The sequence below is a fragment of the Lathyrus oleraceus genome, chromosome 1 (genome assembly GCF_024323335.1).
Source record: "Lathyrus oleraceus cultivar Zhongwan6 chromosome 1, CAAS_Psat_ZW6_1.0, whole genome shotgun sequence".
Taxonomy (NCBI): Eukaryota; Viridiplantae; Streptophyta; class Magnoliopsida; order Fabales; family Fabaceae; genus Lathyrus; species Lathyrus oleraceus.
This window is the reverse complement of record NC_066579.1, coordinates 239,241,469-239,313,557: the sequence shown is the minus strand read 5'-3', so window position 1 is coordinate 239,313,557 and position 72,089 is coordinate 239,241,469. Positions and strand designations below refer to the sequence as shown.

The 72,089-nt window shown below is 37.4% G+C and overlaps 2 protein-coding genes and 1 pseudogene across 6 annotated transcripts; 2 read left to right on the top strand and 1 right to left on the bottom strand.

The window, feature by feature from the left end:
* The first annotated feature begins 22,126 nt into the window (after positions 1-22,126).
* On the top strand, positions 22,127-38,634 carry LOC127129360 (uncharacterized). Of its 5 annotated transcripts, XR_007806323.1 has the most exons (15): positions 22,127-22,408; positions 22,495-22,643; positions 23,850-24,019; positions 24,121-24,267; positions 24,377-24,428; positions 24,565-24,739; positions 25,438-25,520; positions 26,214-26,420; positions 26,911-27,027; positions 27,317-27,473; positions 27,830-27,937; positions 28,204-28,269; positions 28,360-28,619; positions 35,221-35,311; positions 35,397-37,877. XR_007806323.1 is itself a non-coding variant. In XM_051058580.1 (14 exons), exons 1-14 carry the CDS (start codon positions 22,327-22,329, stop codon positions 37,985-37,987), a joined length of 1,809 nt encoding a protein of 602 aa, XP_050914537.1. In that variant the 5' UTR covers positions 22,127-22,326; the 3' UTR covers positions 37,988-38,634. The 5 variants fall into 5 exon arrangements, 4 of the variants coding, with proteins under 4 accessions (XP_050914537.1, XP_050914527.1, XP_050914542.1 ...); XM_051058580.1 differs by lacking the exons at positions 35,221-35,311; positions 35,397-37,877 and adding an exon at positions 37,886-38,634 and having other exon boundaries at positions 25,504-25,520; XM_051058570.1 differs by lacking the exons at positions 35,221-35,311; positions 35,397-37,877 and adding an exon at positions 37,886-38,634.
* LOC127129392 (probable pyruvate kinase, cytosolic isozyme) lies at positions 28,635-35,214 on the top strand (annotated as a pseudogene).
* A 1,674-nt stretch (positions 38,635-40,308) lies between the features above and the next one.
* On the bottom strand, positions 40,309-41,465 carry LOC127101500 (uncharacterized). Its single transcript, XM_051038934.1, has 3 exons — positions 41,174-41,465; positions 40,659-41,072; positions 40,309-40,538 (listed from the first exon to the last, which is right to left on the bottom strand). Exons 1-3 carry the CDS (start codon positions 41,463-41,465, stop codon positions 40,309-40,311), a joined length of 936 nt encoding a protein of 311 aa, XP_050894891.1.
* Positions 41,466-72,089: the final 30,624 nt, after the last annotated feature.

Genomic DNA, 72,089 nt, shown 5'->3' with positions numbered 1-72,089 from the left:
AGTTGTGAGAATCAAGGTGCCTCCGGAGAAGGCTTTCTTCACAACATATGGGCCTTCATAATTGGGAGTCCACTTCCCACGTGAGTCCTTGTGTATTGGTAAGATCTTCTTAAGCACGAGGTCTCCTTCTCTGAATTCCCGAACACGTACTTTCTTGTCAAAAGCCCTTTTAAGCCGTTTCTGGTATAACTGTCCATGGCACAAAGAAGTCATTCGCTTCTCATCTATGAGGTTCAACTGATCAAATCTATTTTGAATCCACTCAGCCTCTTCTAGCTTGGTCTCCATCAAGATTCTCATTGAAGGTATCTCTACTTCAATTGGGAGAACTGCTTCCATCCCATATACCAGAGAAAACGGGGTTGCCCCTGTTGAAATGCGGACGGAAGTCCGGTATCCATGCAGTGCGAAGGGTAGCATTTCATGCCAATCCTTATAGGTTTTCACCATTTTTTGCAGGATTTTCTTGATGTTTTTATTAGCGGCTTCAACAGCGCCATTCATCTTTGGACGATAGGGTGAAGAATTATGGTGCTCAATCTTGAAGCTCTCGCATAATTCTTTCATGGTCTTATTGTTCAGATTCGTCCCATTATCTGTGATGATCCGGTTTGGAATCCCATAACGGCAAATGATCTCTTTCTTGAGGAACCGTGCAACCACTTGTTTTGTCACATTAACATAAGAGGCGGCTTCTACCCATTTGGTAAAGTAATCAATGGCAACCAGGATGAAGCGGTGACCATTGGAAGCTTTAGGCTCGATGGCGCCAATCATGTCGATGCCCCACATTTAGAAAGGCCAAGGTGACGTCAAAACATTTAGCAGGGTCGGAGGCACGTGCACCTTGTCAGCATAGATTTGGCATTTATGACATTTTCTAGCATAATTGAAGCTGTCGGATTCCATGGTCAACCAGTAATAACCAGCTCTCAAAATCTTCTTGGCCATGGCATGCCCATTGGCATGAGTTCCAAAGGATCCTTCATGAATCTCCTTGATCAACAGGTCGGCTTCACGTCCATCCACGCATCTGAGCAGAATCATGTCGTGATTTCTCTTGTACAACACACCATTGCTTAAGAAGAATTTGGATGCTAACTTCCTCAATGTTTTCTTGTCAAGGGTTGTTGCATCTGTTGGATATTCTTGATTTTGCAAAAAGCACTTGATGTCGTGAAACCAGGGTTTACCATCGGCTTCCTCTTCAACTGATTGACAGTAGGCAGGCTCAACTTTCCGCTCGATCTGAATGAGAGGTGCTTCATTATGGAATCTAACTTGATACATTGAAGCCAACATAGCTAAAGCATCAGCAATTTGATTCTCAGTTCTCGGGATATGACGGAAGGTGATTTCGTCAAAGTATTTTATTAATTCTATGACATAGGCACGATATGGGATCAACTTGGTATCACGAGTTTCCCATTCGCCCTTGACTTGGTATATCACCAAGGCTGAGTCTCCACATACTTCGAGGGTTTTGATTCGGAGATCAATTGCTGCTTCAATGCCTAGGATGCACGCCTCGTATTCTGCTATATTATTTGTGCAATCAAAACACAACCTTGCTGTGAAAGGAGTGTATCCACCATTTGGATTCAACAGGACAGCTCCTATGCCATGCCCCATGTAATTGGAGGAACCATCAAACATGAGCTTCCACCGAGATCCGGGTTCAGGTCCTTCATCAGGTCCTGGGATTTCACAATCCTTTACTACCATAATGTCTTCATCAGAGAAGTCAAACTTCAATGGTTGATAGTCTTCAACAGGCTGGTTTGCCAGGTACTCGGACAACACACTTCCTTTAATGGATTTCTGAGATACATATTGGATGTCATACTCGGATAGTAACATCTGCCAACGAGCGAGTCTTCCAGTCAAAGCAGGCTTTTCAAAGATGTACTTTATTGGATCCATTTTTGAGATCAACAAAGTAGTGTGGCAAATCATGTATTGTCTTAGACGACGAGCGGCCCATGCTAAAGCACAACAAGTTTTCTCCAAGAGTGAGTATCGGGATTCACAATCGGTAAATCTCTTACTCAGATAATAGATGGCATGTTCCTTTCGACCGGTTTCGTCATGTTGTCCCAGCACACATCCCATTGACTTTTCAAGCACCGTTAAGTACATAAAGAGTGGTTTCCCCTGAACAGTTGGAATTAGAATAGGGGGCTCTTTTAGGTATTGTCTGATCTTCTCAAAAGCCATTTGGCAGTCAGAATTCCATTCAACTGCTTGGTCTTTTCTGAGCAACTTGAATATAGGTTCACACGTAGCAGTCATATGAGATATAAACCTAGAGATGTAGTTCAAACGTCCCAGGAAGCCTCTAACCTCTCGCTCGGTGCGTGGAGCAGGCATCTCTTGTATAGCTCGGACCTTGTCGGGGTCCACCTCAATTCCTCGTTGACTAACAATGAAACCAAGCAACTTCCCTGAACAAACACCGAACGTGCATTTTGCAGGGTTTAATCGTAATCTAAATTTTCTGAGGCGTTCAAATAGCTTCTTCAGATGGCTCATATGATCCTCTTCATTCTGAGATTTAGCGATCATGTCGTCAACATAAACCTCTATCTCCTTGTGCATCATATCATGGAAAAGAGTGACCATAGCTCTTTGGTAAGTTGCCCCGACATTTTTGAGACCGAATGGCATCACCTTGTAGCAAAATGTGCCCCAAGGGGTAATAAAAGTGGTCTTCTCCATGTCATCTGGAGCCATCTTGATTTGATTATAACCTGAGAATCCGTCCATAAAGGAGAAGACTGCGAACTTAGCAGTGTTGTCTACCAGAGTGTCAATATGTGGCAGGGGGAAATCATCCTTCGGACTTGCTTTGTTTAAATCCCTATAATCAACACACATCCTGACCTTGCCATCCTTTTTGGGTACATGTACTATGTTAGCTACCCATTGAGGGTACTTTGCAACTTCTAGAAAACCGGCATCAAATTGACGTTTCACCTCGTCACAAATCTTTAGAGCCATGTCGGGTCTCGCTCTTCGGAGCTTCTGCTTCACTGGTGGACAATCTGGCTGTAACGGTAGCTTATGGACCACAATATCAGTATCTAAACCTGGCATATCCTGATACGACCAAGCAAATACATCTACATATTCATGTATCAACTTGATCAATCTTTCTTTGATGCTTGCCTCAAGTGTAGTCCCAACTTTGACCTCTTTCTTGTCTTCCTCGGTGCCAAGGTTGATTGTTTCCACTGGTTCTTGATGCGGCTGAAGGGCCTTTGACTCGTGCTCTAGCATCCTTTCTAATTCTTCAGGGAAATCACAATCTTCCTCACTATCCTCTTCCGCTTGGTAGATGGGGAGTTCAAAATTATAGGAAGTAGTGGGGTCATCAAATTCAACTGGTTTATTGATTATTCTGCATGTTTTTTAATGATGGTTTTTTTTAGTAAAATGGAAGTAAAAAGCAAAAGAAATGATAAAAAAAACATTTTTTGTAGTTTTTGAAAGGATTGCCATTTTAAAGAAAGAAAACAAAGATAATGAACAACAAGAATTTGAACAAAATGCTCTTTATTTGTCATAATGATTTTTTGAAATTCAAAAGGGGCCCTACAAATGATCCATTAGCCTTGGGCAGAGCTAGAGATTTTCAAAAACACAAAGGAAAACAACAATTACTTTGACACAGGAAAGACTTCTGGAATCTCAACTGCTTCCCAATTTGTCAGGGCTGCTTCACACCGGTATATCAGATTTGGTGTTTCTCCATCTTCAGTGTCATCTTCCACTGCACCAACTTGATCTCCATGGATAAATCCTTTGCTCAGGAAAACCTCTTGTATGCTCCGCACACGGTCCTTTGTAGGGACCAGGGCTCCTCCATTAGCAGAAGACTTGTACCCCAAACCAAAACGGTCATTTTTCTCATTGACGTTGATGACTTGCCCCCAACCTGCAGGGCTCCACTTTCAATTGCTGATTTTGCGCTCTTCAAAGAGGCGAATGACAAACTAGTTTTCTCAACAGGATCCTTAACCTCTTCAAGTGTGGCATTGGATATTTCAAGTGCTTGAAAAGAAGTTTCTAAGGCATCCTCATCGGCCTCAATGTAACGGAAAGAGGAGAGTTGACTGATGATAAAATCTTCTTCACCCGAGACAATGACGAGCTTGTTATCGACAACGAACTTCATCTTTTGATGCAGAGTAGAAGTCACTGCCCCAGCAGCATGTATCCATGGGCGTCCCAAAAGGCAGCTATAAGTTGGATTTATGTCCATGACTTGGAAATTGATGGGGAATACATGCGGTCCGATCTATATTGGTAGCTCTACCTCCCCAACCACTGTCCTTCGAGAGCCATCAAATGCTTTTACCACAAGCGCACTAGGTTTCAACTCTGAACCTTGATAAGACAATTTAGCAAGTGCCCTCTTTGGTAGAACATTGAGGGATGATCCAGTGTCGACTAAAACTCTGGCCAGAGCATCTTCTTGGCACTTTATGGATACATGCAGAGCGCGGTTGTGATTCTTCCCCTCTTTGGACAGCTCTTCATTACTGAAGCTTAGAGTGTTGCAGGCTGTGATATTGGCGACCACTCCATCGAATTGGCCGACCGTTATATCTTGGGTAACATGAGCCTGAGCAAGCACTTTCAGCAGAGCCTCCCTATGAGCTTCGAAATTCAGAAGCAAAGACAAGATAGATATTTTTGACGGTGTTTGATGTAACTGATCAACTATCTTGTAGTTAGATTTCTTTATTATCCTTAGGAACTCACTTGCTTCATCTGTTTGCACAGCCGGCTGTGCCCCTCTCTGTTCTGGGGTAGGATTTACATTTGCAGCTCCCCTTGTTGGCTCTTGAGGGTTCACATTAAAATTGGGAGTATAAATCCGACCACTGCGGGTCATCCTGCTTGTCCCAGCGATATTGGTGATGTCGGTGTCAACATTCTCCAAAACTTCCTTACTTTCAGCAATTTTGGGCTTTCCATCCACCACTGTTATGTCGTACTTCCAGGGTACCGCCTTGGTGCTCTCAAAAGGAAATGGGGTAGGCATGCAAACTACCACGGGTGACGGATGAACAACGTCTCTTCTGTGATAAGTTACCTCAAACGGTTCTGGTATGTTAAAAACAGGTTCAATGACTGAAACTTCCTCATTTATTGTTGGACCACAAATTTGTAAAACACCTTGATTCATCAAATTCTGAATGTCATTTTGTACCACTTTACATCCTTTTGGATGAATGGCACATTCCTCACAGTTATCGTGACATGTGTCAATCAATCTAGCCCCCACCAATCCTGCATGAAGCGCTAGCAGCGGAGTTTTAACATCTTCCACGTTTTTGATTATACACACATTAGAAGCATCCTCGACGGCATTAACATCACCATGTGTTGGCAAAGGGTTGCTCTTGACATTGGGTCTGACGTCTCGAAATGAAAGAATCTTCTTCTCAACCAGGTCTCGCACAATATGCTTTAAAGCATAACATCCTTCTAAATCATGTCCAGGGGCACCCCCATGGAAAGGACAATGGGCGTCTGGATTGTACCATGGAGGTAAAGGATTTGGTGGAGGACCCAAAGATCTGGGAGTCACCAACCCTTTCTGTAGTAATGATGGGTATAATTCAGTGTATGTCATAGGGATTGAAGCAAACGGAAGTCTACCTCTCTGTACCCTATTTTGATTTTGAGGATTTTGTGGACGAGGAGCCTGTGCCCTCGACTGTTGATAAGCAGGTGGCGCTGGCGCTTGCTGGTATATCGGCGCTTGCTGAGCGGGTTGATAAACATGAGCTTGTGATTGGTTAAAATTTGGTGTGACTGCTGCCACATATGGTTGTTGAACATATTGTACTGGATAAATCGGTTGTTGTTGAGCAAATTGGTGTTGTTTCTTCCATGAATGACTCCTCCTTTGACTAGTTGACACTGCATTTGTATCACCCTCCTTCTTTCTTTGAAACCCTCCAGGAAACTTTTTGGCATTACTACCAGATGTTTCAGAGGTAGTCACCATCTTTCCATTCTTCAATCCCAACTCGACCTTTATGCCCACGGCGACCAGATCAGAGAAGCTCGCAGATACACTACTCACCATTCTTTCATAGAACACAGGTTTGACCGTATCCATGAACCAATCTGCTAACTCCTTCTCAGCCAGAGGTGGTTCGACTTGCGAGGCCACTTCCCTCCATCGTTGCGTGTATTCCTTAAAAGACTCCTTGTCTTTCTGGGACATGCTGAGCAGTTGCCTCCTATCTGGGGCCATATCCATGTTATACTTGTAATGTTGGATGAAGGCATCAGATAAGTCCTGGAAGCAACGAATCCTGCTTTGATCAAGGCTTAAGTACCACTTGGAGGGAGCACCCCTCAAGCTGTCCTGGAAGCAATGTATCATAAGCTTGTCATCCTCTACATGCGCAGCCATTTTTCGATAGTACATAATAAGGTGACTCTTAGGACACGAGTGGCCCTCATACTTATCGAAATCTGGGGTCTTGAACTTCGCAGGAATCACAAGACCCGACACCAAGCACATCTCCTTAGTAGTAGCACCAAAAACTTGGTCCCCTTCCATAGCCCTCAATCTCTTCTCAAGCATCTGGTAATTCTCCTTCATCCCTCTTATGTCTTCCTGTCTTTCCTCATCTTCGTCTGAAAAGTTCGGAGCATGTTGTTGATCCTCAAAGTAGGGTTGCACATGTGCACGAACGAGAGGAGGTGCGAACGTGTGAACCACTGGATGATTTTCATTGATGGTCGGTAGAGGAGCAGTCTGCTGAGCGGATGGTGCAAAACCAGGGGCGCCTTCCACCGTAGGCGTGAAATCGGGAGGTAAACCATAGGTTGGCCATGTTATTGGTATCGTCCTTGCAGGTTGGGGTTCAATCGATGGGCCGACGATTTCTGAAACAACCGTCGTTTGGGTGTCTAACTTTGCCCTGATGACCTGTAATATCTCCATGACCTGACCCATGTTTCCACGTAGGTCTTCGAGCTCTGAGCTCACTCGCTCCAATTCATGCTCTTGATCTGCCATTCTTTGACGAGCTCTGGCACGAGTATTATACTGGTGTTGAAAATTCAGCGTGAAACTGGAGGAAGAAAGGACAGAATGAGACTCTGTTTTTTGAAAATGTATGAATGCATGTATGGATGCATCTTGTTTGCAAAACTCTTAGTTATCTTTATTATTTATTCCAGCAATGTTAGAATATAAGAACAACATGTAATAATTGAGACCCAAAATGACAACTTCCATTAATCAAAATCAAATTCGAATACAAAAGGATTTAACTTCAAGTACACATGATTCGAATACAAAAGATTTAAACACCAACAATTCAAATTCAAGTACAAGTAAACTTAAGTTATGTCTCAGCTCTTATGATCGTAGCCAGATCTGTGGTGAGCTCATTCATCATTTTCTTGATAAACTTGACGAAATTGAAAACTTGAGGAGGTGTGTTTTCTGGACACATACACCAGTCCGCTTCCTGGAGTTTTTCTGGGAGTTCCAACATATTTAGGTTAACAAACCTAGCTAAGTTGCGGAACTTGCCATTTCATTCAACATAGAGCTCTTGGAGTTTCTGGATGACCTTTTGATCTTCATCTAAGGTTGCTCTAGCCTCTCTATACAACCTTTTCCAGTATACACAATCATTCTTTAGGAGTAAGTAGACTGCATCACCTTCTTGGCTCTCCAAAACTGCAAACCTCCTAGTAGCTTCTTCCAACTGGTACCTGAGATGGTGACAGTTTCTTTCAGCTTCTTCCTTTTGGAGTATCTCGCGAGACAATTTTTCCTCGCATTTCTTCAGAGCGTCCCTCAAGTCACGGATTTGTGCCTCGAAGTCGAGCTTAATTTCTTTTGTATCCATAAGAGATTTATCCAACAGTCTCCCTAACTCACATATCCTATACTCAGCTTTCTTGAGCTCTTCCTTCCTGGTTCGGATCACTGATGTGGAACCTAATAGGATATGATCAAGATCATCTTTTTGGTCTTCCAATAGCCGGGCTCTCTTGTTGCTATCCTCAAGTTCTTGGGCTTTTCCCTTACGTTCCTCTTTTAAATTCTGATTTTCCAAGATAACTCGGTTCATCTGAATTCGTAATTCAGCATTCTCCACTTCGAGCTCCTTAACCTTAGTAGCAAGTTTCTCCATGTCCTCGGGGAGTATGGGCTCGGGCTCAGGAGTTTTAGGAAAAGCTAGAGCCTTTAGGATAAATGGCAACTGGATTTTCTCAACTCTTTCTTTCACCCATTGCGTGTAAGGTTCTTTGGCAAGAACGTTTCTTTTTCCAAACTCTTTACCTTTTCTTACAACCTTTAACCAAGCCTTTCGTACTGCTCTTACATCAGGATTGTTGGCTTGGATGTCAGAGAGCACAAATGGCTGTAAGTCCTTTGCGTCAGGAGGACCATCCATGGAGTAACCGTGTTGTAATCGAGATAACATAGGGTTATAGTTGATGCAACCCTTGGTACCCAACAACGGTACATTAGGAAATTCCCCACAGCTGACTATAATGTCTGGGGTTTCCCACTCTCGGATATACCATCTGATGGAACTTGTGGTGAGAGAAGCTAATTTCTGGGGAGACTTAAGTTCTTTTGCCACAAAAGGACCTTCTTCGGGCATGTGTTGCATGAACCAAGTGTAAAGCAACTGAGCACAACACAACAACATTCCACCCCTCTTTTCATGTCGAGCGTGAAGGGCATAGTAAACGTCAGCTAGGAGAAATGGTACTGGATTTCCAGAGAGAAAGACTTCTATGGCCACTTGATCCACAAATTTTTCAACATTTGGGAAGAGCACAATCCCATGGATCAATAAAGCCAACACAACATAGAATGCATTCCAATTTCCACTTTTCTTGAACTTCAGGGCTAAATCTTCTAAAAACATTGCGGCAAAACCTTTGCAACCCCCTTTTTCAACCCAATTGTCTCGAACAGTCGGGACATTGATGCTTAGGGCTGAAGCTATCTTCTTTGGGCCCATATCTTCTTCGAGCTTTGGAAACGGATTAAAATCTTTCAACTTGAGACCCACGATCCTCTCAACTTCTTCCAAAGTAGGAGCTAGCTGGAAATCAGCGAATGTGAAACAGCGTAGAGGTGGATCATAATATTGTGCCAGAGAGCCGATAATTCCATAGTCAACTTTCTTATTTAGAAGGCTCAAAATTTTCCCATAGATTTTTCCAAACTCATCACGTCTGCTGAGAGACAAATCAGAGATCAAATCCTTCAGACTGTCCAACTTAGGTTCCTTGTACTTAAGTGTGAAAGTGTGTCTCATTGAAGTTGTCATTTTCAAGTTCTCAATTCCTGAAACAAATAAGAGACAACTAAGAGCTTGCTTTTTTATGATGTTGATACAATGTATGAATGTAATGCATTTTTTTTGTATAGGTTCAATAGGCTTAAGGCATGGATAAGTCTGATTGCTTTGTATGGAACATGGTTCTCACCAGGTATGGTCTAAGGTTTTTTTTTGAAAAAGTTCCTAGAGTCATGGATCCATTAGACTGTTTGCTACCTGCGGCAACTTACTTGCCGGGCATCAACTCCATCTAAAGAATCTACTCTAAGTGAGGTTCTCGCATCGATCCAACGAGAAATACATCTCGCAGACCCACACTATGCAAACATCTTTCCTAGTTGGGCAAAGAACTAAGGTTCTACAAATGGTTCTCAGAGTCATGGATCCTAAAGAAAATATCGAAGCTTACGGCAACTTACTTGCTGAGCGACAACATCCTCTCAAGAATCTACTCTAAGTAAGGTTCTCGTACCGACCCAACGAGAAATACATCTCGCGGACCCGTACTACTCAACCTCGTCCTATCTTATGTTTTTACTCGAGACTCGGGTAAAAAGTCTTTCCCACAAGGTTTGCAATCAGAGTATCCAAGTACCGCACCATAATCGAACCAATACAACAGATTCATATCAATATGACAATAGAGATAGTAAAAACAATAGAGAAAAGCCACATAGGTAAACAAACAAAGGCACATAAACGACCTAACTAGGCTTGACTCACTTAGGGATGTTCCCGTTCCCCAGCAGAGTCGCCATCTGTCGCACCTCGAAAAAATGGGGATACGACTTCAAAGCGAAGCGCGATCGTACGCTCGCAATGACGGACTGAACAGAGTCACCACCGAACTTTATTTATTCCTAAAAAGGAAAGGGGAAATATCGATAAAACCCAAGACACAAGAATGGATAAGATATGGTCATCACAACCAATATCCGGGTTCGGGAGTCGATTACGCAAGGGGAAGGTATTAGCACCCCTCACGTCCGTTGTACTCAACGGGAACCATTAGGTCAGTTGTGTGCGTTAGTGTTAGTTTGAAATGTTAGGCTTTTCGAATTATTAGGTGGGAAAGAAAGAAAAGATGAGAAGAAAAGTTTTTGGATTTTTAACTAAGGACTAAACCTAAGTTTTTTATTAGTGGGCCTGACAAGATTTAAAAATCCTGCTCCTACGTATCTCAAAAGAGAAATCAAGGCTTACGTAGTTCTGGGTAGAAAATGTTTGTTTGATGGTCGATTTTAGCGAAAGCTATAATGTATTAATCGGCGAAAACATTGTTTTACCCAAAACAGATGAGGAGTGGACGCATACCACACATCGAACGGATTTATAAATCTACATTCGGAAAAGCGTCATTTATCTCTACTCAACAATCATGGCCGAAACATTGTTTTGTATCACTTAAGACAATATATCTTTCATTTATGAAAAAGGTTCTTTGATTAGTCGCACGACGGCGAAAAAGAGTTTGATTGGTTGGATGTATTTTGAGTGATGGCGAGAACTTGGATGATCGAGATATACATCTCGAATCCTAGCCTCAGGAGTGCACGGTATACACCATGTTCCATTTCCATCTTTATTGAAAAAGTATTAAGGTAGGAATTAGGTATTTTGAAGTTTGAAAGACGAGTACTTGTGACTTACAAGCTCTTACAGCTTGGGTCTAATACTCGGGACTACGTCTGGACATTCCACCCAGGCAGTCTGTTTCTTTCCAATATTGCTAAGAAAATGATTCGGATATTTATGAATGTTTTGGAGGGAAGACGAATATTTATGGCTTGCAAGCTCTTACAGCTTGAGCCTAATATTCGGGATTACGACTGGACATTCCATCCAGGTAATCTTTTTCTTCCAACTTTATTAAGAAAATGGTTTAGATATTTATAACTATTTTGGAGAGAAGACGAATATTTATGGCTTGCAAGCTCTTACAGCTTGAGCCTAATATTCGGGATTACGACTGGACATTCCATCCAGGTAATCTTTTTCTTCCAACTTTATTAAGAAAATGATTTTGAACATTGGAGTGTTAAAGAGAAGACGAATATTTATGGCTTGCAAGCTCTTACAGCTTGAGCCTAATATTCGGGATTACGACTGGACATTCCATCCAGGTAATCTTTTTCTTCCAACTTTATTAATAAAATGATTTTGAATATTGGAGTGTTAAAGAGAAGAGGAATATTTATGGCTTGCAAGCTCTTACAGCTTGAGCCTAATATTCGGGATTACGACTGGACATTCCATCCAGGTAACCTTTTTCTTCATGTTTTATTTAGAAAATGATTTGAATATTAAATTAAAACAATTAAAGTACCGAGGTTTGAAATTATTGAAAGTTAAGTTGATGTTGCTTAAAAGCTCATTGTAAGAAGGCCCAAGAGTAAGCCATGTGAGGTTGATGGCGATGCTTAAAAGCAATCGGCTTACAAGGGTATGAAAATGGGCTCGACATTGAATCGAGAAAAATGATTTTTTATAGTTTAAAGCGGATTTGAATGGATGATGAAATTAAAAGAAAACAAATTTGTGTTACTAAACAACAATGAAACTATAAGCATAAGAGAAATTATAATAAAACATAAACATAAAAAAAATGCCAAAAGAAATAGAATGCTATACATGAGTATTGAACCCACTCCACTAAAGACCATAGAAACCACCCCCCTCTCCACTAGATCATTTATCATTAGTTGTCATTTAAATAACAGCTTAAACATATAAACCAGACTAGATTGGAATAAAAATAAAAAGGAACTAAAATAACAATAATGAAGGTTTGTTGGTTTACCAACAAAAAACCCAGCCGCCTGGCTGTTGGGTTTCTCAATGGCATATGAATTGAAAATGAGAAAATATTTATTAAACTTAGGAAGTTAAAAATGAAAACTTAGGAAGTTTAAAAACATAAAATTTTTTATGGTTTCAATGCTTATCTTTGTTTAAAAATAAATTAAAAAAAAAGAAAAAAGAAATGGGAACAAAGAACAGACCATCGTCTTCGTTCTCTCCCCAAACGCGTACTCGCTCTCAATCTCTCTTCTCTCAATCTCTCGACGCTCTCACGATATCTCCAAACTTCACTGCTCTCAAAATCGCTCATCAACGCTCACCCAATCGCTCTCAACCTCACGTTCCTCTCAAAATCGCGTCACTCTCACCATCTCACCAAAAGCCAAACTACAACAGAGATTAAAATGAAAATCCCAAACGAAAGCTCACCTTCGGTGGTTTGGCAGCTCAGGTAATGATCGAATCTCCTTCCTTCGCTTCTTTCAATCGATTCCTTTTCTGATTTGGGGATTAGGGTTCTTTTGTGGTGTTTTTTGTTCTGCCTCTCAATTGTTTCGCCCCCTCTCACTGATTTCTTTCTCTCTATTTATCCTCTGTAAATTAGGGTTTCAATTTGGCCTTTGGTGATCCAAGAAGTAACTCTGCGAAGTCCCTTCAGTGCTCAGAAATTGGATTGGCCTCTTTGATGTTTGGATTTGGAACAGGTAATCTGAGCTCAAACTTTCTTCTTCATTTTTGTCTCTATTCCAATTTGGGAATTTTCGGGATTATAACACTTGCCAATTGCTTTGTGTTACTGCAGTAAAAATATTGAAGATTCCAAAAGCAGTTTCGGTTTTGATCACAGCTCTGGTTTTATACTCGGTTTTGGATTTTCACAAGAAAACAGGACCAGGAGTGCAATTGTTGCAAGTATTAGTGGTCACAACCGCTTCTGATATTGATCCAGGGAGCCAGACAACATTTCTACACTGAGGATAACCCCATCATCCAATCATAAATTTGCTATCTCGATTTTTCTTTAGCACCATATCTGATTCTTGGCAAAGTCCATACCGCCGAACAACTTCCTCGGTTGTATTTTGATGCTCACTGCCAACTCTATTTGATCTTTCGAAAGATATTGCCATGGCTTCTAAAAGTTTCACTTTATTTAATCTTGCATCTAAGAAACAAGCTTTCATCTGCTGCAAGCTTGTATCCAGGACTTCACCTTTGCTTTTATTCCCTTCACCGACCAATTTCATGTCCCGTTCCATAACTGCTTTCCGATATGGTTTTCAGGCTCCTTATGTTGACCCACTGTATTTTCAGTACATGAGGGCACTTGATTGAATGAAAACTGAATGATTTTGATTATGCCGCAAGTTGTAACCAGAAGGTTCTAAATTGACTGTTATGGTTTGGTGTGTTTCTTGCAGGTTATGGTTGGGTAATTTGGTGAGGAGATGTGCTATAGTGATAGAGATGAATGGCAATGGCGGCAGTGAAACAAATGTGAGATTGTAGTTTGGTTGCTGCGACAACAAAACAGTTTGAGCATGAGGACCAAACTGATGCCATTTGGTGTGCGACACAGCAACTTCCGAGGTTTATGATTATTCTAGTAGTAAACATAAATAAATGGGACTCTGTCTCCAAGGATCACATTTTTGCCTCAAAATTGTTCTCTCTGGAAATATTGAAATTGCTTTCTTCCACTGAGGTGTCCTTAATTTTGTAACAATTTGATATTGTTTGTTGTTGTTTTGGCAGGATATTGCTCTCACCCGGTTTCTTCTCTTTGCCGCTGTTGTAGTTTTAAGCTCTTTTTCGACCGAGTTGCTCTCACCACTTCGCAGGACAGTTGCCACACCAACTTGATAAGCACATAGTTCCTCAAGAGTTCTTTCGGCATTTGTTTTTGTGATCACTCCCGTTTCACTTCAGCAGCAGCATCTAAACATTCTTGTCTTGCATCATTTGAATCATGGAGCAGAAGGGCGGACAATGAGAGGCTCAGTCTGTAGAGTTGCCTTGGCCTCAACCAGTTTTGCTTGTGCTCTTTCATATAGTCCTGGAGATCCATCAAATAAATGGAAACGAGCAGATGGGTCTTCACAACGGATTTCAGGTGCCGTAACCATTGGATTCTTGAAACATTCTGGATTTTGGGCTTTATCAACATATATCTTTGCTCCAAAGGTTTGGGATACTTGAACAATGATGTCTTCCTGACCCAGGACATCACAGGTAAGATACACTTTCGATGCATCAGAATGCTTCCATATACAATTAACAACCTGTTGAATGGAGGATTGTTTGGTAGGCATGGAACGAGAGAAAGTGGCAAAAGTACAGTCTAAGAAAACACAATCAAGAGGAGATGTAACCTTTTTTTCCTTTCCGTCCTACATACTTATCAGGTGAATTGAGAAGACATTCAAGGTTGAGTCTGCAATCTCCCGTGTGTAAAATATTCCCAAATTGGCCTTCAACTCTTTTGTTTTAATCTGTTATGGTGTTGATTGTTTTAGGTATTTTTGCAGGTCACACACACATGGACAGAATTAGCATGAAGGCCCCCCCCTTTGCAACTGCTAAATTGTCTTGGAATGAATGAAGAGAAAGACTAAGATCCTGTGTCGAGCTGTTTGTTCTTGGTGATTATGCAAGAAGAGTAGCTTTGAAAATTCATCGAATTGCCAACAGAACTCGTCGGAAAAACGCGACAGCATCATTATCAATACTTGATTGATGAAACCTGAATGATTATGGTTCTACTGCAAAATCGTAACCAGAAGTCTGAATTTCCCGCCCGTATGACCATTTTAATTGTTTTGTAAACTATTATTGTTATCCTCTTTGAACTTGAATTATTTCTCCACCAGTACTTTTCATTAATTTCTCTAGTTTGGAAATTTCAAAACAGTGCTTATATTGTGCTTATGATGTTCTTTTTTTTAAACTTCAACTATCATATTAATAATCATTGATGAATTTGGTTCAAAATCAGACTGGAGTATATGATATAGCAGCCTTGCCATCTACTGTCTCAATAAATTATCTTTACAATAAATGAGACTGTACAATTGCGTTGAATGGCATAGGTGATGAGTCTTTCCTCCCAAAAAATTCAGCGCCAGGATTGAGCCCCTTTCCTAAACATCAATTTCTTGTTGTTGACTTACAGAGGACACTGAATTATGGAGACGTCAAGCAACTATCAAAAGGCTTCAACCTTTGTTAAAAGAAAATGTGAGGTTTCACACATTGTTAAAACAAAGATGTGAGTGGTTTTAAACGTCACCATGAAAACTGGCTTCTGTTGCACGTGGACAAATAGCTACTTCCATTATTACCAAATGCACACTCCAAGTATGTTGTGATCTTGCAAAATGTACCCTTCAAAGAGTAAGATTCTCTAAAGCTAATCCATTCTCCAGAACATACTTGACCGTTTAAAGGAAATAAATAATGCCGGCCATTGATTTATTCAATACGCTTTAATCCATAATACAATAGAGTGATCAAAACATCAACAAGGGTTATCTATTTATTAGCGGGATTATTTGTCTTTCATCCTTAACAAATATTCATGATGGCTCAAATTCCAGGCGTTCAACCCAAAACCAACTTTCCTCCGATCCAACACTACATTGAAATCAACTTTCCCCTGATTCAAAACTGCATTATGGTACCTGATATACCAACTCATCCACAGGACAAAACAAAACTTAAATCCAATCAAACCTTGGGCCATCATCTGAGCATGAAACAAAATTTTATGACCATACGGGTGATTGACTGGAAAAAAGTTTTCAGGGCCAAAATCGGGGTATGACAGTATCCATACCTCTGCATGCCATAGCTAGATAAGTAGACTCAGAACAGTCTCTGGGAATAAATGTATGTTGTTGAACTTTCGCATGACCGCTCAGGCAAATGAGGATATGTCAGACGTGAACCACAAGCCAACCATCTTGAGTAAAAGATTATGTCATTAGAGGGATACGTCTCACAGTGAGTGACACAAGTACGAAAGTGTATATCCCTTACCAGTAAGCGGTCAAGATACACTTTGTATGACTCCTTCGTCTAATTCCTTCTAAGCGGGACGAAAGCAGAAGTAAGTGGCATATCCTTAATGTAGGTCGAAACATATGACTAGTCTGATATGTGTGGTAATTATTAGAGGATCCAAGCCAGAAAATGGTACATATGAATCATTAGTAATGACGTAGCAAAAGTGTTATGAAAGTGATACACAAACCCTAAAAGATGTAGAAATACTACCGTCAATAATGTGATTTTGCCTGTCATCTGTTTGGTCTTCCACATACAACATTAGACTAATTTGAAGTATAGGTAGACCAAACAAGAGGCCCCTCAATTGTACTCATGGATCTGCTCAAAGTCATCAAAGTATCACATGTATACCACATCCACATAAATGGCACCCTTGTCCATAAAAATGGACGTGCCAACCAAATACACCATGTATGCTCGTAGAGCATATGCTCTATGTGTTGGTGTAAGCCCTAGAGGCCAATACTTTTGGTACTTGTATCGAATTATTTATTAATAATAAAAGGCATTTTCTTTATTATGGTTGATTAATAAAGTCCCTAGAATAGATAGTCCGTTTAGTGTATTAAGTGTGACTTAATCATGAGAGCACATTAAACATAAGGACACTGTTCTTAAAGTATCCGTAGTCAAGCTTTAGTGTGAAGTGGGATAACATTAAAGCATTAAGACTATTATGTTTGTAGACTGATGATCACATCTCATGGATCATGGATAAAGAGTTATCAAGTCTTAAACATAGGTATGAATATTAGGAGTAATATTTATACCAGATTGACCCGCTATGAGAATACTATATAGAAAGTTATGCAAAGTGTCATAAGTTATTCTCATGGTGATAATAGTGTATACCACTCTTCGACCTGAAACCACTATGGATCCTAGATGTAGAGTAGAGTGCTTTATTGCTGATCCAATATTGTCCGTAACTGGATAACCATAAAGACAATTGATGGGTACTCCATGAAGCATGCTGAGGGACATGAGTGTCCTAGATGGAATTTGCCCATCCTGCGTAACAGGATAAATGTCAATGGGCTCAATATTGAACTGGACAAGGATGACACGGTCTATACCTTGTGTTCAATATAGACATAAGGGCAAAAGGGTATTTATACATATAATTATTATCACAGGAGGTTTTGTCAGATCACATGACATTTTCGTGTCTTGGGTAGCAGTGATGTGTTGCTAGATACCGTTCACTGTTTATTATGTTAAATGCATGATTTAATATAATTGCCAACGTCGCGAAAACCTACAGGGTCACACACAAAGGACGGATTGATGAGAGATAGAGTAACTAAGGAACATCGTAAGGTACGATGTACTTAAGTAGAATACGAAGTATGGTAAGGTACCAAATACTTAAGTGATTTTGGCATATTATGAGATATGGGCCAAAATACACTTAAGTGGGCTTTTTAGCTTGAAGCCCACACAAGTGGTTCTATAAATAGAACTCTTGTGCAGAAGCATTGTATGGGAATACAACACAACTGAAGAGTTGGAATTTCGTATCTCTCTTTCTCTCACTCAAAGCCTTCATTCATAACAGCTAGCATTGCGATTGAAGGAATCCGTTCGTGTGGACTGAGTAGAGACGTTGTCATCGTTCAACGTTCGTGATCGCCCCGTGGATTTGTATCCAAGGTTTTGATCGTTCCAAGAGATCTGCACCAAAGGTTTGAATCGCCACAAGAGGTAACGATTCTATCACTGATCATGCCCATTCGTAAGGATCACTAAATGGAGAAATTTTTAAATTCCGATGCGCCTTGGATGGCAATTCTCCTTCACTATGTTACTCAAACTAATCGTAGTCACTAACAACCTGCTCTTCATCATGCACGTGTTGTGTATACAACCTGTCTAGGAATCGAAACCTAACACGAGCCCCTCAGGTGGCTTCTAACTCCTTCATGGAATCCCCCTGGGTCAGCTCCCAAATGATCTACCATTATCTCTAGTACGTCATCTCTATTAATCATATTATGGTATGATAGTTTCCCCTTGATCGAAAGATATAGCAGGCACGAGACATCGTCCAGTATGATAGACATCTCACCATGTGAAAGATGAAATAATGACGTCTCTAAGTGCTATATCTCTACAAACATTGACAACATAACATGGTTAACCGTAACATAATCGATCCTCGACAAGTCTCTCAACCCATATATATGCATCACATCCTGAAACCATTGCTCATTAGGCTGCACCAAAGTCGTAATCTTTCGGTCATGATTGATGCATTTTAAAGCATCATGGTCCTGCAGAAAAATAAATCATTGTCAGAACTTCAAATATTGTAACAAATATGATATTTCAAAGAATGAATACAAATGAATTTTACCTCAATGTCCTAGACATGTTTGGTAGCATGGCCCGAGTATATAAACATTAGTGATAAGTCTAACGGGCCTCCTTTAAACCCCTCAGGTGCCTCGGGTGCCTAAGTAGACGACACTTGTCTTCTATGAGAAGATGAAGACAAAGATGTATGAGCCCCAAAAGTTGGCAACTTCACATCAAGCGGGCTAGAAACGACAAGTGCTTGCGATGATCAAGCTTTTTTTCTCTGAACCGATGCATGATGCACAACTTTGTCGTGCATCAATCTATCTTGGTTATCATCCATAATGCTTGTAAGTAAACCACATATGCTTTATACATATGAAACACAATGAGGTAAAGCCAAAAAATGCAGACTGGTAATTTCCGGAGATTCATCTCCGGATTTTGGAAATCAAAATGTTGGAAAACTCCATAGATGCGTCTCTGTAAGGTTATTCAACTTAATAGAATGTTAATAACGAAAATGCACTTTATACCAACATCCAAAACAATGCGTTGATCATTTAAACTACCTATCAAACACATTGCTCATTTAAATAACATATCTAAACTACCTATTACATAACCTCCATTAACGAACCCACTTTTAAGAGTTATTGTTGTTGTATTCTTAACAAATTCAAGTTTGTTGAGGAAGTTATAACCATCCTGATCAATATAGATACTATCTAAATTGCCTTTCTAAGTTAAGCGATCAAGCACTCGAGAATTCAAACAAATGGGAAACACTTTTAGACAGTCACAAACAACTAGAGAATATATATATATATATATATATATATATATATATATATATATATATATATATATATATATATATATATATATATATATATAATATATATATATATATATATATATATATATATATATATATATATATATATATATATAATGAGTTGAAGTTTTAATTCTCATCCAAGTAAACATCATTCACTCGTATTTCTAGATCATAGATGTCCACATAGAAAACACGCTCCACTAATTTCCCTAACCCAAACCAATTGTAAAATCAGAAAGAGGAGTTTCCATCCTCCAATCTAAATTCAAAGCCATCATTAGAAACTAAGAGAATTTTCATAATTGCATTCCAGGTAACTGATTCCAATTTATTTTTTACAAACTTCATTTATTTTTCATAGATTGATTGGAACTTTTACCATTAAAAATATATATATACATATATAGACAAATTATTGTGAAATATGAATATATGTAAAATTAAAGGGGGTCAATAATTAATGTGTGAATGAATTGTGTTATTACTTTTATTAATAACTTTGCTAAAATTAAAAATATTAAATATCAAATAGAAAATAGGATATACACTGACAATGTAAATTAAGTGATATGACAATAGTAGTACTGGTTATGGAGGTTTAATCAGAGGTAATGAAGGGGAGTGATTAGGAGGTTTTGCAAAGAGAATTGGTGATTGTTTTGTCTATATATCAGAACTCCAAGGCTTGCTTGAGGATTTGAAGCTTGAGAAATCTATGAGTTTTGACGATGTTAAAGTTAATATTGATTCACAATTAGTAGTGAAGGCCATTAACAAGAAGGATAATGATTGTCTCATGGGAAGAAATCTCACCAAGAAGATTACATATCTTTTGTCTCCAGATTGGACCGTTCAAATAAAACATGTGTATCAGGAGGCCAACTTTTGTGCTTACGCCTTAACTAGGAAGAAAATTAATCTCCCTGGACCTTGTGTAATTTTGATGCTTGTCCACACTTCATTTCTCATTTGTTAGAGAATGATAGATTGCGACTCTTTGTTTCATAGTGTAATCTCTTCTTTTTCGAGCTTTTGCCCTTCTTCAAACAATTTTTTTAAAATGATATGGCATGGTTGAGTGATGTATTTCTATTGGATGACAATGTAAAATACACCGTCAATGCACAATCATTAAGCTCAATATCAAATGAAAGTTTTTACTTTTTAGAACATATGTTAAACAACTCAATTGGCGCAACCATTGAAAATGTATACATTGACGTCAATTGGTCTAACAACACCATATGCAGGCGCTAATCCAATTGGCACCACTATTAAAAAAGTATGTGAAGTCGCCAATACGCCTGACGCCACTACTACATTTAAATTATTATTTTTTGTTTAAAAGTGAGGTAGATTAAATTTTTTTTTGAACCCTGAATTATTTTAAACATAAAATAAAAAATACGGGTTATTTAAAAAAAGTTCAAATGATTAACATGTGAATGAATTGTGTCATTACTTTTATTAATAACTTTGCTAAAATTAAAAATATTAAATATCAAAGAGAAAATAAGATAGTGTAAATTATGTGATATGATATGACCAAGTGATATATTGGCTTAATAACCTCTTTCGTCCCTTGTGTTTTGTGTAGAGTTCATTTTGGTATCTTAATTTTAAAAAGGACAATTTTGATCACTCAATTATTCAAAGTGGTTCACGTTTATCCTTACCGTCCAAAACGTTCGTCAAAGTCAATTGAGATGCAAAGGTGGCACACACATGTATTAGTTTATGATGACCTGCAAATGTAATACATAAAAATGATATAGCCACATTTCTCATCTCTCACACATTTCTCTGAAGTTCTCTCAAACCTCACTATGTAGAATGACGAACACATTCTTTGACGAAGGAAGTGAACCGTTGAAGAACGAAGAAAACACGAAGAAAAGGGATTTTTGAAGAGAATACTGATAATGTTCTTTTTCTTCTTTTTAATCTTCGCCCAATTCTATTTTAGGGTTCATTTGGATTTTTATTTTAGGGTTTGTCATGGATTTAGGGTTTTGTGTTCCTGATTGAAAATATTGTAATTTTTAGGTATATTATGGATGAATACGTGCATGTAGTTATACACCATGTTTTTTCCCATGGTTTTATGTTCCTGACTTAACAAGATAGTCATACCTTATAATGTGGACATCCCAAAAATTGCTTCTCAAATTTTTTGACAGTTTTTTCCCCGTTTGAGTACAGTAAAATCACCACACCAATAATTAGGTCTCCATTGATTTTTCGAAAAAGAAGAATTAAACGCAAATTCGGAAATGTAACTCACTTCTCCACCGTACCCAGACCCCTTTTGCGACAGATTAGAACTTTTATGAGCCATTATTCTTCACAATAGATGTTGCAACGTGAATAATAGATTGCAGAAGAAGATGGAGGCAAAATGCACGAAATCCTAATTCACACGAAGAAGATGGCGCGCGCACAGCTGAGTATATCTCTAGAGAAGAAGATATCCTACGTGGAGCTGACATGAATGTTAACACTTTCACATTTAACAATGTTAATGTGTTTTGTCTGCAAAGGATAAACGTGGTCCATTTAATACAGTTGAGAGAGGAAAATGAGCATTTTAAAAATTAAGGAACCAAAATAAATCCATACTAAACATATGAGATGAAAAATACTATTTTGCTTAATATATTTGTACTAATTGACATGTAAAATATTGCGTCTTTGCATAATCATTACACTCAAAATGAAAGGTTTTTAAGAAAATATTTTCTTTCCAAAACTCATAAGGAGTATCCGTTATCAGATCTGAGCATTAAAAACTTTCCGAATTTACATCTACGGTTCACATTGATTATCCCAGGGTGGTCACATCTTTCTATACGACCATTCTACCCCTCACCGAAATTCAAATTCCCGCCCCTAAACGTGAAAATCCCAGAATCAGAAAATCCAAATCCTCAATCTCACACACAAAACAGAACGAAAAGAAAAAAAACCCTAATGTCATCATCAACCACAAACAACAATATGAACGACGTTGATCGTTTGTTCGCATGCTTCAAATGCGGTCTATCACCTCCTCGTAAGTCTTTCAATTTTCATTTTCGAAGTGGCAAATAATGTTAGTTCTTATTGCTGATTATGAAATTAACAACGTTCTTGTTTCAGCATCTGCTTTGATTGAAAGAAAACGAAGGAAAAGGAAATTGGACAAGGAAGTTTCCAAGAATGAGTTTGTATCAGAATCAATTGGAGAAGAAGCCAAAACTCCGTTATCATGTATCAAAACTACAAACGTGGAATCTTCTATAGAGAAAGTAATGTAGTTGCTTCTGTTAGTAAATTGTTTCCGTCCTTTTTATTATGTTTAGATTCATTGATTTGGTTTATTAATTATTCTCTCTTATTTGAATAAGCTTGAAAGTAATTTAACTTATGTTTTCATTAAGTTGATTAGCACTATTTCAATGGGTACAAAAAGGGCAATTTTTCAGGCTATGTTTGGATTGATGGACTATAACGGAGGAAGTGGAATAGAACGGAACCGAAATTCCATTCCATTGTTTGTTTATTTTTTATAATTTGATGGAATGGAATAGAACAAATTAATTCATTGCATTGCATACACCCAAAATTGGGGGAATGAATATTGAAGGATGGGATGGAATAGGATGTAATCGATTCCATCATGTTCTATTCTGTTCCATTCCATCTATTATTTGCAAATTCAAATAATGAAATCTGATTATATACCACTCAATTCCATTCCATTCTATCACATTCCATCAATTCAAACATACCCTTAACATAATATAGTTTAAATGAAGCTTAAAATTGAAAGCAAAGTGGACCACACTACAATTTAGTATCCCTCCTTGAAACCTAAAAAAGGAAAAAAGAAACTTAATTAATCGCTTATAGCAACATTTATCATATAAGTGCTTATGTATAAGCTATTTCTATAGCAAAAGATAAAATAAAGTCAAATTATTTTCATATAAGCTATCCTAAAGAGGTTATGGAAATTAGTTGAAAAAAGGTTTATGGTCAAGTCTTCCAAATAGTGTTCCATCAAGTCTTCCAAATTACAATTTTTATGGTCAAATTGCTGCTTTATACCTAACTATTACTTCTCTAAATGCTGCTAGAATTATATGTATTGTTTCTTTTTTTCTCTTCTGGTTTAATTGCATATTTGTTTCTTTATATATATTTTTATGGAAATAAGCTGAAGAAAGGTTATGGACATGTCATAACTCATAAGTTGTTTTCATAAACTCTCCCAAATAATCTTACAATTCTTTTGTGGTCAAATTGTTGCTTTATTCCTAAGTACTATTTCTCTACAAATCCCGTGAGAATTGTATTTATTGTATCTTGTGTCATATTCTTATTTAATTGCATATTTCTTAGTTGTTTTTTACTTATAGTTTTATATGATACATTACATCCTCTTGTACTATTATTAGTGCTACTAGGCTCATATTTTATTTGTGTCAAAATTAAATTTCCTTGCATTTCAGCTTAAATCAGCAATAGCTAAAACCAAAAGCTGTAGTAGTAGGAAGCAGATCTCTCCAGTTGTATTCTATGGTTCTCCTCATGGAGTGCCTCCAAAAAAACCTACCAGTTTATGGCGATTATTGCATGAGATACGTGTTGATCTCTCTCAGCGAAATAAACTCAACTTAAGGTGTTTTTCTGGTTTCTACCCTTTCCTTTTTTCAACTGTTTATTTATTTTTTACTTAATGTATCAGATTATGACTTGAATCAAAGGTTGATTTTTGTCTAGGAAGGAAGTTTGGTTTACATTCCCAAAGCAGGATGAAGCAGTAAAATTTGCCAAAGGACAAGAAGATGTTCATCTCTTTAGTTACCAAGATCACTTTAATGGCCAGAGAAGGTTCCTTGTGTCTACATATACAGAATTCTGGCGAAGGTCTCCTTTATATAATTTTTGTTGTCATGTGATTCACTATTTCTACTAATTAATTACCACTAAGATCCTTCTTTCTATATATTCATATTGCTTAGTGCTGTACTCTCAGGTACAAAAACATGCCTTCCAAATTCCGTCATCATTATGAAGTGATTCAAGAGGTAATAATTTTGTGTTTAATGTTCACTGATTTCATGGGAAAACTTATATTGTAGTTGCTAGTTATGTTGTGTGATGTGATTGGTCTGGGTGCCATATGTGTGTTTATTCCAGTCTTAAAAGTTTTTTTGCTCCCAGGGTTTACCATGCCACCTTTACTTTGATTTGGAGTTTAATACAAAAGTCAACATAGGAAAGAATGGAGACGAAATGGTTGATCTTTTGATATCAGTAGTTTTAGAAGCCTTACATGAGAAGTATGAAATCCATGGAGAGCGTGATTGGATAGTAGAACTCGATTCTTCAACTGAAGGTCTGGCTTTTTTTCCTGTCTATTCCATTTGTTGTAAACTGCAGCTTTGAAAACTATAGGGGATATGATTTTTCTGCTATCTTATATGCCTTTTCTTTAAACAACCTACGGCATGAAATCTTGGTTCCATCTTTGCTTACTTTTTTCTTCAATTTATTGTTTCTTAAATGTAATTTAGGGAAGAATTTATAGTTAATCTGCATAAACTAGCATTGACAGTTTGGTTTTGAGAAGTATTAATTGCCATACGGGAATCAGTGTTCATCGGTTCAATATTTGATGGCAGTTATCTTTTTCATTGGTCCTATAAAAATTGCATGTCTTATCTTGTTGACTGTGAAATGCTTCAGTTGCCTTTACCTGTCGGCTCCCTCCCTTCAGTACTTTATAACTCCTTATACATTGTGCTGATTTGTGTGGATTGCACACAACACAAGCAATTTTTGTCGTTCTCTAGAGCCTACCCATTCTCAGTGACAGGAATTCAATCCTTTGTCCTTGTGCGAAGTGCTAAGGGGCTTTACTGTGAACCAATTGCACCAGCAGCACTTTCTAAGATCTTCTGCATAGTTTTCTTCACTGTTCTTAAAAACATTTTATATTTGACATGGCACTAAAAACATTTATAATAAATTATTTGATTCTAATATTTTCACATATATAATTATCCTTATCATTTCTTATTATTGTACTTGTAGATAAGTTTTCTCGTCATCTAATAATACGCATACCAAAGGCTGCTTTTAAGGATAACTCCCATGCAGGTGCCTTTGTTTCAGAAGTAAGTCAAAGTATACTCATCTTAATTCATCAAAACTAGAGATAAAATTTGGATTGGAGTAATTTCCTATCAATTCTTGAGGATCCAGTACCATTCATCTTTCTCTTTCTGATTGGAATCTACATCAGAGATTTACAATAGGTCAACTAGTAGACCTAATTAGTCATGAGCTGAGGCCTTGAAAGATTTCATAAAAAGAAGAAAGGGAGATGTGGTAAAGAGGAATAGGAGAGGACTTAATTGTAGAAATGGAAGAGAATAAAGGAAAGATATCGAATCGGAAGGGGTGATTATTGTGAGTGTGTGTGAGTGGGTGAGAGAGGAAAAGGAGATTCTGAATGTGGTGTGCCATTATGAGTTATGACATGTGCTCTTAGTTCCAGGGAAGTGCTATCTAAGAGTTGTTTTCTTGCTTGTATTTCTTATCATGTCAATGAGATAATCAATATTTCAGTAGAGATTCTTCTATTGTCACAAATAAAAGAAGTATTTCATTTATCTGTATTATTTTCTATCATTTTCTTTTCACATTTAACACTCATAATGAGTCATTTTATAAATGTTTTTCATTCAGTAACTATCAATGCTTCAAAGGGAAGTTACTTACGAAGATGTTAATTATACTAGCTGATAACACAACCTTCTCTGTAGTATTTCTTTTATAGAAGTATCAACTACTGACTATATTAACAGGTATGCTCAAGAATTCTAAATGCAAAGGGGGAAGATAAAAGTTATGAAAAGTTGTTTGTAGCAAAAGATACCAATGAATCTGCTTGCCAACTTTTTGTGGATACTGCTGTGTATACTCGGAATCGTTGCTTCCGTCTTCATCTATCTTCAAAGGCAGGAAAAAGTTCAATTCTCTTGCCAACAGAGAAATTTAAGTGCAAGAACTTGGTATGGCATGTTTCTTACCTAATATAAATATTTCAAACTATACCATCAAAATAGTTTCCACAAGAAACAATTTTCTCCAAGAGAAAAGTAAGATAATTTGACAATTGGAATAAACTAGTTTCAGTCTTGTAGACTACTCTGCATATAGTAAATAGGACTGAACCCGAAGATCAAGAATGGGGAATAATAAATGTTATATTTGTTGAGATCCTATGGAAGAATCAGTCACCATTTGATGCTTTTTCTTTGTCATGTAAAGAGGATTATAGCATGTATTTTTGTCAGTTCTTGACCTGAGAATCTAAGATTTCCTGTCGAAGACAGATAGAAGTTGTATTATCCTATTATATTTAAAGAAAGCCAACAATAAGTGCATTACCATGAGCAAACTGCTTTATTTGTTTTTTTCGACTACATTCTGCCTTTAAATGGTTTGATGCAATTTTGATTGCCACTTAGTTATTTTTCTGTTTTGGTGTTCAAGTGACAGAGTGAAGAAGACATGTTCATGGCTTCCTTGATCTGCAACATGGACGTTGATTGTGGAAAACTTCTTGTCTGCAAACCAGACTTAGATTGCGTGAAGACTCTGCATTTTGATACAGAGGTTGTTTTGGGCTTAAAAATTATAAACTTCCATTGCATCAAATTTATTTCTTCTCAGTTTTATTTGAAGGTTGTCATATTCTTCAAAATTATAAAATATATTTCCTTAAAATAATACCAGGTGTTATCATATCAAGTTTGTACTGAAATTTCTATACATAGTGTTTAGCATATATCAAACCTAGTTTGGTACCTTGGTTTTGAATACTGATCTGTTGATCAATTAATCATAGCCTCCTAGAAGTTTAAACTGCCATGATTAATAATTGCTGCTTATTTGACCGTGACAGTTGAATTGTAATCTTGGAAACTATGTCCAAATTCATCCAGAACTTACATTAAATACTTGCACAAGTGATGTTTCAAGAACATTCTTCATGGGAAAGTCACCATTCCCATATGTGGACGAATTTATATTATCTGTTGCCTCTGTTGGGAATATACCAGGTTTGTTGTAGCAGTTTTTATAGCAATAAATAGAACAATTAAATGAGGGAGATTTTATTTTAGTATTATGAATTTAAGTAACATTACTTGCACCGATGCACATACTTTCTTCACAAACCTTCAGACTCCCATGATTTTCATTGGTAGCAGCTTCATCCCACTCCCCCCGGGGTTCAAGTCTGAGATGTTTGAGAGAATAAAGTTCTTGCAAATTAGTCTCCAATTTTTACTTTCTTTTTAAGTACAAGTCACTTTTTTTTGAACTTCTACACACTTGTTTAAGCTGTCACCTGATTCTCAAGCTTGCTTGAGACTTCAATTTAGTTCTAATGACTGTTAATTTACTGAATATATAGGAAAAATTCATAGCTGGTATTTATTCTCTGAATTTGGACTGCTGGTCTACAGCATGACAAAAAATAGATATTGCGAGCGAATTGGCAGACAACACAAAAGCAATAATGGTAATCTCCCCAATGTGCTTATTTTCTATGTACTTAATTTTCTTCTGGAACTACTTTTTGGCCACTATTAAACGAGTTTGACTTTATGGATAGATATTCCTTGTATTATGATTATGATTGTAGATTTAATAAGGTGAGGAACTGCAGTACGAAAAGCGGTCCCACCTTGTCTTTCATTTTACTATGTTCTCTTTTATCTAATTGCAACATTCTAATACATTTGATGATTTTCTGGTTCTAATACATTCGATGATTTTCTGGTCCAGTGATGTTCATTGTTGACCTAAGAAGGGTAGTGTACTATCAGAAATGTTATGATCCTGACTGCAGAGGTTAATATGTTTACAGTGAACTCTTTGAAAACCTGTTCAACTTGCCAGTCTTAACCCTCTTTTAACATGTCTGTTAATTAATGGGAACAGGTTTCCGATCTTCTTCGCGACCAATTCCAATTCACTTGTTTTCCAATCCTTCAGTTGTTGTTGGTTCATCTGGGCTGTCAAAGGATAAACAGCCAGTAGATGATATGCGGGGACATCAGCCTGATGATAACAACAAACCCAATTTTCTACAATATGAAGGCACTGTTGAGGACAACTCCAATGATTCTTGGTGGCTAGAAGCCATAAAAGTAGTTGAGGATGTTGAGAGTAAGCAAACTGCAACAGAGTTAAGCACCAAGGTTAGTCGTCTTCATTTAGCTTTCCAATGCTACCATTTACATAAAATTGTCATTAGGCACCCTCATTTTCTTGCTTAACAATACGACTGAAGTCCTGTCCCCTTTCTTTAGACAGCAGGAGAAGTGTCTTTTCAAATACAGTAGGTTTTGCTTACTTAGATTTCAAAACCTGCAGGGACTTTCTTTTAAAATATCTAGAAAACAAAAGAGAGTATTTTACTCATTGTGATGTTGCTTTTCTTTTTGGGAGAGCCTCTGGTTAAATTAATTTATGCATTAGTGTAATTGCTTACTTCCTGATTTTATGTATTTGGTCCATGAGTCCATTGGTATAATCCCCTTTTGTTACAAGGTACATAAAAATTTGGAGGAGTTAATTTGGAGGAGTTAATATATTACTAGTGTGATATAAACTGTGTTAAGAAATGTGGTTGGGCCTAACTCAACCCTACAAAACCAGTTGGTAGAGTGAGGACTGCCCCCACTTATAAATACATGTTCAGACCATATATTATCCGATATGGGATTTTTAGCACACCCCCTCACGTTCAGGACTAGACAACTGGAGCTAGGCCCAGAGATAACTATTTCAACCGACTATAGCTTAAAGGGTGATGAGAATACCATCTGTATGAGTTACAAAAAGATGGCTGAGGATGTGAAGCCCGGGAGTGTCATACTGGGCGCAGATGGAACCATATCATTTAAAGTTTTATCATGCGACAAAGAACTGGGTTTGGTTCGATGCCGCTGTGAGAATTCTGCTATTCTAGGAGAGAGAGAATGTTAATCTGCCTGGAATCATAGTGGATCTCCCAACTTTGACCGAGAAAGACGAGGAAGATATAATAGTCTGGAGAGTTCCCAATAAAATTGACATGATTGCACTTTCTTTCGTTCGAAAAGGTTCTGATCTGGTGCAAGTTCAGAAGTTGCTAGGAAAACATGCTAAGACCATTCTTCTCATGTCAAAGGTTGAAAACCAAGAAGGGGTTGCAAACTTTGATGATATCCTTGCAAATTCAGATGCATTTATGGTGGCACGCGGTGACCTTGGAATGGAAATTCCAATAGAGAAGATCTTTCTCGCACAGAAAGTGATGATTTATAAGTGCAATATCCAAGGAAAGCCGGTTGTTATTGCAACCCAAATGTTGGAATCAATGCTCAAATCTCCCAGGCCAACCAGAGCTGAAGCTACTGCTGTTGTCAATTAGGGGTGGCAAAACGGGCTCGGCCTGCTGGGCATGCCCGTTTTGCCCGCACTTTTGTGCGGGGCGGGCCAAGGATTTAGGCCCTTACCCTCAAATGTGTCCGTCCCGCCCCGCCCCGTTTTTTTCGCGGGCTTTTGCGGGCACGTGTATTTACATAAATTTTTGCATTTTTAGGCTTAAAAAGTGCAGTGCCTGCGGGCTTTCCCCGCCCCGCCCTCACTTTTTTGCGGGGCGGGTCTAAGTTTTAGGCCCACATCCTCAACTATGATCGCCCCGCCCCGTCCCGTTTTTTTTGCGGGCTTTTGCGGGGCGAGTCTAAACGGGGTGGGCATGCCCGTTTGCCACCCCTATTGCCAATGCAGTTCTGGATGGAACAGACTGTGCGATGCTTAGTAGTGATGGCGAGACAGGAATTTTTTACAAAAATAACCCATTTTTTCAAGGAAATTCCCAAAATACCTCTGGTTTTAAAAAAATTCCCAAACTACCCCACTTTTAGGAGGAGTCGCAATTGGCGACTCCTCTTAAAAATTGAATGTAGGCGCCAATTGGATTGGCTAGGGCATGTGCCCTAGTCAATCCAATTGGCGCCCCTGTGTATAACTTGAGAGGTGGCGCCAGTTGGATTGACGCTTCAGTGTAAAATGCAATTTTTTTGTTATAAATAGATGTGGTGTGTGAGTCATTGTTCCACATCTCATTGAATCATTTGGCAATCATGTTTGGTGTTCGTCGTCGATATGGAAAGGTGATTTATGCGAGAGACAAACCTCAGATGCTGATGCTGTTCTGGAACATCACTATGTTCGATCAACTGAAGAAGGAGCTGATTCGTTGGTTAGATGGGAAAATATCTGAAAGGGAAAAAATTAGAAGTATTGAGAGACTCGACAATATCTTTGGTTGAGTGCGAATGAAGACCGATAAGGATGTTAGGGAAATGATGTTCAGTCGAGATGACATCAATTTGATTGTTGTAATCAGTTAGAAATATTTATGTTTTCAGATAAATTATTTTGTACTGATGTTTGTTGTGAACCTCGTTGTAACAAAAACTTAATGATATATAATGATCGAAGGTTACAGAAATACAATGTTACAAAAAGCTTAAGACCCAGATGGTGCTCCTCGATTGGGACAGTTGTTCTTGTTGTGTCCTGGTTGACGACAGATACATCATAATCTTATCATTTTATCCGTGGAATCCATTTCTGTCCTAATACGTGTGCTGTTTGACCTTCATTTTTTCTTTCTACGCATCTTGTCGTTGTGCCAAACTATATCACCTTCATATGGAGGCCGGTATTCCTCCATTGGTAGTACCAAGAAGCTTTGATTATATACATTCATGACGGTGGCGGTCTTGTACACATCAGATAAATGGATGTAAGTGTCTTGACGAGTATAAGCGCATGCTGCAGAGCAAGGAATGCGGAAAGCCTGGAATTTTCCACAATCGCACCAACTTCTGTTTAGTCTAACAACATAGGCTAAATTTGGTCTCCCCTTGTTGTGGTCCATTGTTTCCTGGACGCTGGAATTTTGCCTATGACGGTCAAAGACTGTTACAGCGTGTGTGCTAGCTTTGATGCTCTCCTCTTTCATGACTTTCATGCAACACTCACTTAATACTTGCCCGGACATTAACACCGCACTCCATCTTTTACCTCTGGTTGCGAACGTAGAAGCCAACCTATAATAGGTCGATCTTACCAAGGCGGTTATTGGCAGATTTCTAATTCCTTTGAATACCCCGTTCATGCATTCCACAAGGTTTGTTGTCATGTGGCCCCATCGACAACCTCTGTCAAATGCACTTGTCCACTGCTCTACTGGTATGTTATTTAGCCATCTTCATACGTATTCATTAGACAGTCTAACTTCATCACGATAATATTGAAATGACGGCTGAGTTAGAGCATACCCAACATTCACCACCTTCTTGCGAAGATTCTTATCTTTTATTGCACGCATGAAATTTTGTGTAATATGCTATGAAGTTTTGTGTAATATGTCTGATGCAATAGACATGGGTAGAAGGAGGATCATGCCATCCGTTGTCATGGTTGTTGTAGGCACTCTCAATGGCAGCTTGTCTATCAGAAATCAAACAGAGATTGACTTGTGGAGCCACATGCGTCCTGAGATGTTGAAGAAAGAAACCCCATCCACCAGCCGTTTCACCTTCAACCAGAGAAAAGACAATGGGAAAGACATTGTTGTTGCCGTCTTGTGCAACCGTCATAAGCAAAGTACCCTTGTATTTGCCGTATAACCAAGTGCCATCAATTTGAATAATAGGTTTGCAGAATGCAAAACCTTTGATGTATGAGTCAAACGCCCAAAAGAGACGGTGAAAGATTCTATTACCTGTAACACAGGTTCCGTCTGACATCATTGCTGGCAATGTCTCCATAATTGCCACAGTTCCTGGGACATATGTTTTAAGGGACCATAAAAACCGTGACAATTCTTTGTATGAATCCTCCCAATTGGCGAATACCTGTTCAACAGCCTTTGTCCTCGCAATCCAGGCTTTCTTGTAAGATGAAGTATAATTATATGTTGTTCTGATATGGGATATAATTATACTCACCTTCACTGATGAGTCTTTATTAACCAACGGCAGAATGTCTTGACATATCAATGCAACGCTTAGTTTACGGTGATCTTGTTCAACGTTAGTTGTAATGCAACTGTGAGGTGGGTCTATTGAAGCGATCTCCCAAGTGTCGTTTTTCTTTTTGTAAGAGCAGCCAACTGAAACTTACAAAGGATGATACGACATTCGATAACATACCTTCTTGAATCAGCGCGTTTCACTGTAAAATCAACAGAGTTTTTCATGTGGAATTTTTTGATAGCTCGCACACATTCTTCTTTGGTACGAAATATGTCTCCCACCTTTAATTCGCCTTTTGATCGTGGATATGGGTTATAGAAAACACTGTTGGATGTATCATCGTCCTGCAGATCCAAATTTGTCATATGTTGAGGCGGATTGTAGACATGACTAGGAGGTATTGGTGGTGGTTGATCATCATCTTCAATGTCGTTGTTCAACATCTGATCAACCTGTATCTCGATCTCCTCTTCTTCTTCATCAACGACGTCAACTTCTGCTTCTGCTTCTGGGTTGGCGTCATCTGACCATTGTGGATCAAATTCACCAGATTCATATTGACTGGTTATTTGAGACTGCTGAGACGGTATACATGGCTGAAGAGTAATGTACAACTCAATACAGTTGCAACCTAAATGTTCATGACTAACAAACATGTATTCAACATCTTCATCGTCTCGTACCTTAAGCGGGAAAAATTTGCATTGACTATTCTAAAAAAATATTGGATTTTGATACGTGATCTTTGACACAATACCGGATCCTATACAGAATTGTATTCTTTTTTTCAAATGCAAGAATGTTGCATTTCTCTTGATCGTAAGTCTAATGGTATCAGTGTTTCGAAAACAAAAACCATATAACTCAGACTCGTATGTTTCACCGTTGCAGTGAACGTTGACACTGTATTTTGGTGAAGATGACATTGTGCAGATGAAAACTATTTTCTTGCTGCAGATGAATGTGAGTGATGTGTCTTGGATGTTGATAGTAAGACACTTAAATAGGGAAATGATGTGTCTCACATGCTAGCTAGTTCGAAGTGATGTGTCGCACATGCAAGGTAGTCCGAAATGATGTGTCAACCATGCAAGCTACTAAGAAGTGACATGTTCAGCATGCAAGAGAGAGGACAACCACATGTCAGACATGCAGACACACACTCCAATTGAATTGGCGCCCCCATTCATTCCTTGCACATGGGCGCCAATCCATTTGGCGACACCTTGTCAAAGCATGCATACAGATCTCGAAACCAAGCAATCAGACATATGTCTTGCATGCATGTCCCTATGGAGGCGCCAATTTGAATGGCGACACCATGTACAAGTTGTACATGGGCGCCAATTCAATTGGAGACACCATGCAAGCACAACTTTTCATGCTTCCATTCATTTGCCTATAAATACATCCACACCATCAACACTTCTTCCACACCATCACTCTCACTACTTCTTCTACAATACTTCTTCTACAATTTCATCTGCAACAACTTCTTATAGTTTCATCTACACCAACCGCTTTCTTCTCCGACAAAATGTCTATCCTCACAATGGGCGAAACGCATAGAGGAACGGTTGCGAACATAGCAACTTATGTAAGTTTTTTTCTTTTGTTATTTGTTTTAATAGAGGTCCCTTTTATTTTAACATACCAACTTAGTCAAGTTTTTTGTTCTTTCTTTTATAGGATGTGTTAAGAGTCCCACATCGGATAATATATGGTCTGAACATGTGTTTATAAATGGAGGCAGTCCTCATTCTACCAACCGATTTTGTAGGGATGAGTTAGATCCAACCACACATTCTTAACATGGTATCAGAGCCTCGTCTAAGATCCGGTGGGCCACCTACTATGGTTTCCGCTATCAGGCCACCCACCATTTATTTCCTCGCTCTAGATGTCCAGTCCTGGGTGTGAGGGAGTGTGTTAAGAGTCCCACATCGGACAATATATGGTCTGAACATGTGTTTATAAATGGAGGCAGTCCTCACTCTACCAACCGGTTTTGTAGGGATGAGTTAGGTCCAACCACACATTCTTAACAGGATGTTTCAAGGTTCCGGACTCGGGTCCACGAACATGTCCATATGGACTCTATGATTCAACCTTATGTTGAACTCGCTGGTTTTGGTCACATAAGCAAGATTTTGTCTTGGTCCGTAGATAACAAATTCATTCTTCCTTTATGCGAAAGATGGCGTCCAGAGACACACACATTTTGGTTCTCAACCAGTGAGTGTACCGTGACGTTAGAAGACGTCTATATGCTTTTGGGACTGCCCATTGAAGGTAAGGCTGTTAATGGTAAAACCAACTATGCAAATTCAATTTGCATGGACCTCTTAGAGACTGATTTGTTAGATGATAATGCAAGAGGTCAAGGTATACTACTTTCATGCCTTAAGTCATACTATAATAGTTTATACTTTGATTAATAAAAACTAGGTGTTACATTATGCTGTTAATTGATTCGTTTTTATTTCTCGAAGGTAGTGGTTCTAGCATGCATATTACGTATTTACCTTTACTTAGACATGTAGATAGAACAGGAAGTTACAGTTTAGGATCTGCTGTCTAGCCTATCTCTATACAAAAACTCACACAAAGACACATCTACATTTTCTGGATGTGCTGTTTTGCTACAAGCATGAAGTTGGTCAAGACTATCGTCCCTAGCACCCATCAACAACAATCCTTTCACATTCCCTTATAATTCGTAAGATTATTATCTCTAACTAATATTCCTACCTTTTTGGTGTAGATGGTCTGCACGTGGAATGAGTTATAACAGATGTCCTAGACACTGTAATACTCAGTATCGCAATCTGTTGGATCACCTTCGACCGACAGGCGTAAGGATAATAACTTAATTTATTTCGTTATAATTTGTTAACTTCTTCTACCTAGATTATAATCCTATCTTCTTTCACATTTCAGTTCATTTGGCGTCCATACCTTAATTTGGATCATGACCATGAGGTCAACGCTGAAAACGCGGCTGTATGGACTGCATGCACACCGATAATTCACAACTGTGGAGAAGCACAACAGTGATTGTGTGAAGTTGCAGTTCGGTATGCCTCAAAACATCCCAGATCCCTCAGCAAGCCTAGGAGAGTGGCATTTGCGCAAAGTTAACGGCCAATGGAACTTCAATCCATGGCAAAGCTTCGCAAGATCGGAGTGTCGCAAATGGAAGCACCGCCATGACCATGTCTTAAATGACGCAATCATGCCATATGAAGAAAAACCAAGTCGTACTTATATGGCTTGGTATAGATCGGTTGGTTTTCAGTTCATTGCCGAGGATATGTACCTCTACGACCCATGCCAGATGACTTACACACCCGATACCTCAACATCAAACCCCCAACGATAGTGTCAGACCGGATACACACAAGCCCTGTCCGTCAAACATTCCGTTCAACCAACACACAAACATATAACCAAAACATGCCATACACCCAACCCCAATACCAAGAGCATACCCCATACTACCACCAACAAATTGACCATCAACCTGAGACCCAACATCGCTTCGCACCCACCCCATCACCCTACCAAAGCCGCCTTAGCCAGAACACCCATCGATCATTCAACACCAACCGCCCCTCCTTCTACCATAGCCAAGAAGCACAAACCTCACAAAACAACTAAAACATCCAACAACCTTATCTCTACCAAACACCCCAACAACCTTTCCAACATTTCCTCAACGCATCATTCACACTCATGTTTCCCTTCAACCGTCCCGGTTGCCCACCAATGAGTCAACCACAAACCAACTACTCTGGCATGGGTCATGAACTCAGCTACGCGCGGTACACCCTCGATGCATACTGAAGACTATGCCGACTTGTCTGACTACCTCAACAGACCATCTCCTGTAGTTGGTAGTGACGTTCCTGGCCCCTCAGATGCTCAAACACCAGTGGTGAATCATCAACGTGGGTTAGGGCCACGGGTTAGGGTAGCTAGGGGATGTGGGACCGGAGGTCGGTTAGGTGATCCCGGTCATCACCATCAGGCTTTTTTGTGTAAACGGAAATTTCTTATTAATATCAATTGGTCATATTTCAAATTTATGTATCACGTAGACTATTTACCAAAAAAAAATTGTATTTTATACTGAGGTGCCAATCCAATTGGCGCCTCCTATCAAGTAATACACATGGGCGCCAATTGGATTGGCTAGGACACATGCCCTAGCCAATCCAATTGGCGTCTCCATTCAATTTTTAAAGTGGGATAGTTTGAGAATTTTTTTCAAACTGGGGGTATTTTGGGAATTTCAATGAAAAAGTAGGTTATTTTTGTAAAAAATTCGTGAGACAGCGGCTGAAGCTTATCCAGAACTTGCTGTTCGAACTATGGCTAAAATATGTGTTGAAACTGAGAGCACCCTTGACTATGGAGACATTTTTAAAATGATAATGCAACACTCACCAGTTCCTATAAGTCCATTAGAGAGTCTAGCTTCTTCTGCTGTTAGAACTGCCAACTCAGCTAGAGCAACTCTCATATTGGTTTTAACTCGAGGAGGGACTACTGCAAAGTTGGTGGCTAAATACAGGCCAGGCACGTGGTGACCTTGGAATGGAAATTCCAATAGAGAAGATCTTTCTCGCACAGAAAGTGATGATTTATAAGTGCAATATCCAAGCAAAACCGGTTGTTACTGCAACCCAGATGTTGGAATCAATGATCATATCTCCCAGGCCAACCAGAGCTGAAGCTACTGATGTTGCCAATGCAGTTCTGGATGGAACATACTGTGTGATGCTTGGTGGTGAGACAGCGGTTGGAGCTTATCCAGAACTTGTTGATCGAACTATGGCTAAAATACGCGTTGAAGCTGAGAGCACCCTTGACTATGGAGACGTTTTTAAAAGGATAATGCAGCACTCACCAGTTCCTGTGAGTCCATTAGAGAGTAGCTGAGTTGGCAGTTCTAACAACAGAAGAAGCTAGACTCTCTAATGGACTCATAGGAACTGGTGAGTGCTGCAAAGTTGGTGGCTAAATACAGGCCAGACACACCAATTCTTTCTGTTGTTGTTCCTGAGCTTACGTCTGATACCATGTTAAGAAATGTGGTTGGGTCCAACTCAATCCTACAAAACCGGTTGGCTAGAGCAGCTCTCATATTGGTTTTAACTCGAGAAGGGGAAGTGTCACATCAGCTAGTAAACTGATTTTGACAGAAGGATGGTTATGCAAAGTTGACACATTCAGTATCTAGTTTGTATGTGCTGACAATTTCAGTGACTGAAGCAACATAAGTTGCTATTTTAGTGACCAAATTGTTTATTAGCTCTGTAGAAGTAAATTATCTTCGAGCATGACTGTGATGAAGGTGTTTTATTTATCTTAATTGTTCACATGAATACAACACTAAATATCAGTTCCATAAAATGTGTTCAAAGCAGGAGGTAATTGACAATGAAGATGAGGACTGGTGGTTGGCTGTAGAAAGGACTGCATCCCAGATTGAACTGACATATACTGCGACTAATTCAGAATGTTAGCGTCAGAATTCAGCCTGCCGATAACATGCCTTGTATGTATGTCCATTTGTATGATACTAATCATAGGGTCTCGGGGATGATATGAATTTCTATGGCTCTCTAGTTGTGGGATCAACAATTAGCTCCAATTGATGATTGAAGCCATGAATACACTTATCTTCAGCAAGCAAACATAGAGAGGAGATCCTGAAAAGAAGCAAAGTATGTGACGTAATCTGGAAGAAAAATGAATTTAAGTGTTGGAGATATAAGTTAAATTTTTAGTGTCGGAACTAGAGCACGTCCCTGTAGAAGAGAAGGGTTGGTTGTAGGTTCATGCAGAATGTTGCATGATTGCGGACAGAGTTGAATCCTATTCATACCTATTGGACACATTTTTGCGGACAGAGTTGAATCCTATTCATACCTATTGGACACATTTGGATCCTCTCCTGCTGAAAACAAACAGGAGGGAATTGTAAAAAAGAGAGTAGAGAAATAGAGGGAATGCCTGGTTGTAAATATATTTTTTGTTTTTTATTTTTTAAAATGTTTATTTCAAATTGCTAATAAGATGTATATAGGATTCTTTTAAACAATTTTGAAGGGTGTTCTAATCTTAAAAATAGGTATATAATCCCCCCACCCCACCCCATTTTTCTCTTTAATTTTTGTTTGTTATATTTTCTCCCCTTAATTTTGATTAAATACAATCAATATTTAACAAGACTCTATAAACGTGAAGTCACACGGAATAGGGGCGTCGATTAAAATTGTCTCTGGTGGATAGGATGCGAACATCAACGGTTGAGATGAGTCCAATGCCCTGCTCCAATGTAGGGCTTTTGCATGAGGGTGGTGGGGTGGGGTGGAAAAAATGGATTTGGCCTGCTGACATATTTGTTTTGTTTGCATTTTTTTCACGGATCAAACCAAAGTGTTAGGATTGACCCTCTGCTATCTTTGTCTTGTTTCATTTTTTTTCAAATTTTTATGAGTGTATGAATTAATAAGAACTTCTGCAATTTTTAGACTTGGGGTGTATGGCGTCAACCCCACCCTAGTTTTTTCACGAGGCGACTTTAGATTTTATGTTCGTACTCTCGTCCTATCCTGCATCATTTTTTGCAAATATTTACAAGAGCCTAAATATCCATAATTGGGAATGATGACTCAGTGGGTCATTCTTAAGAACATTTGTAATCACTATTTTATCATTCTCAAATATTTTAATCAAGTGTATCGTCTCGATCCTTTTAAATTTAAGGTTTAATTACTCAAAATATTTTAATTTACTTAAATTTTTTTACTTTAATCCTTTATAATTTATACATTTAAAAGCTATTTTATCAGTCAAATTGATTGATTTTTTTTCTTAAAAAAAACGTTAACTTAGGTTTATGGACATTTTAGTTGACAAAATCGGAGTCATCGAGGGGTCATTTAAACCCAACAAATCTCATTTAAATGAGCAACATTAAACGCCACCATTATTCATCTTTCATTCCTTTCTAAATACGACTATTAAGCACCACCAACAAATTAAACTAAAATTTGAGAAATTAAACTCCTTCAACAATTAAAACAAAAATGCATTGAGTTTTTTTCTCTTAAATAGTTTTTATGTGTTTTTTTATTTTCATCCATGAATTTTTTTCTTGAAAAGAGTCCTTTTGCTAAAATCATGTTGGTTTTAGTCCATAAAATTAAATTTGTATGAAAATCTAGGTCAGTTTGTCTTCCACGAAGACGAAGGAAAACAAATGAGACTCTGAAAAACACTTGCAGAAAGCAAGACCAAATGAAGCAAATGATGCTTAAAATGCAAGGTGAAAATGATTGTTTTCAAGGAACTAAGGAATTAAAAATAGATTACAAACATCATAAGTAATAACACATTAAAAGAAAAACTCGAACTTTCATTTCATTAAAATATCTGGAAGGATTACAATTTCAGTATACAATTTCAAAGAAATCCTAAACAAAAGACATAAACTTTAGCCTAGGATCCGAGGGAACCATAACTAAAGAAGATCCTCTTTCATGCTGCAACTTCCTCTTGAGCTTCCTGACCTGAGCTTCAAAAACAGTCGTCATGTCAACATTTTCTTTCAAGATCTTGTCAACAACACCTTTCCAGGCACCAGACATAGTCACTGATCCCCATTCCTTTTCTTTCCATGATGTTCAATCAAGCCGTCATTCTGGTGAAGCAGATCATCTTTCTCCGTTAATTGCCTTTGTAGTTCTAACCTCTCCGCATTTGAAACATGAAACTTGCTCTCCCAAGCATGTCTTTCTTACTTCATCTGAGCTAAAGCAACTTGGAGTTCTTTCAGATCTTAACCTGGAACAAGAGTATGTCCTATGACTTTAGGGAACAAAGGTTCTTCAGGAGGATAAGGCATCATGATCTTAGTAGCTCTTGCTTGCATCCACTGAGTGTACGACTCCAAGGAAACACAATCTTTGTTTCCTAATTCATCCTTTCCTTTTCGGTGAATCTTATGCAAGGCGTTGACTATCTTATCCTTCAATCCCTTGCTATAAACACCTTCTTGAATGAAGAACCCTCCCAAAAGAATATTGCATGGTTTATCCTTCATAGCACACCCAAGTTGACGTCGATCCAAAATCGGATTGTAGTCGATACCTCATTTTGTACCAAGAAGAGGTACATTAGGGAATTCACCACAACTGTCAATAATCTTCACGTCATCATAAACTCTAGAATACCACGTCACATCTGCATTGGTGAGAGACATGATCCTCTGAGACCACCTTAAACATTTCTTTTTATCCTTGAATAAGCTGGACTGCGGCAAATGCGAAATAGACCACTTGTACAGTAAAGGTGCACAACACATAACAATTCCTCCACTCTTCTCTGTTCTGTCATGGATAGAATAATATGTATCTACGAGCAAAGTAGGAACTGGATTTCGAATGAGAAAAATATGGATAATATCGATGCCCACAAAGTTGTCAACATTAGGGAACAAGACTATGCCATAGATAAGCAAAGTGAGAACAACTTCGAAAGCAACCATACTCCTAACACTAGCAAGAGTAACAGCCTTCTTCATCAAGAACTTAATAGGTAGACCTAAAATACCTTATTTAGTCATTAGATTAACATCAATCTCCTCTTTTTTTTCAAATGCACAAACTCTCCAATTACATGATACCTAAGAATCTCCTATAAACCACTGAACGATATCTGATCTGATACAGGCAAGCCTATGTAATAGAAATACTCCTTCAAAGTAGGTGCAAGATGATAATCAGGGAAAGTGAAACACCTATGCGCTGAATCATAAAATTGGACCACGGTGTTAAGAACTCCGTCTTCTACATTAGTACTCAACATAGTCAGAATTCTTCCATACCGGTCTTTGAAATCAGAAGGACAAGCCCTCAAAGATCCTAGCTTCCTTAACTCTTTCAGTTTAGGACATTTGAAACGGAATTGGTGAGTGTTTCTCCTTCTAGAGTCCATACTCAAATTACCTGCGACGTTTGCAAATAAAATTCCCAAGTTCCTTGAAAACCAGGTGAAAACGAGATGTTCATTAATGCATGATTATGCCATAATCACAAACATGGAGAGTTAAAAGGTTTAACATCACGAGCATGGAGTCAGGTCGGCAACCACCCCGCCTGGTATGTTTTATAGCTTTGGATGTCTCAAATAATAACTAGATTCTAAAAAAGTTCCTAGAGTCATAAATCCATGTTTTAGATATTACCGGTTTAACGACTTAATTGTAAACCAATAATATTCTCAAGAGAACCTCGTTTGAGTTGAATATCGTGTATCAACCAGACCAGGCCTACGCCGAAAAGGTCACCACACTACATCCTAAAAGGTCAAGAGGGGTTAAAATGTTCTAAGGTCTCTCAGAATCTCGGACTCCCAGGTCGAAAATAATAACGCCATTACGACTACTTGTAAGACATTAGTACCTCCAAAGAGGTCTCATCTGAGCGGGGTTCTCATGCCAAACAAGCAAGGCCTAACGCTAATAAGGTTAACGTGACTATACCACCATCCTAGCTTAAGTGCACTCAAGTCCGGGTAGGGGACTTATATCACCACATAGAGATCACCAAGCTCCCACAAATAAAAATAGAAAACAAAAAGCAATAACATAAACACAGATAAACAAGCTAGGCTATTGATTAACTTAACTCAGGAAAGCAAGAGTCGCAACGGGAAAAATTTGAGATTAAGCTATTGATTAACTTAACTCAGGAAAGCAAGAGTCGCCACCAAACTTTATTGTTTCTAAAGGGAGTGGAAAAAAGGTCGAACAAAACCCACATAAGGTAAAACAAAACCCACAAAAGGTAAAACAAAAGAGAAAACTTGATACGGGGGTTGGTTATGCAAGGGGAAGGTATTAACACCCCTCACATCTATGGTACTGCATATGAACCACTTGCAAATCCGTGTTTATAAAAAAGTTGGGTTGTTTGTTGATTGATTTTAATTTGAAAAGACATTTTTTCGTATTCGAGTGGAAAACTCAGCTTACTACCCACAATTATGAGGAAATGAGCATTTGCATCATCTTGATATGGAAAAATTTTACTTGGACTTTCTCACAAGCCCGTCTCAACATTCAAGTGGAAAATGTCAATCATTTCTCAACATATTATAGACGTATAGTGGTTTGCATCACTACAAGAATAGACTAATATCGAATCCTTTAAAAAAGGCTCTTAAAGGAAAGTGCACAAAGACACTAAAAGAAGTTTGATGAGGTTTGTCTTTTTAGAAGTTTAAAAAAGAGTTTAACTATGCTTAGTTGTTTTAGCATTTATTGAGAAAAATATTTTCTAGATCACTTGACAAAGTCAAGGTTTATTAAGAAGAGGGTGTGAAGTTTGAAAACAAGAGGTTTTTGAAATAGGGAGAAGTTTTGAAAATTGAATAAGTGGGAAGGAAAGGAAGAGACTATCCTAAAGCATAAAGTAAACGACATGAAATAAAAGGTCTCATTTAAGGTAGCCCAAGAGAAAACCTTTATGTATGAAGGTGTACTAACCACAAGATGGAGCAAGCATTTTATATTGGTCAAAATAAGCATTCTTTTCCCATTGGATTGAGCCACAAGATAAAAAAAATACATAAGCAAATGAATATCAAAAGATCCAGATGAACAACAAAGCCACAAAGCCACAAAGAAACATCTAAGTCTTGAATTGAAGATTAAAGGGTCTAGAGGGATCACAAAGTCTCAAATGAATCACAACATATTAGTCATACTCCAAGCAAGGGGAAAACACTAAGTCCTTAAGGTCCAAAGCCCAAAATACTCCTTAAACAAGGGATAGTAACACAAAGTCCATAAGATCAGATTAAAACTTTTAGAGTTTTAGCCATTTTATAATGTTTTTGTTCTTTTGAAATAAGAAAGCAAAAAAACAAAAAGTAAAAGGCAAGAATTTAAAGTTCACAAAAGTAAATTGCATAAATTAAATGTTTGGAGGTTAGATGTAACAAGTTAATGATCATGAGACAAGCAATGTATGTGACAATCATGTTAGAGTGTTGATACAAAATCAAACTCTTAAGGCATGAAGCACAATTGTTCAAAACTCAAAGAAGAAAGAAGATAACAAAAGGAAAAATGAAAGCAAACTCAAGTGTTTGACTTATGATCCATTATCAAACAAGTCGAGGGACCCAAACATATGGCTTAACCTAGGGATAACCTATCACTAACTCAAAGTGTCAAAAATATGATCAAATGACCACCTATCAACATATTGAATTAGAGAAGATTGAATCAACTAAGAGACCATCTATGGATGACTTGGAACGTATAAGCATTGATCAAATAAGTCAACGACTCAAGCTCAAACATCAAGTGGCACAAAAATGAATAAAAAAAGGATTTAAAATTGATTAAAAAGGGAAATTAAAGAGAAAATTCCAAACCATAAGCAAAACAATGAATAGATGACTAAGAAAAATACACAAAGTACCAAATATTACTCATGAATGAATTTCAAAAGTTGGATGCAAAAATATTTGAAAATGATAAAAAATAAAATGGAAAATGAAAAATAAAAGAAAATATCAATTAAATGCAAAATGATTTTAAAAATTATGCAAAAAATATATGTGATGCAAAATATTTTTATGGATCTTTCATAAAAAAATTGGATCAAAATGAATTAAAAATTCAAAAAGAAAAAGTAAATAAAAATAAAAATAAAAATAAAATAAAAAATGTTTGAATTAGGACGCCAACGACTACTTTATTTGAAAAAGCATACGCATATCCACTTCATCTTCAACCTTGGGTTCGATTTCTGCAAATCACGAACTATGTGTTTTTAGCATGAATCAAGCAAGGATTCAACATCAACATCCATCATCGTCCATATCTCTTTGCTTCAGAGCCATTGATTGGTTATGAGAAAAGAGAATTTGCTCAAGAACACGAAGAACCCTAGTTCTTCAAAGTAAAATTAAATGACTAATACACAATATAAATTCAAGGTGGTTGAGGGCTTTTGATTAGTGAATCACGACGAACACACTAGTAACTTGTTTGCTTAGAAATGTTATATGTATTTACCTTTCCCGCTGAAACTTTAGAGGTCAACAACGGTGGACTTGGAAGTCTGGTTTGAAGGAGTTTCAAGCTACGACAATGCTTCAAAAGCTACCGATGAGTAATTATGGGAAAAGAAACGAAGCTAAAAGAGCTTGAATCCAAGAAATGGTTAACTAATTTTTTGAGGTATCAGGTTCAAATGGTTTCAGGGTTTCGTTGGCTATCAAAGCTTGGAAATGAAGGCAAATGCTTCCTCTATTTATAGGAAATGAAGTAAGGTCATGGTACGTGTGAATTGGAGGAAAATTCGTGTGAATTAGGTTATAATTATGATGATTTGCAAAGCGTGCGAGATTGAGGGTAAAATACGTGGATTGGCACTTGATCTCTCTCTCTCTCTCTCTCTCTCTCTCTCTCTCTCTCTCTCTCTCTTGGTCTGTGCTGCACATGAAGCAATGCAAAATAATCTTATTTATAAACCTCCTCTTGTATAAACATTGGTTACAAATAAGAATTTTCAACCTTATGCTATATTTCTATTGCTACCATTTCTTCTCTCCACACCTGTTTGTCACTTTCAAAATGAGTTACAAGTCTGTTAATTCAAAGAAGAGTCCCTCTAATAAGGGAATCTCCATCATGAAAGCTATTGAAAAAATTCATGAGGAAAGGACGAAGAATGAGTTTGGTTCCTCTTCTGTTGTAAATGGTGGAAATGCATCTGGTGAATCATCTGTTGGATCATCTATAAATAGAAAGGAGTCTATCAACAAGATGAAGGTTATGAAGAAGAGACATGCTTAGAAACATGATTCTGATTTAAAGGCGGATGAAGACTGAATTGCCTACAAGAACTGCAGACTGTGGATTGAAGAATAAGTTCAAATGTTCTAGCTTAGTTATTCTGACCCTTGTATATTGGCGTGTTTTTTTATTTGTAAAGGCTCTATAGCCTATTTGAAATTATGTATAGTAAAACATATCTAATGCTTGTGCATCTCTAGATGCTGTTCTGGTTGTTCTGCTCATGTTTTTGGCTGTGTATGTGCTAACTTACTAACCTGTGCATGACTGACATCTAGGTGATATTGGATACTAACCCTTTGCTAAATTATGGAAAAAAGAGGGAGTAGTAAGTGTTGCTAAGTGCTGAGGTAACACATGTTTTTGTTTAGTACTAACCATCTTTGGTAAGTGTTAATGTTGTGCTCACATGTTAGAGCATCGAGCAAGACATATGACCCTTTGTGAGCTTTTGCGTTAGTAGATTTTGCATATCCTGTTATTAACTACTAACTGTTTGGGTTATGGATGACTAAGTATGTGAACGATTGTATGCTAATAATTGTTAGTTAGTAGGATTGTATGCTACTAACTATGAGCTGACTAAGTGCCATGCATGACTAAGTTGTGAATGATTGCATGTATGTTTAATTGATTCTAGAGCATTGGTGTGTGTGGCATTTGTGATGAATGCTAATTATTTTCTGTTCCTGAGCTTATCTTTGATATTTGGAAGATAGCAGATGATTGTATGCTTTCAAGATTGTCACTTGTCCTGGTATGAATAAGTGTTATATCTTGAAGAGTTGTTTTTCCACAATTTGCCAAAGGGGGAGATTGTAGTTCCTATTGGATTCACTGCATTTTGGAAAAACAACAACAAAGAGAAGTATTCAAAGTGTTTAAGATTATCTGGCTTGCTTAAGCTGTAAGGAGGTGCATAAGGGACACATGTTGAACGAGATGTCATAACATGAGATACAACATTTGGGCCTTGCGCAACAGGTCAATCCTGCTGCATTTTGGAAGAATATTTGGTCAAAGATTGGAACCGTTTTTATTGCTAATTTGTTTAGAAATATGATTAGGTGATTTGTTTGATAGTTGGACGAAGATTGATTCAGATTTAAACTGAAACAAATCATATCTTGTTGGAGATATTTATGAAATAAATAATATCCAACAGATTCTGCATTAACTCTGGACGAAATTAAAGATATTATCCAAGGAGAAAAATCCAGAGTTATTATGCTTTATAAGTAGCTCAAAACCTACATTGGAAGCCAAGTAATACATTAAAGATTTTATAGTGCTAGTGTTTATTTTGAGTCCTTATTATTGTTGTATGTACACCACTATGTTTTAGTAATTTGACATAGTTGGTTTGTCTAGAGTTGAGTGGTATTCAACATTGATTATTGAGTTGTAATCTCCAATCACAGGTTGTGTGATTGACGAGAAAGTGAGTAGGTTCTCATGTTTAGGGGGAGCCCTAAATAAAAAGTCATTGGGCAGTGTTTGGAAGAGGCATTGAACAACATAGAGTTTATTATTGCTTGTAAGAATAATTATACTAAACTACTAATAATGAATTTCCTTTCTTGAGTTATAGACTCAACCCCTCATATATAGGTGTGGTTACACCAAACTGGGTAAACAACTATCATGTTATTTACAGTTTTTTTCTCCATCATCTAGTACATGCTATTGTGGTGTCTCCGTTTTAATTCGTCGAACCAGTTCTCTAGGACACCGTGTTTGACATCTGTCCCCTAAGGAACATAATTTCATTCACCCTCTCTCAGATGAGGATAATATTGCCATGACTTCCCCTTTATTTCTTCCGGAGATAGAACCTATTGTTTGACAATGTGATGGTAATAAGAGTCCTGGTCCATATAATTATAATTTTTCCTTCTTGAGAAGGTTTTCAAAATTCGTTAAGGGAAGATATGGGGATTACGTTTGATTAGTTTCATTGTTTTACATTGTTACCCCATAGTTTTGCCTCATACTTTGTGACATTGATCCCTAAGGTTAAATTTATGGATCTACGTGCTTGTAGGTACAACTATCTGCAACTTTCAGATGAGCATGTTAGTTTTGATGACAATGACACCTAATGTCAAATGACACTCAGTGAAGTCTTCGCTGATCACCGATCCAACAACCTTTGATGATGACATATTATCAAAGAAGTTATCACTAACCTCATCTATTAGAAGAGTCAAGTTCCATATTAAGTACTAAATCAATAATGAATCAAACAAGAGAACTTAAAGTTCCAAATTAATGAAAAAAGGAAATGTGAAAGCTCAAAATTTTTAAAACAAAAACATTAATATATAATATCTTGACTATTATAGGATTATTTTAACATAAATTAAGTAAGGATCAACACAAAACAATCAAATTAAAAAATAAAAAAAATATAAAAGGATATAACTTCAGTCTATCCTTTTCTAATTTTGAACAAAAGCGGAATGCATATGAATGCAAGAAAATAAATGTTGTTATATCTGATTGGAGTCATTTTAATAGGAATCATGTGGAGCAAAATGTCATGACATTTTGTGAGAATTTATGTCTCTATTAGAGCAAACTAAGAAGCAACACATGGAGTATAATCTTCTACAGATTGAGAGACATTCTATCTTGCCCAAAAGCCAGTCTGCGTTGAGTGAATCTCGCGTTTGATTGAAGATTTCTTTCAATAATTGTCCAATCTTGTTTAAATGTTTTATGCACTTTTTGGATTATGGAAGTTTTTCAAAAAGATCATTCACCAATATTTAAAAAGAACAAATCTGATATCATAAAGAACTATCAAATCATTTATTGCAAATCAACTTAATGAAGAATAATTTCTTACACTTGTGAGATTGATTCAACCGCACACAAAGATACAAACCCTAATGGGCTTGGGAGATGAACCATGTTGCTATCTAAGGAGGAGTTATCCATTGTGAAAACTCAGACCTCGAGAATGAAACAAGACATGTTTAGTTGTGTTGAGTCTTTTGTTTTGTTCTACTTTTATGTTGTTATACTCTATTTGTAAGTCATAATCCTATGTTAAGAAACATAGTATTTTTAGTTGTAATTACTTATCATTCTAAATATATTGTAATTTTCCAAACACTTAGGAGAGATTGTGAGAAGGGTCTCATATTCAGGGAGAGTCTTGAATAGGAATTCATGGACACTTCTAGGAAAAAGGGCATTGAACTAGGAGGGTTCAACTAAGAACAATTTGTACCTTTGATTATTAATAGTGAATTTCCTTTCTTGGGTTAACACCCTCAAGACGTAGGTAACTTTGCACCAAACTAGGTTAACAATTCCTTGTGTCATTTTTACCTATTCTTATTTTTATAGATGACATACTAATCTTGTCATACACATTATTGCAACATTGTTTTTGACATATTGGCATTCAGAAAACATAATTTCAATTTGAAATTCTGGTGTAGTCAGAATTCAGATGTTCTACTCCAAGTCATGACATCTGATCTAACATTTTAACTAATACAGCAAGATAGTTATTAACCACTGTACTAATATGCATACGTTCACAGATGTCACGACATCTCATTCTATGTCACCCTAGAATGTATGAACGCCTGGTTCTGTGCATCAGGAAGAAGGACTCAACAGAAATCAATCCTAGCACTCACTTCTGTTGTTTTCTTCCACAGTTATCAGCATGGTGTCTTACTGTTGATTTTAGACATCATCTGTTACATTGTTCTAGTGTGTTTTTCTTTTACTTGTATTTCCTGAATTAAAGGTTGAACACGATAATCTAATTTCCACTTATTAGATTGCTAACAACTGGGCTATTTGTTAGGTTCATTAATTGTAGGTTAGTAGTTGGTTTCCTGGTTTTTCTCTAAGCTATTGAATCCCTGAAGAATAGCCTGAGAAAAACACTGAACTAGAAAAACCAATCATCCTACACTTTAGCACCTGCTGTTGGGAATGAATGTCACAACATTCAGTTCGACATCCAGAACATATGCTGATTCTGTTATGTTTCTGGAAACGTACTGTGCTAAGTTTGCAGTACTGTAAAGGACCAACTAGTCTCTACTTCAGTATCAGCCTTCAGTATCAACTGTCAAAACATCCAGTTTGACAGTTTCACAATGATCCTTCAGCCAGGTCTGTTATCCTTGAAAAGAACAGACTTAAATAAATACTGAACTGAAGTTAACCTGCTTATCATTCAGTATGCACTGTCCCTGATGAATGTTACACCATTCTGATTGACATTCAAACAGAAGGCTATATGCCAGGTCAGTTATCATCTTGATAAGCTGACTGGAATACCTGCTGAGTTATGACAGTAATAAACACATGCAGAAGGAAAACAAACACAGGAAATTGTTAACCCAGTTCAGTCCAACATGACCTACATCTGGGGGCTACCAAGCCAGGAAGAAGATCCACTATTAGCAGTATTAATTCAGAGTTAAACTCACCCGTTTACAACTCTTCACTTAATCCCTACCCAATGCAATCTATACCTAGGAACTCCTAGATAGAAACCTCCAGTTTCCATTCCTAACACTACAAATACAATGTAATGTTAACACACCTTGAACTTGCTTCACAACTTCATTCAAGAACAAAATCACTCTTGCCTACAGGCTTTGAGTTACAAACACTCTCAGCTTTGAACACTGAGAAACACATGGTAACCTTCCCACAGATTGGGAGGTTTACCTTACACACACCCCTAAAAATTCATTCTAAGAGGCTTACAAAAACTAGGTTACAATCAGCTATTTATAACCTAATCACCCAACTGGATTTGGGCCTTCAGAAATCGCAGCAGACTTGTTCTTTGCTGTTACAACTTCAGCAGAAAAATTCTGCTACAAACAAGGTCTTCAATCCTAGAATCTCTCCATATATATCTCCATATTTTGAGCCTATATATCTTCTGATTGAGTCTTCAAGACCTCCACATGGGAGTTAGGATATTCACCAGATATCCTTGCTGATCCCAGAATATATACTGAATTAATTAATTCAGTTTTCTACACATGTGCGATGTCACAGACCTGATGTCGTGACATCGTACATGACATGTTGGTCCAGATGTTGAATTTCTTCAACCCAACATATTAAAACAACAAAGATGATTACATTATTTGTTTTCTAAAATTAATGCCAATCCTAAGGAATTAACACAATTGGCATCAGAGCAGACACCCAGTTCAGGTTGCGTGAGCTCTATGAGATATATACATTCCATTAAGAATGGACAATGCTAAAGAAATAGGATATGTAAATCGGCCACCTATTCTAGGTGGTGCAAAATATGAATATTGGAAAGCCCACATGGTTGTTTTCCTCGAGCCAATGGACAACAAAATATGGAAAATAATCATTAAAGGATGGATACCCCCAATGGTTACTGCACAAGATGAAACACAATCCCTGAAGCTAGAGAAAGACTGGTCTAAAAAGGAAGATGAAGGAGCTCATGGCAACTCTCGTGCTCTCAATGCCATTTACAATGAAGTTGACAAAATATTTTTAGACTCATCAATATGTGTCCAGTTGCTAAAGAAGCTTGGGAGACTCCCAAGATTGCTTATGAAGGCACTTTAAAAGTACACATGTCAAGACTTTAAATCCTCACTACCAAATTTGAAAACATAACGATGAAAGATGAAACAATTACTGATTTCAATGTTCGACTCCGTGACATAACCAATAACTCATTTTCTCATGGTGAAATTTTTGAAGAAAACCTGGCCAGAAAATTCTCAGATGTCTTTCAAAGAGGTTTGACATGAAAGTTATAGAAATTTAAGAAGCTCAAGACATTGGAACTATCAAAGTAGATGGACTAGTAGGCTCATTACTCACCTTTAAGATGACCCATCAATGATAAATCAGAGAAAATAAACAAAGGTGTTGCCTCCAAAAATGACATTGAAAATGATGAGGAACAATAGAAGAAGATGTTGATGATAACCTACTTGATTCTATTGCTTTGCTTGAAAAAGAAATCTACCTCCTAATTGTCGCACCCCAAATTTTGACGACCTTTTCATTTTCATTTTCAACTGACACCAACACATTCAGAGCATACCAGTCATCTAGTCAAATGACCTAAAAAGTCAAAGGGACACCATTCAAATTTTTTAGTCCCTCTAAGGAGTTGATTTTAATTCAACGGTATTATTTAAATTTTTGAAAAAAAAATATAATTTGTAGGAACATGTTAAAAATGATACTACTATTAATTTTAGGAAAGTTAATAATTAGGATAATATGTCTTATTTTAAAAAATCAATTAATTAGGGGTATTATTTACTTAATAAAAGTATAAGTTGATGAAATTATAGAAGTTTTAATATTATTAATATATTAACTCTCATTAACATATTAGTATTATGGTTCCACTCTATTTCAACTAAATACATTGAACTATTTGGTAAGAGAGCATGTGTAAGAGGTTACAAGGGAGTGATCCCGGGTTTGAGTCCCAACTTTTGTTTTATTTTAGAATATTCTCATTTTTTTCTTTATAAAAAATAATATTAATAATAATAAGTACATTGCATTTTTTAAAAAATTAAATATTATTTTATGCATTTATAAAAAGAAAAAAAACAAGAGAAAAAATGGTATTAATATCATTTGTAAGTTGGGTCAAAAATAGAAATCGATTTTAATTAACATATTATTCTTTGGAGTCAATCCTATTTTGAATAAACACTCTCCTTTCTATGTTTTACCTTCAATCAAAATTTGTTTTTAGTTAGTTATTATTTTTACTTTTGATTTATTTTATTATATTATTTATTTTGATATAAAAAAGAAATCAAAATTTACAATTTTTATTTTATTTTTCGAATTTAATATATTTTTAATCTAAAAAAATTAATTAAAAAAAGTCCTTTTTCTTGGTATTATTACTAGTACCTTGTTTTTATTCATTAGCCAAAGTTATCAATTATTATTTCTTCATAAGTAAAAAATCCATAATTTTTTTTAAAATTTTTATTTCTTTGATTGGTTTTAATTATAGTGAATGATTTTGTTTTAATAACGTCTTTCATTAATTTACTTAAGAATTATTTGTAGTGATTTACTATTATTAATATCAATAATTAGATATTATTATCATTTAAGAAAAAAAAAACCAGAATGACCAGAGAAGTTGTTTTAACGCGTTCTTCATAGAGACCAAGTTTCATCCCAAAGGAAATCAATACCAAATCTTGATGTTAAAGGTTATATTCAAGACAAATTCTAAATCGAAAAATCCGGATTTTTATAAAGTTTTAAATTTATGATATTTTTGGTATGAGAAAAATTAAATTTCACATTTTTATTTTTTGGAATTTTCGAAATTATTTTTAAGATAAAAATCACAAAAAGAATATTTTCTTTATCATAACAGTACTAACATATATACAAGTTATGACTCAAATGAGCAAAAAGAAAAGGACTGAAACATAAACAAGTTATATGAAAATATAAATGACAATGAATGGTAAATGATTGAAAGATAAATTGCATCAATTAAATGACTTGAAAGTAAAAGCATAATGAATAAGAGTTAGTTAAATGTTAGTCAAAAGTTAGTGGTGTTAGAGACGATTTTTAATTGATTAAGTCATTCTTTGGAGAACACTCAACCATTCATTCATAAGTATGAATCCTTAAACCAAGACATCTCCCATGAGAAGGGCTCCAACTTGGATAATTCAACAAATATGCCACTAGCTCTCATGAAAGGAAAAAATGTCAAGTCTCCACACAATGCCATGAAGAATGGGAGACTTACACTCTCACCTACTAGAATATTATGCCTTGAGGGTCAAATTTAGCTTTATGTTAAGCAATCGTAATTGGACTTATGTAGAAGTCACAACTATCTGAGGCCGGGCAATAAAAATATAAGTGTTAATGTATGTTAGAGATTTGGTACAAGGTACCAAACTCCTAAAACATACCACACACTAAAAAAATGTGAGAGACCTATCACAATCATACTTGTATTGATTCATCTGACACAATGTCATTGATGAATCAATTAGCCTTTAGACATTAGAGATTTCATTGGTCAAATGGGGGAATGAGAAAGAATAGGGATGAAGATGAAGAGGGAGGGGAAGATAGAAACACAAATTGACCATGAGAGGAATTTCATCAAACCAAAACCATCCATTTATTTTGGGAGATGAAATGTACATTTCATCAATCCCATAAATCCAATGGTTTTGATCCAACAAAAGTTAAATCAATCATGACCAAGGCCCAAACAGAAAGTCAAAAGGGCCAAAAATTTGAATGAAGTTATTAGTTCTTTTTGTCTTTTGAAATTTAAGTCAATATGGTTAAGTTTATTTACAAAATTGATTTAAGAAAGAATTTGAAAATTCAATGGCATAAGGCCATGGTTTCTAATCATTAAACAATGTCTAAAGTTGAAATCACAAGCAAAGATTTTTTTTTGAAAAGAGGGAGGAATTTGAAATTTAAGAAGTGGGAGGAGATGAAAAGGCTATCTTAAGCATAAATTTAAAAGTTAAGAGTTAAAAAGATCTGATCAATGAGATGCAATCCAACAGACAAGAATGTCATATAGAAACCCATTTTCCTTTGGACTTTAATCAAGCAATGATTAATAAGCAATGATCAATATCTAGACATCATAAAAATAAAGGCATCAAATAAAGATGGCCACATCCAAGCAAGCATTCCAATAGTTAGCAGTCTTTATTGTCTTTATTCTCTTCCAATGTACCAGATGAAATATTCCTTGATCAACTTAGTACCAAAACATCCGACCCAAGATCAAAATAGCAATTAAGCACAAAGACAAAGTAGCAGATAAATCCAAGAAATTCTCAAGTCTTGCATCAGATGAAAGCACAATTCAAAGGTAGCTTAGTCTCAAATGTAGGCATTGGCCAAGTCCTTTAGCACATGGGATATTGCCTAATTCTAAGTCCAAAGCTCATATCAAATCCAACAATCCACCATATGTTTTTTAGGGTTTTTGTTGTTATTAGGTGTTTTAAGGCCCTAAGACCACAAACAAAATCAAAACACATAAACAAATACATACAATCATAAGATATGGCTCAAATGAGCAAAAAGAAAAGGATTGAAACATAAACAAGTTATATGAAAATGTAAATGGAAATGAATGGTAAATGACTGAAAGATAAATTGCATAAAGTAAATGACTTGAAAGTAAAATCATAATGAATAAGAGTTAGTCAAATGTTAGTCAAAAGTTAGTGGTGTTAGAGGTAATTTTTAATTGATTAAGTCCTTCTTTGGAGAACACTTAACAATTCATTCACAAGTATGAATCCTTAAACCAAGACATCTCCCACGAGAAGGGCTCCAACTTGGATAATTCAAGAAGTATGCCACTAGCTCTCATGAAAGGCAAAAAGGTCAAGTACCCACACAATGCCATGAAGAATGGGAGACTTATAATCTCACTTACTAGAATGTTATGCCTTGAGGGTCAAATTTAGTTCTATGTTAAGCAATCGTAATTGGACTTATGTAGAAGTCACAACTATCTGAGGTCGGGCAATACAAATATAGGTGTTAATGCATGTTAGAGATTTGGTACAAGGAACCAAACTCCTAAAACATACCACACTAAAAAAATGGGTGGGACCTATCTCAGTCATATTTGTATTGATTCATCTGACACAAGGTCATTGATGAATCAATTAGCCTTTAGACATTAGAGATTTCATTGGTCAAATGGGGGAATGAGAAAGAATAGGGATGAAGATGAAGAGGGAGGGGAAGATAGAAACACAAATTGACCATGAGAGGAATTTCATCAAACCAAAACCATCCATTTATTTTGGGAGATGAAATGTACATTTCATCAATCCCATAAATCCAATGGTTTTGATCCAACAAAAGTTAAATCAATCATGACCAAGGCCCAAACAGAAAGTCAAACTTCACAAGACCATCAAAGTAGCTCAACATAATTTTTAAACATTTAATCAATTAAAAATCACATTAAAAAATGAATTAAAATACATTTTAATTTGGTCTAAATCTAAAATCCCTTCAAATCACTAAATAAATGGCCAAGGGATTTATCCTAGGTCAAACAAGGTCAAAGGACCTTAGACAAATTTTTTCACAATTTTCAAAAAGTCGAAAGTAATTTTAAACAATTAAAAATATGCATAAAAACATTTAATTCATGAAAAATACCAAAATTAATCCCAAAAATAATTTTACTTCAGAATATGGAAAAGAAAAATATTTAAAGATTTTTGGTGAAAGTCCCATATTTTTTGGATTAAAAATGGATTTATTATGAATTAAACAAAATAAGACAATTAAATGAAAAATCAGAAAATACAAAAAAGCAAAGGGCCATCAGATCTCCCTCATTAATTGAAGTGGCAGATCTAATGGCCAAGCGTGCGTTTCACACCATACACCTCAGCTAATGCGTCATAGGGATGGTAATCACAAGGAGCGGTCAAGATTAAAACATTTCAAATGAATCAGAAGGTTGGGAGGGTGCCAACGCACCACCGGAGCTAGGGCTCCGGTCATCTTCTCCGGTGGGCCTCACCGGACTGGTCCACCATCAACCTTCACTAAAATAAAAAGTGAATACACTAATTTGAAGAGAAAAATGTCAGGAATCCAAATCTGCCTTCAAAATTCTCCAATTCTCACTATATTGAAAGATACGTGGAATTGAAAATTGAGGAGTATGAACTGAGTTGCTCCGATTTGACCTCAAAGCAACTCAATCTTGTTGCCTACATTGGTAGGACTTCAGCCAACCAAAAATTAATTGAAATGATGGAGAATTGAGAGAGAATCGAAGAGAGAAAGTTTGACAAATTTCACCTTCTATTTTCAGTGAGGAAGCTCGATCTGGATCTCAATTGGCTTGGGCTTGTTTCCGCTTGATTGGAGGAGGTGAAATGAGAGCTCAAGAGAGACTCTTATGAGTGTAGTATCGCGTAACAATCGTATCAAATCTTACACTTGAACGACTTTCGCACTACATCCTAAGAATAGGCCAAGATGGGCCTGGGTAAACTAAGGTCCTTGGCTTCTAAAGTCTATATTGGAAAGAGTAATGTCTAACCACAACTACTTGTGTGACATTATTGATCCCAACATGACATCCACCAAGTGAATGGACTTGCAAGTCAACTTGCTAAGGAATAACTCCGCTCAAGTCAACAAGACTATGCCATTCTCCTATCCTAAGTGCACTCGAGTTCGGGTATAGAACTCATCTCACAAAGATCACCAAGCATACAAGGAATTAATATTTCAAGCAATTCAATCATTACATACAATACAGTAATCCCAAATTGCACAAAAATATGTCACAAAACAACATACAATACAATACAACAAAATATGAAAAGTAGGCAAAACCCACTAGGCAAACGTCCCCAGCAGAGTCGCCACTTTTCTGTAGCGGGGTATTCGTTACCATTGGAGATATTGACTAAATCCAAGGTAAACCATACAAGTCGAGTCGCCACCGCTCTTCTATTTATCCAAAGAATGGTCAGAAAGCGAACAAAAACCTAAAAGTTTTATCGAATCAAAAACTAGTAAAAATGTCAAAGATCTGGGTAAGGGGGTTGGTTATGCAATGGGAAGGTTTTAAGCACCCAAAACATCCTAGGTACTCCTAGGGAGCCCTTTTCACATTTGTTGTAAGGTTGGTATTTTGTGAAAATTTATTTGTGCAAACATGATTGAAGAGATGAGAAAAGAATATACAAGTCTATTTACATTTTGTGTTTGGATGGATAAACCCATTGCCTACGTACCATCTTAAAAAAGATTAGGATCATAACCACGTAGTTCGGGGTAAAAATCTCAAAATGAGTTGGTGAATTGATTGGCCCAAAAACCTTAAGGTCTTTTGTTATCCAAAGGAGAAAACTCAACCTAAAACCACAAAATCCACCATGTGAGGATAGCTTCAACATGCTAGTGAGGGGTTAACCCTATAATAAGCATGGAAGACTCATTGTTCATCACTAAGGATATAGGTGAGTATTACATCTACCTCAAGGATAACTCAAACCTAATAGCTAAAGGTTATGAAAAAGTTTTGATTAAGAAGGTGGCCATTGAAACCACAAAAGTATTTGAATGAGTTATATTTACAAATGAAAAGTATTTACAAAATATGGTCAAGGTGGATTTAAAGATTCAATTCAAAATAAGTATTATGAAAAGAAGGTTTGAAAATCAAAATCATAAGGCTTAGGTTTCTAATGTTTGAAAGCAAAGGTTAAATGTTTGCACAAAAAGTTTCGGCTTGGGTTAGAGTGGAGAGAAGAAGAAGAATGGCTAAAGTCCTAATCATACAAGAGGGAAGAGATAAGAAGCAAGACCACAAATGGAGTTCCTCTCTTGAGATCATATTGATGATCCAAGTAGCTTCCATCCTTTGGAATATGCAAGTAAAATAATGGTAAGCTCAAGCAATCAACAATCAATTTGGCCCTTGGAAATTTCTTCAATGACTCTTGGACCTCTCTCTCTTAGAAGCTCATGGCAATGATTCCTCACTTAGGCTAAATGTTGGAATGTCTAGCACAAGAACACACACATTAAAAAGTTCCATCAAACAATCAAGAATGAACAAGAAAGAGTTTTAGAGATTGGTCCTTTCAAAGCTTTCTTCAACATTTATAGCATTCTAAAGGCTCAATGCCTAGTTGCTCTTTGACTTTTATAGCACTCTAAAGGCCCAATGCCTAGTTGCTCTTTGACTCCAAATTTACATAGGGAAGGTCCTAAAGTCTAAGTCCATTTGTTCATTTCTTTGCATTTGGTCAACAACAATCAAAACAAAACACAAACACAAGGATATATACACAATTATGTGCTCAAGTGAGCAAAAGGCAAATGACATTAACATAAACATGTGCTCCAATGAGCAAAGGGAAAAGCAAATGAATAATATGTACAAGGATATTAAATTGCATAAATGTAAAGGGCAAGAATTAAATGTTAATAGTCAATGGTTAATGTTAGTAGTTAGTGTGCCATAAGGCAAATTTAGCGCTATGTTAAGCAATCGTAATTGGACTTATGTAGAAGCCACAACTATCTGAGGCCGGTCAATAATAATGTAGGCAACAACACAAGTTAGAAGTCTTGATTAGTGAACCAAGTTCCAACAACTTGCCATGCCAAAAGAAGAAGAGAAATGATCTTGTATTGGTTTAAGTCCTTTGCATGATTTAGGAAGCAATCTATCCTTAATGCAAATCCATTCACTTGATCAATTGATCAAGATGAATTAGATTTGAATCAAGGAAGATTAAACCTTCCTAATCAATGCTAACTTATCAACCTTTAACTCATTGATCCAAAAGAAAAGCAGAAGAATAAGATGAAGAAGATAATGGACATGGAAAGAATAAAGTGCATTAAAATAAAATGGAATATACCAATCAACAAGTGTTGACTAATGACATTGAAGATCATGGTCAAACAATCAAAAACAGAAGTGGGATGAAGATCGGAAGTCAAGAAATGAACAAAATATTTTTGGCATTTTTAATATTTAAAAATAAACTTGAATTAAAATATTAAAGAAATGTCAAACCTCAAAATCACCTCAAATCAACTTTGAAAAGTCCAGGTGATTTATCCCAAGTTCAACAAGGTCAAACAAAGTTTGACAATTTTTTTTTAGCATTTTTAAAAGCCAGAAACTATTTTTAATCAATTAAAAATGAATAAAAATAACCTAATTGAACTAAAATCTCAAATAAATCTCAAATTAATTAAAAAATTGATGAGAATATTTTTCATGGATCCATCATCATTCAAATAGGTTGAGAAAATATTTTTGTATTTTTTGAATATCAAAAACTATTTAAAATGAATTAAAAATAACCAGAAAAGAGAAAATTCACAAAAAATATGAAATGATAAAATAAAAAATATTAAAAATCATTTTTAGAAACTAGAATTAAAAAGAGAAATAATGCAATTGGTCCCATATTTTTTGGAATTAAAATGAGAGAGTTATGAATTTTTGAAGTTAAATGAAATAAAAGAAATAAAATGGAAATTAAGAAAATCAGAAAAAAGGAGAGGCGTTGGATGAGATTTCATTAATTGAGGTGGCACATCCTAAGGCCCTCACACGTGCGCTCACCATATGCCTTAGTCAACTGAGACACACGAGGCATTAAATGAAGTCATAACAACTGATGGCCACGATTTGATCTGGAAAACGCATCTGATGGCTCAGATTTGATCTGGCAAAGAGACGGTGGTGTACACCACCGTCTTCTCCGGCGAGCTTGCGTTTTCCGGTGACATTTGCAGGTTCAAAAATCTTAATAAAAATGGGCGATCCTCATATCATTGGAAAGCTGGGGTGATGTACATCACCCCTGTAACCTTGAATTGTACTCAAAGTTTCTATGGAATGAGAAATCAGAGTTGGAAAATCCAGGTGCGTAAACTGAAGTTCATCAAAACATAAAATCAAAGCCACCACTGGCTTGCCTCTTGCACGAGGACTTCAGAAAACCAAATGGACACAAACAAATCACATTGTACAAAGAGATATGGATCAAAATAGTTGAGATGTAAACCTTTGAAGAGCAGCTCTAATTCAAACGATTCCTTCCAACTTTTGCTTGCAGCTTGAACTTGAAGTATGATATGAGTGCAAGGTTAAGGAATAAGTATTAAAGATCAACTAATTTTGTTGAAATTCAAACTTGAAATCAGAAGTGAAAAATGAGTATTCCTTTAGTGATGGCTAGGTTTTGATTTCTGCAGCATTTCAGATTGATTCCGGGTGTCCAAATGAATGAAGCAGTGCATCTATTTATAGCACAAGGTGATGCAAGGAGCTGGAGAACTCGTGTGTGCATGAGCTTGGGTCCTCCATGCATGGGCCTGTACAGGCGCATGTGAGGCCCAAACTCAATTGGTTTTGCATGCTGAACACAAATGGATGAGTTTTGGACGTGCAAATGGTAAGGCAAAGGCTTGTGCATGAAGTTTCATCATGAATTCCATAATTATGCCTAAATGTTCACCTCTTCGAAAATGCCAATTAGAAAATCCAAACATAAGCATGTGGGTAATGGTTGGAAAGGTCTTGATATAAGGAACAAGTGTTATGTTGAACAAAAACTCATTTGGAATTTGGAAATTTATGAAAACAGGCCATGAACCAACTTCAATCCCTTATGTTTTGATGTTGCAAGCCTCAAATGGAAAAACCTCCAACATCAAAGTTGTAGATATTTTCAATACAATCAATTTGGACTTAAAGTTTGCATCATTTGGATTTTTGATGAAGAAGTTATGGGCACTTGAAGTTGGACTTTTTTCCATTTTAATGCATTTGGCCCAAAGTGACCTATAATGTTTTGCATTATCACATGTATTTATTTTGAAATTTTGAAATTTTGTTCAAAAGAACTTTTGAATTAGACACAATAAGCTTTCCAATGCATTTGGTACCACCTCCAAATCATGAAAAATGAATGAGTTATGTTCTTGGGAAGTTGACCCAAAATTAGGGTTTCAGTCAAAATGACCTATAATGTCTTGGAATTGATGATGATCTTCCAAGATTAAAATCAAATTTTGATGAACATGAAAGTTGTTCATATTGTTCTTAAGAACATTTTTTCTCTTGGGATCATCTCCCTTTGACCAACACATAAAAAGTTAGGTCTCAGTGCATTTCAAAATAGTCAGATGAATTGACTGATCAACTTCTCAAGTCCACAACTCATATCTTGATGAATTGATGATTGAGGACACTCAAATAAGTTCAAATATGCATGAAATGATGAAGTAAAGAACTTCCCTTGATTGTTTTTTGACCATGGACTGAGGTTGCTTCATGAGCAAGGCACACTTGGTACATAGATGAATTGGGGTTTCCTTGAGAAACAAACCTCAAACCCTTTGACTTGCTTTGATCAAAATGATGAATTGAGATGCTAGGGAGGCATATTTGATGGATGAGAGCTTTGGGAACCATTGCCATGCTTGCTTTCATCTTCTCTTGGCCATATCATTGCACAAAGGATCACCTAGAAGCTTTTAGATCTTGTGACTGCTCAAGCTACAAACAAAAGATGTTAGTGACATATTTTTGTGCTTTTGGTTAGTAAACAAAATGACGAAAGAAATAATATATAATTCAAGCATGCTTGGTGATTTCAAACCACTCACAAGAGGTCCCACCCAAAGGCAAGGGGAACAAAGATGCTTATGATCCTTGAGGCTTTGCAAATGCAATGTTATGATGCCATGAGGGATCTTAGGGACAAAATTGGGGTCTTACAGTTAGTAAGCAAATAAAAATAGAGTATGATACATTCAAATGTGATTAGTGATATCTCCCAATGCAAACCCAATGAATGAATGGTAAGGAGAATGCAAAGGTGTTATCCCAAAGCCAATGCAAATGATGAGATAACATGAGGGATCTTAGGGTCAAATTGGGGTCTTACAACTGCCGCCTATTTAAGGACATTCTAACTGAGGATGTGAAGGTTAAAATCTTCGTATCGACTCAGTAGAATGGACTTAAATAACATTATCTAGAAATAAATTTTGGTCCCTAAGAGACCTCATGATGCATATGATATGAATGTTAAAAGTAATCTTTATGGGGAATATATTTCCACAAAGGAAAAGAATTCGGAGAGACTGAAAGTCCACAGGAGCACAACGCATTCCATAAGTAAAACTCACTGGGAAGACAAAGACTCTAGGGGATAAGAAGTTATACCTAGGCCAGACTACGACTTGAAAACTGTTGGAGACACGAGGGATTTCCACGAAAATAAATCAATGGAAAGACTTGGTTGGGGAAACAAGGAAATCTACAGGGGAAATGTGTAGATCAGAACAAAGCTGAAATACTCAAACCAAACAGGAAATGGCGATTCCGCTGAGGGAATACACACTCAAACTCAACTGGGGAAGAATGCACTTCAACACAGGAGCACAAGAGATATATTAACTATTACCGGTTACTGGGTAGAAAGATAATACACTCTGACAGAGGGACATCCGTTACTGGTTAGGGTAAACATATCAAGGATGACTCGCTGAGAAAAAGAGGTGTATTCGTTACCGGTCAACTGGGTAAGAATAACCTACTGGGGAAACAGATCAAATAGGATTTATAACTACCGGTTACTGGGCAGAAGACCAACAGAGAGAATATCCGCCACTGGTTAAAGTGAACATATCAAGGATAAACTCAAATGAGGGATATCTGTCATCGGTTAGGATGAACATATCAAGGATAAACCACCTAGGGAAAGAGGAAGAATATTCGTTACCGGTTAGGGTAAACATATCAAGGATAAATTGACGAAGAGAAATTGGAATTATATCTATCAGTTACTGGGTAGAATACCAAAGATAGAGAATACCCGTCATCGATTAGGATGAACATATCAAGGATAAACTCAGCAGAGGAAATGGGATTTACAACCACTGGTTACTGGGTAGAAGACCACAAAAATAGAGAAAGTCCGTCACTGGTTAGAGTGAACATATCAAGGATTAACTTTGAGGGGAAAAATAGGATTTATATCTGCCAGTTACTAGGCAAAAGACCGCAAAGAGGAGAAAATTCGTTACCGGTTAAAGTGAACATATAAAGGATTAACTTTCTGGGGAATAAAAGTAGGGATTATAACTATTTGTTTACTGGGTAGAAAACCAAAAAAGAAGAATATCCGTCACCGGCTAAGATGAACATATCAAGGATAGACTTATCGGGGAAACGCGAAAATGAATCCGCTGGGGAAAACAAAGGAAGTAGATTATATTTTATCGGGTATTGGGTAAAGGTAATGTACTCAACATCAAGACGAATATTACCAGTTGCTGGGTAATAGACTCTTGGAGACCAAAAGATCTATCTAGGTAAGAACTAGAAATAAACGGTCAATCAAATACTCAACCCAATAAGGATATAACTCAGGGGGAGATGTTCCATCCAGATAATAAATTGGGGAGGAAACTGAAATATTTATCATCCACGAGGAAACAACTCACTGGGGAATGAGAAAGGATAAACTCTTTCTGCTTAAGAGGGCCGACACTCTGCAATTGAAGGAGGATAAACACACCAAATCTGCATGGAAACATAATATTACCAAAGCAGGGGATCAGATGAAAAAGTCAATGCGATAAGATGCACAATGAAATATCTGATGCTGTGTTATATGCATGAATATGTGTGCATGTGATTATGATTATGCTGACAAAACAACACAAAGGATACAAATAAAGAAGATTTGAATCATCACTGCAACACTCGGCTAATCTCAACACGATGGAAACACTAACGGGAGAATCTGCTAAGGATGAAAATAAATCATCTAGCTTCGAATGAATCTACCCTGGCTGGGAAAGTCATGGGGAACATGCTTTCAATAAATTACGGCAAACCTTGCGGGAGTAGAGCGTTGCTGAAGGATGATCAACCAAATATGTTGAGCATGGAGAAGAATCTGCTGAGGATCCATACAAATCGATACTGCAGGGGATTTTAAGTCAACACCATGTTAAATAGGAGACAACCTTGCAGGGGACTAATCCAAATACTACCCAGAATCAAACACTGTCGGGAAAGAGGGAACTTCTATCAGAAGATGAACTCCGTTGAGGAATACAAGAGATAAAATTCTGCATGAGGATTTAAGCAAATTGCTGGGGATGCTGTGACCAAGACCGTCACATTCCTCAATAATCATCGAATTGTTCTTGGAAATTGCAAAATAAACCTAATTCCAAGGCAAAGATAAACAATCAAATGCGAATGGAAACCAAATAAAGGTTCCGGGTCTCCAGAGTCCGGTCATCCAAATCACAAACTGGGGGATACAAGACATGAGCACCTCAGCTGGGGAATATGGATTTGCAAAGGGGACCGATCATTAGCTCAACTAAGGATAAAACCCACAAACTCTACTGGGGAGAGGGGATTATTCGGGGAGAAACTCATCAACCAAGCCGGGGACAAATGACGAACTCTTAGGGAGGAAAAGAGTTACCAGACCAACTACTTGGGGGGAAAGACCAACAATGCTCCACACTCCAAGACTTACCTGTTCTTAGATTGCTGTTGACATTTCTTGCTGAAATCAATTATTCTTAAAGTGACTGCTTTTATTATTTCAATAAAAATAATTATTCATTGATTTATTTCCAAATTATCATCATAAAAATTCAATTTTATTTAACAGAAGTAAATAAGAATAAAAATAATTGGATGAAAAGCTCAACTTTATTTAATAGAATGGTAGTCCGTAAATGACGAGACTCCATGGATCTTTACAAAGTTTGAAAATGGTAATTTACATGGAAAAAGGCTACATTGAATACAATGATCACTACTCTCCCTACCAACTTCAAAATCCACCGTGCTTGTCTTCGGACGAGAATGATGAATCAGAACCAAATGACTTGCTCAAAACCGGCCGAGTGTAGTTACTTGATATAATCCCTAATTTTTACCTAGATTTCCCAAAGGTGGAGTATTCAATCTACCGAGATGAATCTTCTATTTTATGTCTCTAATTTTTTCTTGGATAGCCCTTCCGGGTTTTTAATCCACTAAGACGCTCATTTTTGCCTAAGTCGCCCTTTCGGGTTTTCAACTTAGCGAGTTGTTCTTTTTCTTTTTAGGCAAAGAATTTCTTGACTGCATCGGCATTCACAGGACGCGTGAACTCTTCACCATCCATATAGGCAAAGAATCAATGCACCGCCTGAGAAGGCTCTTTTAACAACATATTCGCCTTCATAATTAGAAGTCTATTTGCCCCTAACATCAGGTTTGAAAGATAGAATCTTCTTGAGCACGAGGTCGCCTTCTCGAAACACACGAGGCTTGACCTTCTTATCAAATGCTTGCTTCATTCTCTGCTGGTACAATTGACCATGACAGATGGCAGTTAATCTCTTCTCTTCAATCAAATTCAGCTGGTCATATCTAGTCTGGCACCACTCAGCATCTGTCAACTTGGCTTCCATGTCATAAACAAGAGAGAAATGGGTTGCCCCTGTTGAAGTGTGGATGAATGCATGGTACCCATGCAAATCAAATGGGAGCATTTCATGCCAATATTTGTATGTCACAACCATCTTCTGAATGATCTTCTTAATATTCTTATTTGCAGCTTCAACAACACCATTCATCTTTGGTCTGTAGGGAGAAGAATTATGACGCCCAATCTTGAAATCTTTGCATAGAGCTTCCACCATATTATTATTCAAGTTTGATCCATTATCAGTAATGATTTCACTTGGCACACCATATCGACATATAATCTGATTCTTGATAAACCTTACAACAACTTGCTTGGTCACATTCGCGTACGATGCCGCTTCAACCCACTTTGTGAAGTAATCAATAGCCACCAGAATAAAACGATGTTCGTTTGAAGCGTTGGGCTCAATCATGCCAATCATATCAATTTCCCACATGGAGAAGGGCCATGGAGAGGAAATGACGTTCCACAGCGTCGGAGGAACATGTGTTTTATCTGCATAAATTTGACACTTGTGGTAATTTTTCACAAACTTGCAACCGTCTGATTCCATTGTTAGCCAATAGTAACCTGCTCTCAACATCTTGTTTTCCATATCATATCCATTGGAATGGGTACCAAAGGAACCTTCATGGACTTCAATCATCAACAGGTCTGCTTCGTGTCTATCCATGCATCTGAGCAAAACCATGTCAAAATTTCTCTTATAAAGCACATCACCATTCAGGTAGAAGTTGCCAGCTAATCTTCTCAAAGTCTTCTTATCTTTCAAAGATGCCCCAGACGGGTAAATCTTACTTTGGAGGAAACATTTGATATCAAAATACTAAGGATTTTCATCTCCGACTTCTTCAACAGAAAACACACAAGCTGGCCTATCAAGACTCATCACAGTCAAATTGGGAACTTCATTCCAAAATATCACCATAATCATGGAAGCTAATGTTACAAGAGCATCTGCCATCCGATTTTCATCTCGAGGGATATGTTGAAACTCAACCTTTGTAAATAAAGTTGAAATCCTCCTTGCATAGTCTCTGTACGGTATCAAACCGGGTTGATTCGTCTCCCATTCACCTTTGATCTGATTCACAACCAAAGCTGAATCTCCATAGATGTCCAAATATTTAATTCTGAGATCAATGGCCTATTTAATCCCCATAATGCAAGCTTCATACTCAACCATATTATTTGTATATTTGAAGATCAATCTAGCTGTAAACGGAAAATGAGTGCCTTGAAGAGTAATAATCATTGCCCCAATGACATTACCATACAAATTAACAGCTCCATCAAATACCATGCCCCGACGGGAACCAGGTTCTGGCCCTTCTTGAAGCAATGGTCCATCACAATCTTTCATCTTTAAGTACAAGATCTCTTCATCAGGAAAATCACACTGCACTGACTGGTAATCTTCAATCGGTTGGTGGCCAAATGGGCAGCCAAGACACTATCTTTAATAGCTTTTTGAGATCGGTATTCAATATCATACTCGGATAACAACATCTACCAATGGGAAATCCTCCCAGTTAAAGTAGGCTTCTCAAAAATGTACTTGTTTGGATCCATTTTGGATATCAACCAAGTAGTAGGATTCAACATATACTGGCGCAGACGCTTAGCAGCCCAAGCCAATGTGCAACACGTCTTTTTGAGCATAGAATACCGAGTCTCACAGTCGATGAACTTCTTACTGAGGTAGTAAATTGCATATTCTTTCTTTCCAGATTCATCTTCCTGACCAAGAACATAACCCATACTCTCATCAAGCACATTCAAATAGATGATCAACAGTCTTCCTTCAACAGGTGGAGACAGAATAAAAGGTTCAAGCAGATACTCTTTGATACTATCAAAATCTTTCTGGAAATCTTTGGTCCAATCACAAGACTGATCTTTCTGAAAAAGCTTGAAAATAGGCGCACATGTGGCAGTTATATGCGATATGAATCTTGAGATATAGTTCAAGCTGCCGAGAAAACCTCTGACTTGCTTCTCTGTTTTAGGCGCAGACATTTCTTGTATTGATTTGACCTTGGCAGGATCAACTTCAATACCCTTCTCACTGACAATAAAGCCCAACAACTTACCAGAACGAACACCAAAAATACACTTATTGGGATTCAAGCGGAGTTTTTCCTTCCTTAAACGCTGGAATAACTTCAACAAATGCTCAACATGTTTTTCTTTATCACTTGATTTGGTAATCATATCATCAACATGAACTTCAATCTCTTTATGCATCATATCATGAAAAAGAGTGGTCATGGATCTCTGGTATGTTGCACCAGCATTCTTTAAATCGAAAGGCATCTCTATAACAGAATGTTCCCCATGGTGTAATGAATATGGTCTTCTCCATATCTTCAGGTGCCATCTTGATCTGATTATAACTGGAAAATCCATCCATAAATGAAAAAACTTTGAATTTAGCTGTATTGTCTTCCAACATATCATTGTGTGGCAGAGGGAAATCATCTTTCAGATTGGCTTTATTCAAATCTCTATAATCAACACACATGCAGACTTTTCCATCTTTCTTCAGAATAGGCACAATGTTAGGCACCCATTGTGGATATTCGGAGGTAACAAGAAAACCAACATCAATCTGCTTATGCACTTCCTCTTTGTTCTTAACTGCCATAGCAAGATGTGTTCTTCTCAACTTCTTCTTGATCGACGGGCATTCTGGACTTAACGGTAATCTATGCTCCACAATATCAGAATCCAAACCAGGCATGTCTTGATAAGACCAAACAAACATATCAGAGTATTCTCGAAGAAGATTAATCAACCCATTCTTAGCTTCTGGACATAGTTGAGACCCAATCTTGACTTCCTTTACATCATCTTCGGAACCCAAGTTGACCAATTCAATTTGCTCTTCAAACGGCTGAATGGCTTTTTCCTCGTGCTCAAGTAAACGAGATAATTCATTAGATACTTCTTCATCATTAGTCTCTTCCTCAACTTCAAACATAGGGAAATCAAAGTTTGGAGAGGGAGTAGGATCATTACATTCAATGGGTTTGAGAACCAACCTGCATAATGATTTGATATTTTGATTTTGGAGAAGTGGAGTGTGAACAAATATTATGCAGATGGAAGCTTATTATTTCTTTATGTTTTTTTGTGATTACCATTTTCAGAAGAAGCAAAAACTAAAAATAAAACATCATAGATGTGGATGAATAAAATTGTATTTTATTGATGATAATAAGGAAAATGCCCAACAATGTTCACTTATCCCTTAGGCATAGAAGAATTTTTCTTAAAAATAATAAAAAACAAATTACTTAGAATGATGAATGACAACTGGTACGTCAACAACAACCCAATTGTTGCAAATCTGGCCATGCGTCACAAAATTGGCGCAAACTTCATCTTCATCATCACTGTCCTCAATAATGGCAGCTGAGTGTTGATCAATCTCATTAATGAACCCTCCACTACGGAAAATTGGTTGTGTAACTTTGGCTTTTGCGTTGAATGGCCTCGGTTGAAATCCTAACCCTGCTCTATTTTTGTTCTCGGCGATCTCCACAACACAACCCCACTTGTCAATACTGCCAGCCTGAATAGCTTCTTGTGCATATTTCAAAGAAGACATGAGTGCCCCAATTTTCTTCAATTCATCAGCAATAAATAAGGCTTGGAACGGCGTTCCGACCTCCTCCTCAGCATCAACGTACGTGAAAGATGATAGATGGCTCACCAATAATGCCTTCTCTCCACCAACAATGACAAGCTTTCCGTTCTTTACAAATTTTAGCTTCTAGTGTAGAGTAGATGTCACTGCTCCAGCTTCGTGAATCCATGGCCTTCCCAACAAGCAGCTGTAGGTCGGGTGGATATCCATCACTTGGAAAGTAATATGGAAATCACTCAGACCTATCTTAACCGGAAGGTCCACTTCTCCAATGATAGTTTTACAAGAACCGTCGAACGCTTTGACAACTACGTAACTATACCTCATTGGGGCACCTTGGTAAGAGAGTCTTGACAAAGTTGATTTTGGTAACACATTAACGACGAACTAATATCAACCAACACATTGGACAAAGCGTCCTCCTTGCAATTCATTGAAATGTGCAGTGCCAAATTGTGTTTTCTGCCTTCCTCAGGAAGTTCTTCATCACAAAAACTCAAATTGTTACAAGAAGTCATGTTGCCAACTATGTGGTCAAACTGATCCACAGTAACATCATGTTCAACATAGGCCTGTTCCAACACTTTCTGCAATGCCTCTCTGTGCGCTTCAAAATTCATTAGCAATGATAGCACAAAGATATTTGACGGCGTCTGGAGCAGCTGCTCCACGACATTGAATTCACTTCTTTTGATTAATCTTAACACCTCATCATCATCGTTAGTCTTCAATTTGCTGGATTCACCACACTAACACATTGAAGCACTAACCGGATTCACTACAAGAATCTCTGCCTTCTTACCCACTGATACATCTTCTACCACCTTAGGGAAAACTGGACTGAACACACGACCACTACGAGTCACCTTTGCTATATCTGCAATATTCACCACTGAATCTTCGACTGGTAGAGGAACCTCTTGACCATTTTCAATTATAGTGGCATTGTATTGATATGGCACATCTTTATCGGATGCATAAGGGATAGGGCCCGCTAACCGTATAACCAACGACGATACCGATCTATTGACATTATTGCTGCTGTTACTGTCAAACTGAATGACTACCCGCTCAGGGGTCTTAAACACTGGTACAATGACATTCACATAATCTCCTATATCCCCCGACTTTTGAATCTGGATTACATTCTCACCCATCAACTTCTAGATGTCTCTCTTGACAATCATACACCCACGGGGGTTCGTACTGCAAATGACACAACCATCATGGTGATGTTCACAGTCATTGATTAAACATAGAGTTCTATGCATTTCTACCAGAGATCTTCGGATACGTCGTACATCAAAAACTCTGAAACTCCCTAGACAACCGTCTACCATGTTGACAGAAGCGTTACCACGAACTGGCAATGAATTGGCTTTTACGTTTGACGCTCTGTCCTCAGAGGACACCATACCACTCTTTACAAGCTTTTGAACTTCATATTTCAATAGATAACAGTTCTCTATATCATGACCAGGGGCTCCCCGGTGAAAAGCACAATGAAGGTTAGGTTTGAACCACCATGGTAGTGGCTCAGGAACTTGTGGAGGATTTCTTGGCTGGATTAGATTTTTGAGTACCAAAGACAGGTACAACTCTGCATACGTCATAGGAATAGGGTCAAAAAAGACCTTCTTCCTCTCAAAATTTTGTTGGTGATGATTGTTGTTGTTGTTGTAGTTGGTTTTTGTTGCGGTTGTTGATGCTGCTGTTGCTAAATTGGAACTGATTAATTGTTGGAATTGTTGGAAAAAACCAGAATTACTGAAGAAACTTGGTGTTGATGTTGACGGGGTTGAGAACTTTTTCTGACATGAGGTCTCCCCTGCCTCCTCACCGGTACTGGATTAGCTTCTCCCTCCTTCCTCTTAGAGAAACTCCCACCATACTTCTTGCTAGCTGACGCCTCCTCTTTAGACAAACATCCTTCACGTACTCCTTCTAGCCTCATCCCCATGTTTACCATTTCGGTAAAATCATTGGGGGCACTTACAATCATACGTTCATAATAAAATGAACTCAGTGTCTTCAAGAAGATTTTCGTCATTTCCTTCTCTTCAAGAGGTGGACTTATCTGGGAAGCCAATTCTCTCATTCTCTGGGAATATTCTTTGAATGTCTCCTTATCCTTCTGATACGTAGACCTCAATTGATCTCTATCAGGCGCCATATCCACGTTGTACTTAAATTGCTTGACAAAGGCTTCACCTAGGTCATTGAAAGTACATATGCTTGCACTATCCAGACCCATGTACCACCTCAAGGTAGCTCCAGTTAAACTGTCTTGGAAATAATAAATCAAAAACTGATCATTATCAGTTTGAGTAGACATTTTCCTGGCATACATCACAAGATGGCTTGGTGGGCAAGTATTCCCTTTGTACTTTTCAAAGTCTGGGACCTTGAATTTCACAGGGATCTTAACATTAGGGACCAAGCAGAGTTCAACAACACTCCTCCCAAACAAGTTATTCCCTCTCATAGTCTTCAACTCTTTACGCAGCTCAAGGAATTGATCTTTCATCTCATCCATCTTCTCGTAGGCATCTGGACCTTCAGATGGCTCATACTGGTAGATAGTGTCCTCAACACGAGGAAGAGTGTGAACAACCAGAGGAGGCACTGACATGACCGGGCTAGATGTCGATAGAGAAACAAACGTGGGCGCATACCCTTCTGGCATAATATTTGGTGGCATTCCCCAAGGTAACCTAACAAGCATAGCAAAAATGGGCTGACTTGCAGTAGTAACAGAAACAATTGCAGAAGTAATATCAGAAATAACGGTCCTATAAGGAGGAGGAGTTGTAGGAGACGACGATGACTGATTCTGGGCAGCAATGACAGACTCCATTAGCTCCGTAAGTCTGGCGATCCCGTCGTTCAGCTCTCGGTTCTCTTTCTCTAGATGCTCCATTCTCTTCGGTTGATTAGCACGAGTGTTATAGCGGTGAGTCAGCTTGGCTGAATGCACAGAAGAAGAATTGATAAGACATATGGTGGAAGAAACCTGTTAGGAAAATGATGCATGA

What these genes read in the sequence shown, in the direction of transcription:
- LOC127129360 (XM_051058570.1), top strand. Translation starts at nt 22,327, where the DNA reads ATGTCATCATCAACCACAAACAACAATATGAACGACGTTGATCGTTTG. An exon ending in ATGCGGTCTATCACCTCCTC is followed by an intron (nt 22,409 to 22,494) that starts GTAAGTCTTTCA and finishes TTCTTGTTTCAG; the next exon opens with CATCTGCTTTGATTGAAAGA. An exon ending in ACAACACAAAAGCAATAATG is followed by an intron (nt 27,938 to 28,203) that starts GTAATCTCCCCA and finishes TTTCTGGTCCAG; the next exon opens with TGATGTTCATTGTTGACCTA.
- LOC127101500 (XM_051038934.1), bottom strand. Translation starts at nt 41,465, where the DNA reads ATGGACTCTAGAAGGAGAAACACTCACCAATTCCGTTTCAAATGTCCT. An exon ending in AGATCAGATATCGTTCAGTG is followed by an intron (nt 41,073 to 41,173) that starts GTTTATAGGAGA and finishes AAGGTATTTTAG; the next exon opens with GTCTACCTATTAAGTTCTTG. An exon ending in GAAGATTATTGACAGTTGTG is followed by an intron (nt 40,539 to 40,658) that starts GTGAATTCCCTA and finishes TTCTTTTGGGAG; the next exon opens with GGTTCTTCATTCAAGAAGGT.